The sequence below is a fragment of the Apium graveolens genome, chromosome 10 (assembly GCF_009905375.1).
Source record: "Apium graveolens cultivar Ventura chromosome 10, ASM990537v1, whole genome shotgun sequence".
Classification (NCBI taxonomy): domain Eukaryota; kingdom Viridiplantae; phylum Streptophyta; class Magnoliopsida; order Apiales; family Apiaceae; genus Apium; species Apium graveolens.
In genome coordinates, this window is record NC_133656.1 from 201077592 (window position 1) to 201149680 (window position 72089).

General features: G+C 34.2%; 4 protein-coding genes across 22 annotated transcripts; 1 reads left to right on the forward strand and 3 right to left on the reverse strand.

Moving 5' to 3' along the window:
* Positions 1 to 4356: 4356 nt before the first annotated feature.
* Positions 4357 to 15539, forward strand: LOC141690105 (long chain acyl-CoA synthetase 1-like). Of its 14 annotated transcripts, XR_012562661.1 has the most exons (23): positions 4357 to 4501; positions 4933 to 5103; positions 5311 to 5374; positions 5455 to 5544; positions 5650 to 5706; positions 5795 to 5843; positions 6036 to 6112; positions 6212 to 6251; positions 6323 to 6417; positions 6577 to 6744; positions 6834 to 6944; positions 7245 to 7332; positions 7453 to 7519; positions 7637 to 7712; positions 8070 to 8187; positions 8620 to 8865; positions 8945 to 9084; positions 9212 to 9394; positions 9544 to 9663; positions 9773 to 9877; positions 14485 to 14580; positions 14670 to 14746; positions 15083 to 15539. XR_012562661.1 is itself a non-coding variant. In XM_074494744.1 (20 exons), exons 2-20 carry the CDS (start codon positions 4952 to 4954, stop codon positions 9818 to 9820), a joined length of 1989 nt encoding a protein of 662 aa, XP_074350845.1. In that variant the 5' UTR covers positions 4357 to 4501; positions 4933 to 4951; the 3' UTR covers positions 9821 to 10063. The 14 variants fall into 14 exon arrangements, 2 of the variants coding, with proteins under 2 accessions (XP_074350845.1, XP_074350846.1); XR_012562665.1 differs by lacking the exon at positions 14670 to 14746 and having other exon boundaries at positions 14475 to 14580; XR_012562658.1 differs by having other exon boundaries at positions 14485 to 14746.
* On the reverse strand, positions 13176 to 20379 carry LOC141690104 (putative pre-mRNA-splicing factor ATP-dependent RNA helicase DEAH2). The gene is made up of 7 exons (XM_074494743.1): positions 20029 to 20379; positions 17282 to 17469; positions 16100 to 17181; positions 15538 to 15663; positions 15187 to 15425; positions 14973 to 15091; positions 13176 to 13312 (listed from the first exon to the last, which is right to left on the reverse strand). Exons 1-7 carry the CDS (start codon positions 20239 to 20241, stop codon positions 13186 to 13188), a joined length of 2094 nt encoding a protein of 697 aa, XP_074350844.1. The 5' UTR covers positions 20242 to 20379; the 3' UTR covers positions 13176 to 13185.
* A 4952-nt stretch (positions 20380 to 25331) lies between these two features.
* On the reverse strand, positions 25332 to 43156 carry LOC141689511 (uncharacterized). 6 transcript variants are annotated; one of them, XR_012562407.1, is made up of 9 exons: positions 43024 to 43156; positions 41825 to 42045; positions 40921 to 41014; positions 36552 to 36775; positions 29231 to 29454; positions 28645 to 28684; positions 28124 to 28534; positions 27649 to 27727; positions 25332 to 25609 (listed from the first exon to the last, which is right to left on the reverse strand). XR_012562407.1 is itself a non-coding variant. In XM_074493823.1 (6 exons), exons 5-6 carry the CDS (start codon positions 34615 to 34617, stop codon positions 33647 to 33649), a joined length of 882 nt encoding a protein of 293 aa, XP_074349924.1. In that variant the 5' UTR covers positions 34618 to 34627; positions 36552 to 36775; positions 40921 to 41014; positions 41825 to 42045; positions 43024 to 43156; the 3' UTR covers positions 33522 to 33646. The 6 variants fall into 6 exon arrangements, 2 of the variants coding, with proteins under 2 accessions (XP_074349924.1, XP_074349925.1); XR_012562410.1 differs by lacking the exon at positions 36552 to 36775; XR_012562408.1 differs by lacking the exon at positions 28645 to 28684 and having other exon boundaries at positions 28124 to 28166.
* A 7663-nt stretch (positions 43157 to 50819) lies between these two features.
* Positions 50820 to 53189, reverse strand: LOC141688945 (putative glycerol-3-phosphate acyltransferase 2). The gene is made up of 2 exons (XM_074493093.1): positions 52363 to 53189; positions 50820 to 52040 (listed from the first exon to the last, which is right to left on the reverse strand). Exons 1-2 carry the CDS (start codon positions 53080 to 53082, stop codon positions 51150 to 51152), a joined length of 1611 nt encoding a protein of 536 aa, XP_074349194.1. The 5' UTR covers positions 53083 to 53189; the 3' UTR covers positions 50820 to 51149.
* Positions 53190 to 72089: the final 18900 nt, after the last annotated feature.

A 72089-nucleotide genomic window follows, 5' to 3' on the forward strand; every position in this document is an offset into this window, starting at 1 on the left:
TGGGCAGCTTTTTCAATGACTATTCTCTGATCTCCTGGTTGGAGATTTTGAGAGGGAGTCCGGGTTATGGGGAACCCTTCATCCAGGTCTTCCATGTCTCCATCCCTGGGTTGGGGAGGAGGCGGTAGGAAAGAGGTGGAAACTGCTGCTTTGCTTTTTCTTGTAGTCATGGTTACTTGGAAATGCTATGAATTTACAATAATAAACCTTGTAGAAACGGGTATGAGAGATGGGTATTAGGGTTCTTACTGGGAGATGGTGTTTCGTGTTTCTCGGAGGTTCGACCCCTCCTTCTAGCGCCAATGATAATCCCAGATCACCCCGGGACCTTCTCCTTGCAGGGTCCGAACTCAAACTCCTTCTAGGCTGTGACGATGGCCGTGTGCGGTGTAGCTGTAGGGTGGGAACCTACAAAACAGAACCGGAGGGGGGTGGCGTCCCCGCGGCACCTCCGGCGTGAGGATGAGAAAGGGTTTTGAGGAGAAGAAGGGCAAAGTTGGGATTATGCAGATATATTTGTGAGGAGTACGTATGTGCATGTAAATATATGTGAGAGAGGGAGAGAGAGAGTATATCCTTGCTGGTTTTTTGTAACCTTCCTTCTGTTCTACCTTTTATAGGCCTCCTCCTAGGGTTTAGGGGTTTGTCCCTTTTCATCTGGACCGTAGGTTGGCCTTTTGGACTGTAGGGCATCTGGACGCCTGGGATGCGTTAGAGTACTATCAGATCTGGACCGTAAGAACGTCCTGGATTCCGGGTGCCTGGAAGGTGGTGATGTTGCCACGTGTCCTGGGCTCCCCAAGGTCAACGCTGAATCCGTCAGAGTACTATCAGATCTGGACCGTAGAAACGTTCTGGATCTCGGGAACCTGGACGGTGGTGATGCCGCCACGTGTCCTGGGGTCTTATGTTTGGGCCCTGGGCCTCTTCAATTGGGCCTGACTTATTATGGGCCTCTTCAATTGGGCCTCTTCAATACTTTGGAGTGTACTTGCCCACCAAACCGTGCCCAAAATTTGAACTTAAGTCAAAAGACTAACCAAGTCAACCCCGGAGTCTCATCCCCATGTGACCCCGGGCTTAGGGGGCAATAAATCAAACCCCCAAAATTTCCCAAAGTATTTCAAGGACTTTCACCTTGAACTCAAGTCAAATGACTAACCAAGTCAACCCCGGAGTCTCATCCCCATATGACCACGGGCTTAAGGGGCAATAAATCAAACCCCCAAAATTTTCCAAAGTATTTCAAGGAATCCCACCTTAAAGCTCAAGTCCAATGACTAACCAAGTCAACCCCGGAATCTCAGCCCAATTTGACCCCGGGGTTTGGGGGGCAGCAAATCAAACAACCCCCAAGATTTTACAAATGCGCCGCGGCACAAGGGCAATTACTCTACTCCCCCATCCGGGTAAACCCACATAAGGGAGTGGGGGGCAAATGATAGCCCATAATAAGTCAGGCCCAATTGAAGAGGCCCAGGGCCCAAACATAAGATCCAGAACGTTTCTACGGTCCAGATCTGATAGTACTCTGACGGATTCAGCGTTGACCTTGGGGAGCCCAGGACACGTGGCAACATCACCACCTTCCAGGCACCCGGAATCCAGGACGTTCTTACGGTCCAGATCTGATAGTACTCTGACGCATCCCAGGCGTCCAGATGCCCTACAGTCCAAAAGGCCAACCTACGGTCTAGATGAAAAGGGACAAACCCCTAAACCCTAGGAGGAGGCCTATAAAAGGTAGAACAGAAGGAAGGTTACAGAAAACCAGCAAGGATATACTCTCTCTCTCCCTCTCTCACATATATTTACATGCACATACGTACTCCTCACAAATATATCTGCATAATCCCAATTTTGCCCTTCTTCTCCTCAAAACCCTTTCTCATCCTCACGCCGGAGGTGCCGCGGGGACGCCACCCCCCTCCAGTTCTGTTTTGTAGGTTCCCACCCTACAGCTACACCGCACACGGCCATCGTCACAGCCTAGAAGGAGTTTGAGTTCGGACCCTGCAAGGAGAAGGTCCCGGGGTGATCTGGGATTATCAACTACCATGCCCTGAAGTCCAGTACGAGTTCTTACCCATTCCATTTTTTTCTTATTACTTAGATTCTCACAAAGAAACACAACTATAGGCCTTTGTTGACGTATAACGTCTTGCAGGAACTGTAGTTTCCAAGCCGGCCCCATACCTTAGCAGTTCCAGCTTATAATTTTTATGAGGAATGGCGGGATTGCAATGCAGTACCCTCCAAAAGCAAGTTTTTTTGTTCGTTTGTTCTTCCTGCAAGTCATCTACCATGTCTTCTTCTCGTGTGTCAAGTACTCTCTCTTCATTTGGGCTAGTATTTTCATTATTATCTTTTTTATTTCCATCATCCAGATTATTTTCCGCATATACTGCTAGTTGTTTTGTTGATTGATCCTGTATTCCTTCTATTACTCCAAGATATTCGATTCTGGTTGGTAGAATCCCATGTGAGCTGGTATATGTATCAATTCCTGATCTCACGGTATTCCTGATCACAACTGATATTTTCACGGGGACTGATTTGTCACTTTTCTTTTTCTTCTGTACTGCTCGCCGAAATTACACCATCTTGTCTCAGCCACTTGTTGCCCATAGTGTAGGTTAGACATTTTGGATCAGCACGCATTCAGGATCCATATGGTTTCCCAATGCTATCTTCTTTCATTTCGAATAACTTATCGCGTAATCTGTTACTGTGCCCGATTAATCCATAAATAAAATAAAAGGTTGGAACAGCTTCATATTTGAAGTTTACCCAACACCACTATGTTGCATTCTTTCTTAATTTCATCCTCATATTTAACGGAACATTCAAGGGGATTGACACTCTCACTCGGAAGTGATCACACCAGACTTCAACAAAGTTATTCACATCTGATTCCACAAATTTTCCTATGTGATTGCCAATATGTAACTACCCTTTGGGACATGAATCTCGTTCCCAAGCCATGAAGCCGAACCCATATTTCTAAGTTGTTTATGATCATTGTTCGAGTATTCATCCCATCTTTCAACCTCTCAAACACCAGGTGAAACCGCCCGAACATCCAAGGACTTCCATCACATGCTCGTTTAATGTCAATCTCATGATAGAATTGAAACAAAAATGATTAGCATCTAGTTATTTCACATACATTTCTTTTCCCGGTCGCCATAAAGAAGCCATTTTGTATTGCATGGCTTTGAAAGTCAATGGACAATTCAGTAAGGAACTTCCTTATAAGGCACCATCTTATGTCAATTTCGCTAGTCACGGTTGAGTCTTCTTCATAGGTGATACCTCCTTGCTCCTCATTCTCAATGGAAAATCTTACAAAACTTTCTTCCATTTCACAGATCTCACGCCTTTGTCCAGTCATTATCAACCACTATTTATGAACCTTAACCCTAGAAAATATAACAGATCTGTAGACAGATCTTACAGATCTTTGAAACTAACTAATCATTGACTAGAAAACATTTTTACCATGTCAAAAGACAAGACATATCTAATAAATACTTTACTAGTAATAGTAAGGAACTGTATTTAATTGAAGTCGATTCAAGATTTTAACTTTTAGTAAAAGTGGGATGGATAATTGCCGGTAATTAAAGATCTTGGAGTACATAATATTGAATAATCTTTTTATATAATATTAAGTAAAGTGTAATTTTCAGAGCTATTTTTTATTTTTTAGAGGAAAAAATGTTAAAAGAGAGAAAATTGTTAATGAATGTACATAAACAATCGTGGAAAAGTTTTAATTTGAGGGTAATTTGTTCTTTCACGTCTTTTTTTACATTGAAAATAATATTTCTCAAAATTAATCATATTCTTATGTTTGGTTTAGATAAATGAAAATAGAAAAAATGATGATGCTATTAACATTTTTCATTTCTTTTTTGTTCCTCGCAATCCTAAATTATAGTTTAAACATTTCATTTTGAAAAATAATGCTCCACTCTTACCTTAATACAATTTTTTCCCAATTTTTATCACAACAAATTTATGATCACTTATCTTTTTTTTTACAAATTTTCCTTATGAATTTCAGTATTATCCATTTACTAATTTTACTTCATTTCATTCTTCCTGACGAACCCCAACAAAAGTAAATTGCAAGATCCAGGTTTAAGGTACATGTGCATGTGACCATTCAAAACCTTGCTCAACTACCAGTTTAATACGACTTCTCCACCAGTACATTGTAAATTTATACTAAGTGATCACTTTTTTTCTCTTTACTGTGCAGCAAGTATAATAAATCCATCATCCATCTCTGTCTGTGCAGTTGTATTTTTCAGTTGAGAAGTTCCTATTTCAAGTACAAAATTTATAGCTTTAGTTGGCTACTCATAAATGTTGCATATAGCAAAATAGGCAAGCTCTGGTTCTCAAACCATAATATTAGTATAAATAGGAGCCTAAGGAGGAGGAGAAAGTATCACATGCTTTTGCTGGATCAGAGAAAAAAAATATCATAGAGGTGATTTTTTTTTTAACTATTATGTTAGGTGCCCTGCAATTATGCTTCCCACCTTGTCATGCAAATTTTGCTGCATCCTTAGTCCACTCCAACTACTAGAAATTGTTCTGTTCTCTTAAATTTCCACTCTTGCTTGTTTTCTAGTGGATGAAATTTTGCTCTTTTTTTCATAATTTTATCTTAATCTACTGTTAAGGAGATTTTCTTATAGTAAATAATACCCTTTAGGCCAATGCATATCAAGTTGGTAAATGTCTGATCAATGTCAAATTAAGTCTCCATTATGTCACATGATCTTGATAAATTTCTTTATAGGAGGATAGATAACAGAAAGGTGTTGTAATGTTGTATGAACTTTGTTTGGAAGTAACTATCTATTGCTTTTGACAACTGAAAAGGCCACTGGAGTTTTTCTTTAATTTGGTGTGCAGATTTAGGGCTTGCTAGATCATGAACATGAGTGTGTTTGCAGTTAAGACAGAGGAGGGAAGGAAAGGTCAAGATGGGGAGCCATCAGTTGGTCCAGTGTACCGAAATCCACTGGCCAAGGATGGTTTTCCACCTCTTGATCCAGACTTAAGTACAACTTGGGATATTTTCAGGTATGATTAAGTACCTACATTACTGATTTTAACAGTGATTATTATTTGTACAACCATGGCCAGCGGCACAACTTGATACTCAGCTTTCCTTACATCTCCATGATATCGTCTTTTAACTTGTATAAAATAAACTAAATAAAATTAGCAGGATATTATTGGATACAGACATATATTGTTGACTGACAAGCTGAAGGTTTTGAAATGCAGTGCATCTGTTAAAAAGTACCCTGAAAATAGAATGCTAGGATGGCGCGAATTTATTAATGGGAAGGTATTTTAAGTTTCTTCGGATGTTTTAACATTTTAAGAAATCGATATTTAAGTTTCATGATTTTGTTTTGTTGGATTCAGTGGGGGCCTTATGTCTGGAAAACATACCAAGATGTCTACAATGATGTTTTGCAAATAGGGGCTGCACTAAGGGCATCTGGAATAGAACCTGTAAGAAATTACTTATCCAAACTTTTTACTTCCTATATTAACTAATCTATGTATAAATTCATTGAATTTATTTGTTAATTATGTTTTCTTTTAAATCTATGGCAGGGTTCTAGAGTTGGAATATATGGAATGAACTGTCCTCAATGGATTGTGGCAATGGAGGTCAGTCAGGATAGCCTTTAAGGGCTTTCTCTTTTCCCTGCTAAAATTTATTACATGTTTTTAACTGATCATTTTGGATATCTTACAGGCTTGCAGTGCCCACTCCTTAATTTGTGTGCCTCTGTATGACACACTTGGTAAACTTCTTTTTTTAATTTTCTTCCCCTTGTGAGACGCTATATACTTTTCGTCGTTCACAAGGCCTTTCTGCGCCCTTATGAGTTTAGACTTTAGAGAACTTTTTAACATCAGCACAATCTTGTTAATACTAAGCACTTACTGAATTCGAGCCCAACATTAACTCATCCTGAATATTCCTTCCGAGGCAGGGTCCAGTGCTGTAAATTACATACTTGATCATGCTGAAATTGATATTGTCTTTGTACAAGATAAGAAAGTGAAAGAAGTGAGTTTCATATATTCTTGAATATTGCTTCAGTTAAATGAGAGAAATGTAAAGTACATCTGATCAGCATGATGCTAAGTCTTTTATCTGTTTATGCAGCTGCTTAAACCTGAGTGCACATATGCGAAACGCCTAAAGTGTGAGCACATATCTTTTAATTTCTTTGCACTCTGTACAAGGCATGGTTACTGAATTCATGTTTGGATGCAGCAATTGTATCCTTTACTTCATTGACAGAGTTAGAAAATGATAGCGCACTAGCCACTGGAATAAAGCCATACACGTGGAAAGATTTTCTTCTTGTGGTTAGTTTCTGGTGTTACTTCAGTAGACTGGGTAAAATTTAACACCGCCGTATATACATAACATAAACAATAAATCAGCACTGTTATTTTTATTAATCACAGCATTAATTTCAGCATTATACTGTTAACATAAAATCGACATCTTTCCCTGTTTGTCAGGGAAGAGACTATCCGACAGACCTGGTGCCACCAAAACCTTTTAATATATGTACGATAATGTACACTAGTGGCACCAGCGGAGAACCAAAAGGGGTTATATTAACTCATGAAAACATCTCAACATACATAAGAGGGATTGATATCTTTCTGGAACAGTTTGAAGACAAGGTACGCATAATTGCTTAAATTAGTTGTGGATGTGATATGTAAGAACTTTAGTACTTGTTTTAGCGATTGAAACTTAAGACATTGGACAGATGACGGTGGATGATGTCTATATATCTTTTCTTCCACTTGCTCATATACTTGATCGCATGATTGAAGAATTCTTTTTCCATCGAGGTGCTTCGGTTGGCTTCTATCACGGGGTAAGCTGTATATTATAAATTTATTCAGCATCTGCTTTGGTCTAAAGAATCTAAATTAATAATAAAAATCAGAGGAAAATTTTGGAAGCTTAAATTTCTACTTCCTTTCACTTAAAGAAGGATAATGAGGACAGAGATGATACCAAGCCAATGCACATCCTACTCCTGCTATCTTAACCTTTTCTCAGTTCAGCTTAGCAATCACTTCTTAAAAAATCATTTTTGGTCAATTTACCATCTTTTCTTGGCGAATTATACATTGTTTAACAAATTGAGATCAATTTACGCTATCTCTTGAAGGATATTGATGCATTAAAAGATGATTTGTTGGAGTTGAAACCCACTTTTCTGGCTGCAGTACCTAGAGTCCTGGAAAGAATGCACGAAGGCATGTATTTGTTATTTCTATTATATTATAACTTATTTATCTACCTATCATTACTATCGGACAACCGTCTTGCAGATGATTTAACAACTTGCTAAATGATTTCATTTATCGTTATTTTAGGTATCCTGAAAACCGTGGAGGCTCTTAATCCAAGGAGGAGGAAAATTTTCAGTATTCTTTACAAATAGTAATATGTTATACTGTGGAAGTTCATCGATATTGCTTTTAGTATTTTATGCTAGAATCTTTATTCTGGCAAATTTTCACTTACCAGCTTAGGTATATGTGACATATTTTTTTGCAGCAAACTCAAGTGGATGAACTTAGGGTATAAACACAGAAACGCATCACCAGTGGCTGATTTACTGGCCTTCAGAAAGGTTGTATTTCGTTCTCCTTAATATTCGTCCTCCACTTACATAGACTTGATAGTAATTTACCAGAAAAACAATTTATCCATCTTATTCAAACTATGCTAATGTAACTGGTAGGCCGATATCCTTGTTCTCCAATTTCTTGGCTGACAATATCATGTTGCATTATCATAAAATACATGAAAATCAAAATGCCAAGTCCTGAAACACTGGTGTCTCACATCTCAATGCTATATTGACAACAGAGAGAACACTCTCTTATTGTGCACAAAATATAATTCTAATATATAGTAATAGACCTTACAAGAATGACATTAAATGTCCTTCTGATATTATTTTTGTTTTCTACTTCCATTGGTCTAGGTGAGAGCTGGATTAGGTGGTCGGCTTCGTCTAATAGTATCAGGAAGTGCTCCATTAAGCAATGAGATTGAAGAATTTATGCGAGTTACTTCATGTGCCTTTGTTGTGCAAGGCTATGGTAATGACATATATCCCTTACTAATAATTAGCAGAAAAAATTACAAGTTTATGCTTGAAAGATGTGGCACTGAACTCCAGGCTTAAGTAGTTGTTGGCTTAATTTACTAGCTGGATAACACATCAATTCTTAGCTTCATTACTAACAGAATACATGCCCAGAAAAACTTGATAATTCACTTCTGTTGAAAAATATACCCTGGTTTAAAATTAGCAAAATAAAATTGTTCTGGTTTCTCCAGTGTTACGTTCCAGTTACATGCCCCTTAAATTTTAATCTTAGACGAGTCAAAAAAATCCAAAATTTATGTGCTTATCCATGTTGTCGTTAATTTGTTCATCCACCTTGTAGTAGTCGCTTGTTTTCTCTTTTGTCAACGGCTATTTACTAGACATTCTTGAGCATACCATCAATGTACATTTGTTTCTTCAGGGCTAACAGAGACTTGTGGTTTAGCAAGTATTGGTTTTCCAGATGAGATGTGCATGATTGGAACAGTTGGTTCAGCATTTGTATATAGTGAGTTGCGACTGGAGGAGGTTCCAGACATGGGCTACAATCCACTTGCAGATCCTCCCCGTGGGGAAATATGTGTTAGAGCAAAATCAAAATTTGCTGGTTACTACAAGAATCAAGAATTAACAAATGAAAGCGTGAAAGATGGATGGTTTCATACAGGTGAGTAATCTTTCCTATACAACTAATGATTTCTATCGCACACTTAATTTTACTCTTTTTCTTCTTGAAACATCATCAGGTGACATAGGGGAGATGCTACCGAATGGAGTTATAAAAATTATTGACAGGAAGAAAAATTTGATCAAGCTATCTCAAGGAGAGTATGTTGCAATTGAGCATCTTGAAAAAGTTTACAGCATCACTCCCATTGTTGAAGATGTAAGCAACTATGTACATTGATATTTTATAACTTCTCTCGAGTTTTAAGAGTTCATTGCAGCAAGTTTAATTTATTTTGCATCAGTATTGATAGAACTTTCTCCAAATGTTTGACATTTTCTGTTAGATATGGGTATATGGAGACAGCTTCAAGTCAGCAGTAGTGGCTGTGGTTGTACTGCACAAAGAGAAGAGCGAGAAGTGGGCACAGAGAAATGGGCACAAAGGGTCATTTTCTCAACTATGCTCCCTAAAGATGTTAGAGGAGTATGTTCTCTATGAACTTAAATCTACAGCAGAAAGAAACAAGGTAATACACATAGGCCGACTTACTCTATAGACTTCTGCAAGTCTTTAGGATTTTTCGTTTGTTTTCTCATTATAGTTACACACTTGAAGTACTATTTTTCAGAGTGACAGTGTTTTAACTATCATTTTCTTGCCTTTTACGAAAACCAGTTGAGAGGCTTCGAATATATTAAAGGTGTACATTTGGTGCCTGAGCGTTTTGAAACGGAACATGATCTGCTAACTCCAACTCTAAAGAAGAAAAGAGATAAACTGCTCATATGTTACAAGGTACATATAATTTTGCTTCATTTTGTATCTTTCTTGCAAGTGTTTATAATTACAAATAGATTTGAAATAGAAACAGGCTGAATAGTTACTCTGTTCAAATTTAATCCAGGTAAAAATCGATGAACTCTACCAAAAACTTTCCAGAGGGAAGCACTAGGCAACTGACTATCTTTCTGTACCAAGTCAGTCGAGTAGTCATCACGAATACAATTTGGTAATATCTTTGCTGCTGCTACTCATTTCATTTTAATCTTGTTGTATATCTGAATTCAGTTAAACTGAACTGAACCTGCAGCTAGTGTGTAGTCGAATGCTAATGTAACCTGAAACGCTGATCTCTTATTAAAAGAGGATTATGGGTAAATTGAGCCAATAAAATTATCTTATAATTACCATTTAACCCTTATATATTAAAAAATCACATAAATTCCAATCATGTATAACTTATGCTAAAATAAGTTATTATTTGCTGGCTAAGGTTCAAATCATGATAACCTATTAGAAAATTGAAGTTATGACTGTTACACTACATAAATTATTGAGTTGTGATGAAAACATTTATTTGATAAGGCACATTTTTCTTTCTATTTTATATATTATTTTAACTTATGAGTAAATGAAATATTGATTATATTTTTTTAATTTTATTTTAATAGTTGTCATCGTTAAAATATAATTATAAGTTTTTTCTTTTATAAATCTTTTGACTCCTAAAATTTATTTGATAAAATACATGTTAAATATATTATTCTTATAATATTATTTTGATGTGTTTTATTTGAATTAATCAATCTCTATCGGCCTGGATACTAACGATAGAAGTTAGCTACCAACTCTATATAGTTTATCTACTTTTTCTCATCCAAGAGTAAGCGTGAAGCAAACATTATAACTATTCTGGAGTTGGACAAATTATTGGAAAGTATTTTTTAATATCCAAATTTGAATTTAATATAATTTTATCTGAATATAATGTATTCTCGGGTATTATAAATCAAATATAAACCAAATTCGAGAAAGTATTATATATTTCCCTGCATGAAATCTGGGTCAAATATTACTAGCTAACAATAGTTGCAAAAATCTCCAAAAACCTTTAACAACCAAATATTAAAAAAATACATAGTTTATAATAAATAATTATTAAATACATATATAAAATTATATGACACAAAAGTTATAGTCCGGTACTAGTAAAAATTTAATTTGGATTTATGATTCCATAATCGATATGACAACGAAGTATAAAATTCTTGGTTTTTATAATGATATTTGATCGAATCTAAATCTAAGCCAAGTTTAGACATGGTTCATTTTATTAAAATAATATGAGACCCCGGATAAAAAGGATATAATAATTTCCAAATTAGGGTTCTTATTTTATTGAATTAATTTTTCATCATATTTTGATCATTTATAAAACGAACATGAGACATGTCGTATACTCAAAACAGATATAATTAGAGCCAACAAATAGTTTCTAACAAATTTCAACGTTAATGATTGATACATAAAATTTATATTAAAATTTGATCTATATAAATAACATAATACATGTAGCGTGTAATATTATTTTATAAATTATATATTTCTAATTAAGAAAATTAGGATTAAAATTATTATTAAATTATATAATAACTATTTTCAACGTTATATTCGTCATGTCTATATTTATTAATATTTTTCATAGTGTATAGTAGCTAAAACAACATGTCTTTTTTTGTTAATTTGATATATTTAAGTGTCCTCTGTCCATGTATATTCTAAGATGTTAATAGGAGATTTTGAAAATTAAGATTTGGTAAAGGCAAAAATTATTTTCATCGATTAAATATTTTACATGTAATTTTAAAAATGCAAAGAACTATTCAATTAGAATAAAAAATGTGTGTTTATAACAAGATTTTATAAGTTATATTAAACTCAAACATAAAGTTATATCAATCAATATACTAAATGAAATACTAAATATTTGGACAATTCAGGGACATTTTTTAAAATTAACATGTATATTATTTTTCAATAATATTTTTGGTATTAAAAATAATATATGTGTATGCATATATACTATAGTCATTTAAAGATTATCACTTTATTAATTACATAATTAAATAAAATATATAATATAAAAGAATATCGAATGTAATAAATTTGTGTTAAGATGAGTTAAAATTTAGATTTTCAATAATATATAATTCTTGAGTTAGTTACAAAATATTATTAAATCAATATACGATAAATTCAATATATATAATCATGTACTTAAGTTTAGTCTGATCCAAAGTTATAATAAACCAGACTCGTACATTTGTAAAAAAAAATAGTATTTATCAAATTGTAATTAAAAATGTATTGAAATATTCTTACAAATTTAAAATTATTAAAGACATTTTATCATATAAATATTTATTCAAATTTTATTATAAATATTCTGATAAAATATTTGATTATGAGAACCAAATGTGTTGTTACGAAATTAATATAAACGTATTAAATAAAGTAAAAAAAATATTTGTAACCATTTTTTAATTATAAATAAATATAAGTATATATATTCGAAAAATTATTTCATATATAAAGACCTGTTTATCTAGTTACAATTATCTCGGACTTTATATTAGTTACAATTATAGGTGTGATATTATAAGCTCTTGTGTGTGCTTTCGTCACTTGAGTTGCAATCAGTTTCACTGCTAGTATAAAATGTTACAATATAATATAATATCCGGTCGGACATTATTCCCAGACATTTTGTTCTAGATGAACCGTACTTAATCCAACTTTTTACTTAAAATTTTGGTATTTTGTATAGTTTTTAAGTATACAAAGAGTGAGAAATTATGAGTCATGAACATGTCAGGGAAGATTGGAAAACAGGATAGACGGTTTCGTTCTGTTACGAGAAATAGAGAGGAACAAAATTTAACAAAATCATCTTTTCAATAAGAAGTTATGGTATTAACGCAAAAGAAAGTTACCAAAAAAATATCAGCTTATTCCGGCATACAAATTTCTAACATATTTAGTAAAATATGATATGATTCAAGGATAACTCAATGCAATTTTAATGTATTATTTCTTTATTACATGTCATTAACTATATGAATTATTTCCCCTTTCATTTTGAAATGTAACAACAGTTACACTGCAACAGAGAGAGAGAACGCTTATGATTAAATCCCATCAAAACCCAATACATATTGAGATTAAACGCAAACTCCATGCCATGTTGAGCATACTATTAATTTGTTCATCATTTTATAATGCACACAAGGGATCATTGAACACATGATTAGTACATATCACTGTCATTTAAGTACTCCCAGCTAATTTGTCAATCTTAGATGAAGTATTACCACACTATTTGCTCCATTTAGATGACTCGTAAGAGTGGAGTTCCAACTCGTAGGAGTGGAGTCCCAACTAGTAGGACTCATCAACAGAAACTAGAAAACCCATCCTAAGGAAATTCAAACAATCCGGTACTTCCTGCTGTTCGGTCTTGTTATGCTTCTCTCGGCCCTAGCTCTCATCTTGTATACAGCACCTCCCTAGCTCTCGGCTCGTATACAGCACTTCCAAAGCACACTTAGCGCTAGACTGGGGAATGTACTGAAGATCATAGTAGTCTGGAGCAGTATCAACCAACCTGTACCAAAATCAAAGAAATTAACTGATAAGCATGGATAAAAACATTCCTTGTCCCTGTGTACATGATAAGATATACAGAACTATGCCATGCCAAAGCAAAGCATGTAGAAACAAAGGACTGTGACTCTGACATCCAATTACAAATAAGAAGTTCCTAAATAGACCTCTTAAAACATAACTCAATCTGCCTCTATTAGAATTTCATCAAAACAAATGAAGGAGAAGGAGAAGGAGAAGAAGTGGACAGAATTTCAGTAAATATCAATAGTAACAATGCATCTTTAATACTAGATTTGACAATACATTGAGAAAACAATAAATGTTTATATAACCCTTGCTATGTAATTTATATATTAAAACAGCTTCAACAAATTCTAAAATACTGACAGCTTTCCTTATTGTGCTAAACACACCAATAAAGAGGTACCACACGGACATGGTGAAAGACTTTTCTTGTCATTCCCATTTAAGTCCGATTTGGATCCCTCCGTTGTTTCATTTTCCTTCCGCACCATTTCCTCGAAATGATAAAGAAGCTGGTACACTTGAATTGTAATATTTAAGTGCTTATTGCTTGCCAAAAATCCTACTTCTACAATTGGTAGGTCACTGGGTCATTCAAATAAGTTGTGTTTTCGTGGTTTTTTCCATAGCTTGCTTCCAACAAGTCCAAGCACTAGCGGTAGAAGCTAGTTGTCAGACGCGAACTTCCGGGCCGGGACGGAGCCAAAAAACGTGAGCGCCTGGCACGAAAGGTTGCTTTACTAAGATTCTAATATAAGGCGCTTTAGCACTTTAGAAAGATTGCCCGTTAGGTAGGCCATTTTCAATAAGGACGTTAAGGCTTGACTGATAAGATAGAATAAAAGCTGACAATTACTTGTCCTAAGTAACAACGTGGCTTGTTTGTCACGGTGAGTAGCAACATAGCACACCGAACATATATTTCCCAAGTAACATACAGGGTTATGTTACGTTACGTTGTTTTTCACAACTTATGTTACATGATTTTTCAACACAGGGAATGGTTTATTACATGATTTTCATACGTACTCAGGAGAACGGATTATAGCATATGGTGTAGTATGCATGTTCACCACTAGCCTTAGCACAGGAGAATCTGGTGCTACTAACCATATCGAACTTATATTTCTCTAAAGTAACATACAGGGTTATACAATCGGAGATTTATAGGGATGTCTGCTGGAGCTGCCTTTATGCCTCTAGAAGTATGGATTAAACAGCCAAAGAAATATTGCATTCATGGTAAAAGCCTTGCAAACATGTATTCCCTACAATCGTAAATTGTCCAGATACTTATTTTGTTGACATCAATATGGATTTATTCTGTATAGCATCCTCAAGATTAATGGCTGGATAATAACATTATGGTGCAGTTACTACATTAAATTTGAGGATGCTTTTCAGTCAGGTTTGACAAAGTTTACCACAGAAGTCCCTTTTGGAATATAGGACAACATAAAACCTTTTGCAGTTTCCAGTAACAATAACTTACTGTTGTTTCTGACTTTCTGGTAAGCAAATTGGAAAACGAGAAAATTAAAAGGGATGATCACATAAATGAACAAAGGCTTAACACTATTATATATTGTTAAATTATAAATATATATGTGTGAAAATCAAAAAGAGAGACTGACCATTCACCATGAACTTCAGTTACTGTGCGTATGAAATTTCTGCTTGTTAAGACATGCCTATCATATAGTACCCACTCCGGCTTGTGATCAAGGGAATTTGATGGGTGCAGGTAAACAACCTACATGTACCAGAATGGAGTACATTCTTATCTTCGGATAATTTATAAAAAATAGTTTCACGCTTCTTATACCAAAAACACAATATCCCATCTACCTGGTTGTCTTTCACAGTTCTGTAGATTCCAGTACTGTCCAGGTGAGCTACCTGCATGAAATATCCACTTAAAATGGCTCTTCTGAGGTTGACAGCATAATCAGGACTGTTAAAGTCTGTGCTAGAGAGCTTGAGGTGGAACATAGCCATGATGCGAGCAAGCTGTTGTCTGACATTATCTGCAGATTTAAGTGCCCAATGGTTGACAAAGTTTTCATTACACCAAGACTCATCTTCATCTGTAATATTTTAAGAAATTAGAAAATACAAATTATCAGAATCATTCTACTGATGACCACCATACACTATCAATCAGATAAAATGAAAAGGAGAATGAAATTTATTACTTACTATTTTGCTTGTATGCTCGGTATACATTTAAGAGTGTAAGGTGATCCCCATCAATGTGCCGAAACCGAGCTTTTGCGTCATCTGCAGCATTCTGAGCTTCCCTAGGCCGGACAAAGCAATTGGGCACTAAAGAAAATTTGTCATCACAGAGGCAAACGATAGGTTAGATGATGCATAGAAGCAGACCAATTGCTTCTTAGAATACCACAAAACAATAATTATTAGCATCAGCAATTGATATTATATCACCCTGCCAATAGGGGATATGAGACCTAGACATGAAAGTTGCTGGTGACTGCCTGAATCCCAGTACAACACCAGACGTAAACTTGCATAGAAATGCGTCTAACTAAATATATGACATAAATTAGCAAACTATTTACCCATACAACATCATCCGTGAATAAGTATCAAATCACATGATCGAAATGACTGCATTGCATCTGAGTAACAGACAACAAGTCTATCTCAGGCCCAACCCAATCTAATACATCCTACACCGACAAAAATGTAATATCACGAAAACAAACAGTGTTTAGTTTAGAGACTAGATAGAAAATACCTGAGAGCATAGCTGATATAGAAAGAATTTCATTCGAACAGTTGAACTTAGGGCTCATTACAAGCATCTTCGCCATCTCTGGATCTAGTGGGAATTCACTAATAATCTCTCCCAGCTTGGTCAAAGCACCATTATCATCTAAAGCTCCAATATAATTCAAAACCTCCAACCCTCTGATAAATGACATTGGAGCAGGGACATCCATAAAATCATAATGGCCTAACTTATCAATACCTAACTTTATCAGAGTTAGGACTGTCTTTGTGAGGTTTGACCTAAGAATTTTTGGGTATGTGTGAGGCTGAAGATCATCGTGAAAGCTTCTCTCTGTGTAAAGCCGGAAACACTTTCCTGGATGTGCTATACCGGCGAACCCTGCCCTCTGGTGGGTGCTGGATTTGGATATTGGGGAAACAAACAAAGATTCTACACGGACTAGTGGGTCATAAACTTTTTGTTTGGAAAAACCAGGGTCTATTACATACACTATTCCATCCTTGATCACCGAATTTACTGTATTATTTGTGGCAAGAACAATCTTCCTTCCAGCGAGACCATTTTCTGTCAATGGAGGTGGGGAAGGTTCATATACTTTCTGCTGCATTAGTGGAGGAAGTGTGGAATTGAGAGGAACAACTTTTAGTGGCCCAACATGATCAACTAAAGTACCTATTTCTCTGGTTAGTTTAGAACATGCCTCTTCAACTTCTTCCTTACTAGTAAGAAAGAGAAGTATATCACCAGGGGGCTCAGTGCTGTGTATCTGCAGAACTGTACGAATTGCCGCTTCAAAATAGTTTCTTTCAGGATCCCGTGTATAATAAATTTCCACACAGTGGGGTCCTGGAACTGTCATGAGAGATGCACCATAGAAATAATCTTGAAACTTTGCAGCCTCAAAAATAGCAGTCATAACCACTATCTTTAGATCAATTCTTTTTTCCAGCAACTCCCTCAAGTGTCCAAATAAAACATCTGTTGCCAAAGTCCTCTCCTGAGCTTCATCGAGAATTATAACTTTGTATTTTTTTAGAAGTGGATCTGTCATCGCCTCTCTTAAAAGCATACCATCTGTCAAATACCTGCTCAATAATTCATATCACTTAAGTGTCTATTTCAAGTCAAGTGATGAATAGACAATGCATTCTTACTTTATGAATTTAGTGCACATGATAAGCTTACTTAAGAACAGTCAGCGAGCTACTGCAGTCTTCAAAACAGACGCTATATCCTACTTCTTCTCCAATATTCACATCCATCTCATCAGCAACTCTATGAGAAACAGAAACTGTTTTCACCTTTCTAGGCTGTGTGCAGGAAATTATGTATTCATTTTCGAGGGCAACAGCTTCCAGAACAAATTGAGGGATCTGTATAATTGAAGTGGATCAATTGTACATTTCCAATCAAGTAGTAACCAAATATGTTATTTATTCCATTCAAAAAAAATTAAATTCACACACATGTTACCCTAAAGAAAATGAATGAAAAAGCACCTACAAGAATCAACTCACACACACAACCAAAAGCAGGAAAACTGAAGACATATAACATGTATATTTAGTGTCTAGCAAAGTTACAAGTAATGCCTACTGCGAATATAAAGAATCTAAGTGGAAACAAAAGGCTACTACTCTTCACAATACAGTAAGAATGAGAATAAGTACATATCTAGCAAAGCAAACTACTTACAGCTAGATACCATTGAGCAATATAATACTATAAATATTGCACTCGCTATTCCGACAACATAATACAATATCACATAACTGCCTCCAAAAACATAAACAAATTGTAAAGAGGAAACCTAGAAGTACATGTGCGCAATCAAATATAATTTGCTAAGGCTTTCATCCACATTGTTGATATATAAAATATTATCGTGTTCCGCTATAAAGCGTTTTAGCCTACAAATTCCACAAAGCAACTACAAATCACTATCTCAATTCCACAAACAACTACAAATCACTATTTCAATTCTACAAATAACCGTAAGAGTACAGTTATACTACATAGCGCCAAATAACTAACTACAAATCATCGTAATACTAATCATCGAACTGGAACCAACACCTACACACACAACTATAGATAACCATGAGTTGTTCAATTCCTAATTATTCCAAACAAATTCACCTGATTAAACAACAAAAACTCCAAGCAGTGATATGACAATAAATCACCATAATACCAATTGCTGAATGAAAAACACAATAATTATAAATTGTTTAATTCATCATTATTACAAGAACAATTCACCAAATTCAACAACCAAAACCTCCAAAACAAATTCAGTCCAAAACAAAAATATACTAATCATCCTAATACTAATTACATAGCTGGAGCATATACCTACACGACACACATTCAGTCATGCACATGACTTTTATAATTTCAGTACCTATTTATAAGTTACAACTATAACTTGTTCAATTCCTTACAATTTGAAACAAAACGCACCAAATTCAACAACAAAACATCCAAAACATCAATATAACTCTCAGTCATCATAAAACTAATTGCGTACCCAGAACGAAAACTATACAACCCAAGCACGCACACATGCTTCCCTAATTTGAATAACTAAATATAATTTATAACCATGACTTGTTCAATTTCTTATAATTTCAAAAAAAAAACACTGTATTCAACCAAAAAATTGAAAACAGCGATACAACAACAAACACACCTATTAAACACGCACACACCGTAAACACACATTATATATAACTATTTTTACCCATAATTAGTTTAATTCCTCATAATAAAATAACGAAAATCTCAAAAAACATTGAAATGTAGCCTCGGGAACTGCTGATAATAACAGTAACCGAAATACTTAACACCTAACTGCAACAGACACCTATAAACACACACACACACCATAAGCACACACATACATATAACAATTTTTACTCATAACTAGTTCAATTCTTCATAACTAAATAACAAAAATCTCAAAAACATCTAAACAAAGCATCAAAAATACCGATACAATAACAAATTACTGAAATAACAATCACGTAGCCGCAACAAATACCTATAAAACACACACACCATAAATGCACATATTTACAAACTAATTATTACCAAAACTTGTTCAATTCCTCATAATTAGGCCTCAAAAATCTCAAAAACATCAAAACAAAACCTCGAAAACAGCAATACAATAAAAATGCAACAAAAATCTATAAACACACACACACACCATAAACGCACATTTATACAACTAATTATAAACAAAACTAGTTTAATTCTACATACTTAAGCCTAAAAATTCTCGAAAATATTAAAACGAAGGCTCGAAAACAGAGATACTATAGCAAATGCAACAAACACCTATACAAACACACACACACGCACACCACATACACACAAATATACAACTAATTATAAGCAAAACTACTTCAATTCTTCATAATTAAGCCTCCAAAATCTCGAAACATCAAAACAAAACCTCAAAACAGCGATACAATAACAAATGCAACAAAGGACCTACAAACACACACACCATAAACACACACATACACAACTAAAAATAACCAAAACTAGTTCAATTCCTCATAATTAAGCCCTCAACAATCTCAAAAACATCAAAATGTAGCCTCGGAACAGCCAAACAATAACAAATCACTGTAATCCTAACCACGTAGCCGCAACAAACATCTATTAAATCACACACACAATAAAAACACAGATATACACCTAATTATAACCAAAACTACTTCAATTCCTCATAATAAAGCCTCAACAATCTCAAAAACAACAAAACAACACCTCGAAAATAGCGATACAATAATAAATGCAACAAACACCTACGAAACACACAAACACCATAAACGCACATACACGACTATTTATAACCAAAACTACTTCAATTCCTCATAATTAAACCTAAAAAACATCGAAACGAGAGCTCGAAAACGAACCTGAGTGGATTTACCAGAACCGACTGCTCCAGCAACAATCACGACTCGATTACTCATCAGCTCCTTAACAAACTCGTCTCTGTATCGCCAAACAGGCAGTTTCTTCCTCTTCTCCAACAAATCATAGTATTTCTGACTGTACGGACGGCCGTTCCAAGGGTTAAACGACGGCGTTTCAGTGATTCCTCCGGCGCGGAGGTGATGATCGTTCATTATATGAGTAAATAGTTGTTATTTGCTTTTTAGTGCACTGTAGAAACCCTAGGTGATTTGAAATGATTTGTAACGTGTAAAAGAGATTAGTGAGGTGTGTGTAGGATAGGCTATTTATACTGGTTTGCTGTGATTCGTGGCATGGAGTTCATTTTGCATGAGGGGTGGCGGGGGCTATTTAAATTTTAATTTTAATCCAAAATGAGAAGACCCCAATTAGTGTTTTGGCTCTCATTTTCAGGTGTTTTTGTTATGTTTTTCTCAGTTATTTGTCTTCGGTGCTAACTAAGAATTTTGCCCGCTGCGCTAAGTGTGCTAAATTAATTTTAATTTTTTTTAAATAGTTTAAAATGGATAATTTTACTTAAATATTTTGTTAGTAATATATATAATTGATTTAATCGAGAGAGATGTTAATATCTTATTTTCATTACATCTTTGAAAGTTCATTTTTTCGGTAGATAAATATTGTTTACACAATTTTTGTAGGTTATAAATGTTGTTTACGCGATTATTTCAGTTGATCGCGATTTTAACACATTAAACATATAAACTTGCAATCAATTTTTGTCAATTACTCCTCTAATAGAATTAATATACATTAAATTTTGATATAAAATTTAGTTCAATATTATTCGGCGTCGCCTTACAGCGATACCTCGCACTTTAAACTTTAAAATTTTTTATTCAAAATTCATTTGAAAAATACTGATAGTTATCTTACACTAACACCTCCTCATTTAAACATTATAAAATTAATTCTTCAAAAAAAATATTATAAAATTAAAAACATTTCTTTTCTCGACACAGTTTGCTCTAAAAAAATTAAAAATACATAAAATTACTTTAATTGTCAAAATGTAACTATAAACAAATGAAAATTATATAGTTATATTTAAAATAACTTAATTTTAATATAAAATTTAGTTTAATATTACTCGACGTCGCTTACGGCGACACTTCGCACTTTAAATTTTGAAAAATTAAAAAATATAAATACTCAACAAAAATTATTGTATAATATGTTAATTAACAATCACTAGATTATATTTAATGTATAGAATTTGCAAAAATAAACATTAGTGCATTAAAATTTGTAACTAAATTTTTTTATTAAAAAATCATTTTAATATTACTCATAGCCACCTTAAACTAACACCTCCAATTTTAAACATTATAAACTTAATTTTTCAAAAAAAGATAACAAAATTAAAATATCTCTTTTCTCGACACATTTTGATGTAAAAAAATTTAAAATTACATAAATTACCTTAATTGTCAAAAGGTAAATATATATTGTAGACAAATGAAAATTATATAGTTATATTCAAAATACCTAAATTTTGATATACAATTTATTTTAATATTACTTGCCGTCGACTTACGGCACTTCGCACTTTAAACTATGAAAATAAATGTAAATACTTTACATAAATTATTTTAAAACATGTTAATTGACAACACTATGTTATATTTGATGTATACAATTTGCAAAAGTAAACATTAGTGCATTAAAATTATTTTGCAACGAAATTTTTTTATTAAAAATTCATTTTATTATTACTCATAGCCACCTTAAACTAACACCTCCAATTTTAAACAATATAAAATTAATTCTTTAATAAAAAAGATAATAAAACTAAAATATTTCTTTTCTTGAAACAGTTTAATGTAAAAAAAATTAAAATTACACAAATTACCTTAATTGTCAAAAGGTAAAAATATACTATAGACAAATGAAAATAATATAGTTATATTCAAAATAGCTTAATTTTTAATATTAATCGGCGTCGCATACCTCGCACTTTAAACTTTGAAAAAATAAATATAAATACTATACATAAGTTATTTTAAAATATGTTAATTGATAATCACTATGTATATTTAAATTTATTTTGCAACAAAATTTTTTTATTAAAAAATCATCTTAATATTAGTGATAGCCACGACACCTCCAATTTTAAACATTATAAAATTAATTCTTTAAAAAAAGATAATAAAATTAAAATATTTCTTTTCTCTACACAAATTGATGTAAAAAAATTTAAAATTACATAAATTACCTTAATTGTGAAAAGGTATATATATACTATAGACAAATGAGAATTATATAGTTATATTCAAAATAGCTGAATTTTTAATATACAATTTTGTTCAATATTACTGGTCGCCGGCAACAACCTCGTACTTTAAACTTTGAAAAAAATAAATATAAATACCCTACATAAGTTATTTTAAAATATGTTAATTGACAACCACTATGTTATATTTGATATATACAATTTACAAAAGTAAACATTAGTGCATTAAAATTATTTTGCTGATGGAGTTTTTTTATCAAAAAATTATTTTAATATTACTCATATCCACTTTACGCGGACACCTCCTATTTTAATCATTATATAAATAATTCTTCAAAAAAAATATTATAAAATTAAAATATTTTTTTCTCGATAGAGTTTGCTGTTCAAAAATTTAAAATTACATAAAATTAAACAATGATTTTGAAATGCAGATAAATATAATTCTTCAAAAATATAAACTGTGTATGCATATATTTTGAAATGCATAAAAAATATCATATAAATATTCAACTCCATGAACTTTAGTGTGACATGATAAATTTTATAATTAGTATGGAATTATGGGACAATTTTAAAAGTAATAAGAAAAACACTACTTGCAATTAGTACATATAATAAGGATCAAATATATATGTAAGTCAACCTCATTTGAACGAAGTGAGAATTATAATTAAATATAAGAATATTATCCATGTAGGATGTACTAATCAATGAAGATAATTTATTAAAAACATTACATTTAAATTCTCATTTAAATTAGCATTAATTTAGTGGATATGATTTGATAATTTAATAATGTCATACTTTCTAAAAGGTGGAGTGGTGGCCAATAAAATTATCATTATTTTTGACAATATCACTTTTTTGAATTTTGGAGATTTTCATTAATTCATTCAATATTCAATATTTGACATTTTAATATCAAATATGATAGATCTCAAAATCAATATTACATAAGGTTACATAATTTATACAAACTTTTCATAATTTTATATTGCACTTTTATCTTCATATTATTTGTTTGTAAATAATTTGAATGAACTTAATAATATTATTACTTAAATACAATAAAAAGTATGCATATAAAATAAATTTATTATTTATATACCATGGTACTCAAAAATCTGATTTTTCAAGAAAATGTAAAAATATTTTTTATAAGTAAGAGTTTCTCGGTGTCGCCTCAAGCGACACCTTGACGCGTTTATGTTATCGAAGATAAATTAAATATTGTAGAAGATTATATTATGTACATATGATGAAAACTAAGGTAAGATTTAATTACATATACAACTATATTGAAACTTTATATTAAAAGTTTAATAAAATAATATCTATCTATTATTAGTAATTTAAGATTATATTATAATAGTTTATGAATTAGTTATTTTGATCTAATTATGAATTAGTAAATTAAGATTATATCATGATTTTAGTTTTGAAAATTTACAAAAGAGGGTGGAGAGATAAGTTGCTAATGTTAATTTTCATAGGTCATCATTTCCGTCATTTAAAATACATTTCTTAATATTAAAATTGAAATTCCTTTTTCATTTGCTTTTATTGAAATTTCCTTTTATATATATATATATATATATATATATATATATATATATATATATCTCATGTGTTTATAATTGCATATTAACTAATACACAAAGAGAAGTGCACTCAAATAGAACTAAAATAATTGTGAAATATTATTTTACTGTATATAAAATCATATAACTTGTTAGAACAATTCAGATATTATTAAAAAAATTATATCAATAAAAGAGTGGACATAATTTAATCATGATATTATATTTTATTTAGAGAGGTGGAATCAATTAAATTAGAAGATATAGAATATTTAAATATGTTTTAATAAATATTTAAATATTATGTAACTTATAATTCTTATCAATGTTATTTTCCAAAAAAATGAATATGAAGATTTCATTTTGTTGGTCCCTTTTAAAATTTGAAATTTATGAACTTCTAGCTTTATTACAGTTCCAATATATCAAAAAGTGTATAATTTTAATTTTAAATATTTATCAATATCATATTAAATAATTGAAATATAATTTTAGACCAAACTTTATTTATCCAAATTGCAAACAGGCAAGTGTATATGTGCTTGGAAATTTTGATCACAATATATGTAAATTCATACAACTATATATAAATCTCAAAGGAATAAATTCCAAAATAATGGTAAGTTTTCAACCAAAATTTCATTATAATTGATATGTGCCTCATACTTCATATATGGCATTTTAAAATTATGCAACATATTACACCCACCCTCTAGTGCTGTTAGAGTAGGCAGTGCACGGGCAGTTTCAGTTGTGACCACGCCTTGCACTCCTGAGGACTTTTATTATCAACAACCTACTGCTTTAATTTTTCAATTTAGGCAAGTTCATTAGAATTAGTTAGTAAACCTTTTCATGAGTCAAACACATTCACCACACCAAGTTTTATATACACGGAAAACAATCAAACAGGCAAGCAATTGAAAAAATTTAGTTTTTTTAGTTAAACAAATATATTAAAATAAAAACATTCAGATGCATAAGTACAATTGTAAGAAGTTACAAACTTCTAATAGTAAAAGCAAATTTGCGTAGTTGGATAATCTAAACATGTGATGATATTTATATATATCGGAGAAAAGCTAAGGTATTCTATTAAATAAAAATATAAACTTAAGGAAACTAAATCTACTTGAAATCTTGAAATTTCAACTTTGTATTGAACCCGTAACCAATATGTTTTCAGTTAGCAGCGTATAAAAAGGTTTCTTAAAAAAGAATAACCAAGATAGTCAGAAAGAACTTTCTTTATAAATATGAAGAAAAAAAGAGTTGGAGAAACCCTGCCAAAATTAAGAAAGACACTATACAGGCTAGGCATCTTACCTCTTTTCAATTTTGCAAGTTAAAGTTTTTCTAATCATGTTTCTCAACTCGTCATGGTAATTTCAGTTCGGGCATAATAAAAAATTAGACATTGCATCAACTTCTTAATTTTTATATAATATACATAATTTTCTAGTATATATGAAAGCACCTTCTTAAGTGAGCTTTCAGGATCACCTATATCAAATATTGTCGTAGTTCGTGGAGGCATAACCTCTGTGTTGTTGGAGTAGCTAGTGCACCAGCAGTTTCAGTTGTAATCATACCTAATATTACACTCCATAAGAACCTGCCTCAATAGCACCCTGCTTCAAATTTTCAATTTAATCCAGTTCATCAAAGCAGTTAGTTAGCCTTCTTCCTCGTAAAAATATTCACCTGCAAGATATAAGGTTTTAGATGCATGACAAACAAACATGTAAGCAACAAAAAAATGTAATGAAAACAATTACAACCAAATGAAACTCTAAAATCGGATTATCTGAACATGCCATTGGATAGAGTGTATAGCATAATTCTAAGTTCATGAGAAATATATACACATCTGCATTTCTCTTTGCCTTTTACAACCTAACTTAAGGTTTGGATCCAATACAACCATTATGTCAAATTTAACTAATATAAAGGATACCATAATAGGTAGAAGAATTACTTTAGTAGATGAAAATAGCACATTTCGGCGCCATGGAAAAGGTCCAATAACAATGTTGATCGATAAAAAAAAGTCCTAGTTGAACGGACAATTAGATGTTTAAGTACAATTGTAAGCAGATACAAACTTATGATAGTAAAATCAAATTTGTGTAGTTAGTTAATCTTATAAACGTGTGATAGTATTTATATATGTTGGAGAAAAGCTAATGCATTCTATGAAATAAAAATATAAAATTAAAGAAGCTAAATCTACTTGAAAACCTCAATTTTGTATTGAACCCGCCTAATGCAACCAAGATATTTTCGATTAACAGCCTATAAAAAATATTTCTTTAAGAAGAATAATCAAGATAGTGAGAAAGAACTTTCTCCGAGAAAGAAAAAAGAGTTGGAAAAACTCTACCAAAATTAAGACAGGCACTACATAAGCGAGGAATATTGCATCTTTTCAATTCCGCAAGTTAATTTTTTGTTAATCGTGTTTCTCACCTCCTTATCGGTCATTTCATTTCGGCCATAACCAAAAATAAACTGCTGCAACTGCTTAAATTTTACTTAATATTTATATTTTGCTTAAAATATAGTAAATCACCTGCTTAAATTAGCTTTCAAGATTACCTATATCAACCATTATCGCATCAGTCCGTGGCAATCATACTCTCCCTCTAATTGATGCTTGAAATATAAAAATATCATTGTTATAATTGTATCACTTTATTTATCTGAAATTTGTCCTACCACTGCTTGATATAACAATCAAATACCTTCTAGGAGAAAATAAAATTGTAGATGGTGTCGAACGCCAAAACAAAACATCATTTTGATTAATAAACTGGGATACAAACTTTTTCAACTGCTAATTAGCATAAAACTTTAAATTTGATGAACTTAATAATACCATGTACTTCTTAGTAGATCTCAAGCTATATTTCTCTTTAATGTCAAACACTAATTTACTTAAAAGCATTTTATAAATAATTTATAAAAATATTAGAGTTTTTAATATTTCCTTCATTAACAGATAGATTTTCACCAGGCTGAGCTACATAATCACATTGCAAATTCGATTATCACCAAATAGATTATTACAATTGGTATGCATACGGCTAGTCTACATATCTCATGTAAGATTATTAAAGTTGAATAATATATGTAGATGCTTTTAATCACATATTCATCATTCTCATAAGTTAATACATAAAAATAGAAAAATGTGTTGCTTATAAAATAAAATACATACCTTGATTAGCGGTTCTTAACCTCTGAATTAAGATGGGTCAAAAATTAAGTTAATTAAGTTATGTAGGCTAATACATGTCTTGATCATATCTCAAGTATCAAAAAAACAATGAGTTACTGAGAATATAAATCAAACAACTTGTATACATTCGTCCAAAATTATATGTGTAAACCTCATTTTCCGCATGAATTCAAAAAAACATAGTTAAAGACTATTAATTCAAAGATTTAAAGTTGTGCATAAAATAAATATTAATTCTAACTTAAAGAGAGAGAGAGAGAGCTAAGAGTGATAAGAGAAAATATAATGGTATACAACTGAAATATTAAAAACCATCTTAATAATTCTTTGGTACCCTTGATATTAAAGTCTTGTTAAATTATTTCTCGTTTCCTCTGTAGAGAATCAATATATAATCGTTAATCAAATAAAACAAATATAATTATATATGGCTGAAAGTTAATCTTAAAGGTGCATCAATTAGTGTCCTTTGTAGCGTTACAAATAAAGTTTTTAGATTCACCTTCTTAACCATGCCTACACTTCCTCCTCTTTGGTGCGTACAATTTGTCTTGTTTATGAGTGCATCATCGGAAAATAATCTGCAATTACATATGAAAATAATTAAGAAAATATACAAATGACAATCAACTAATAAATATCAAACACCTGGAGAAAATATAAAGATACATGTCCTGGCTACTTTATAGAATCGAAGAAGTGAATTATATGGAAATCCAATACATCACTAATATCGACAAACACTTGAGCAGAATCAAAATTTATCAAATAGTTGGTGTGCATATAGCTAGTCTACATATCCCAAGTAAGATTATTAAAGTTGAATAATTCATGTAGATGCTCTGAATCACACATTCATCATTCTCAAAAATCAATAGATAAAAACGTACTGGATATAGAATAAAACTTTATTAAAACAATGAATTAAGATCAACTATCATAAAATCAATGAATTACTGAGAATATAAATCAAACACCTTGTATACATTTGTCCTAAATTATATGCATAAACCTTATTTCCTGCATGAATCCAAAAAAATATAGTTAAACACTATTAATTCAAACATTTAAAGTTGTAAATAAAATAAATATGAAATTAAAGATAGATATAGGAGTAATAAGAGGAAATATAATAGTATACAACTGAAATGTTAAAAACCGTCTTCATACAACCTGCTAAAAAAATCAAACATATAAAAATTAGGAAAAAAGAATGTACATACATATGTGTGTATAATAGTTTGAGAAAAATAATATGGTACTGATTCTTGAAGACGATCAACACAGTAAAAGTCCAAACAAAGAGCAACAACAATCTCATATGTATTAAAACTTTATTAAGATGTTTAGGACTTGCAGACGAATTGACCATCACCGCATCTGTAAATCTTTCATAATCAATTTAACAAAAAATCAATACCCATATGTAATCGATGGATCATACAAAAAATTATAAAAAAATATGCTTAAAATTAGAATAGGCGAGATAGATATGTACTCTTGATAGGAAAGTCTTGTGAAATTCTTTCTCTTCTTCTCTGTAAAGAATCAACATATAACTGTAAATCAAATAAAGCAAATATAATATATATGGTTGAAAGTTATTATTAAAGGTGCATCGATTATTGTCCAATGTAGCGTTACAAATAGAACTTTTAGATTCACCTTCTAAACCATGCCTACACTTTCTCCTATTTGGTGCTTACAATTTATCTTATTTGTGAGTGAATCATCGGAAAATAAACTGCAATAGCATATAAAAATAACTAAGCAACTATATAGATGACAATCAACTAATAAATATCTAAAACATGCAAAAAATATAAAGATACATGTTCCTGACCACTACATAAAATCAAAGAAGCGAATCATGTGGAAATCCAATCCATTACTGATATCGACGAAAACTTGAGCAGAAGCAAAATTTATCGAACAGTTGGTGTGCATACGGCTAGTCTACATTGTTGGGTTTCGAAGGCATAAAACGCAGCGGATAAACGTAAATAAAACAAAAAAAAAATTCGAAACCCAAAAACAAGATCCATGTATAATTATGGGCAAATTATGGAGATAACGAATCATACCTATCAAGAGCTTAACTTTCACGAACTCAACGGAGATCCTAGCTATCACGCTTTGTGTCTACCTCTCGGAGAAACACCTCTATGGTATCCACACGAGCACCTTCAAGAACGTCTCACGAACTTGACTACGGAATGGATGTACTAGCCTCCTTCTTGACGATCTGAATTGCCTCTGCCTCTCTTTGCTGCTAGGGTTTTCTCAAAAACGTACAAGCCTCTTTAACCTATCATTATGTATTTATAATGGCTGATCAAAAAGGCCCATAACAGCAAAGCCCAACCCTAGTAAGTATTGGATTAAATAATAAAAACAAATTTCTATTATTTAATTAATAACTAAGTCATACTTAATTATTTTGGGCAAAAACATTCCTTTTAATTCGAATTTATATTATCTCAATTAAGTCTTACTTAATTATAATAAAATTCAAATAATCATCAATTAATTTAAATCCATAATTTAAATTAACTATTCCATTACGTGCTCTATTTGTGCGACCCTATAGGCTATTATTTAATTGGCAATAATTTTATTCTTTAATAAAATTATAAACAATGAGCGGTATCTAGTAATACATGATTGTTACCCAATTAAACAATAATTAAATCGTGATTAGATAAAACCTTTCGTGATTAATGTTTTTCGTGTAATATAATCCCTTTAACCATACATATTATAGATTAAACTCGAGGCATGTGTTTAGTCATCCTCTTCAACATTTAATCCGGGTTTACTTGATCCATGAGTAGATTATCGAGACAAATCATTATTTGAGCATGGCCATGCTTTTATAATCTCACTCAATCAAGAGGCCAATAATATCTCTCCTAATTATAGGAGGGTTAAATCCTTTATATATCATTCATATTTCTCATACGACTCATGATATACCCGATGTCCACTTTTATCATCACCCGATCAAAAGTAACTTTTAATGTAGTCAAAGTATATTAATCCTCGTATAGAAATATAATGATTTCAAGTCAAAGGATCGTTACACCATTATCACTGTGAGTCTTTCTTATGACTTTATTAAACATGAAGAATCTTACTGTGGGTCTGTCCAGTACCATGTACTCTCACATGTACCTATGTATTGACTTTAGTATCCCCATACTTATAACCAATGAGATGTGGTTATCTTGTCAAACAACATACTAGTCTATCTATGTATTATTATTGTCCTATATAATAATACTCGACTAGGGACCTTTAAGAATATGATATATTATATAATCTCAAGTTCAAGTCATGTACTTAAACTATACAATTTGTATCATGATTCTAAGGACATTTATTATGCTAACAAAATATCGCAGTAATTAAGGTCATAATAAATACATTTATTGAATGATCAACTGACATAAAGATTATAAAAGAATAATGAATTGCCTCTAGGGCACCTACACTAACAATCTCCCACTTGCACTAGAGTCAATCACCCATATATCTAATACCCATGGAACTAGTGTGACCATCGTGCTTCTGCTGCGATAAGCCTTTGGTCAGTGGGTCTGCAATGTTATCATTTGTGTGCACTTTACATATGTGTATATCACCCCTTTCATTAATCTCTCGAATAAGGTGAAATCTCCTGAGTATATGTTTAGCCCGGGAATGTGATCTAGGTTCTTTAGCCTGTGCAATGGTTCCATTATTATCGCAGCATAGATCAATGGGATCTGCGATCGATGGAACCACTCCCAAATCAGAAATGACTTTCGAATCCAAACGGCCTCCTTAGCTGCTTCACAAGCTGCAATGTACTCAGCCTCCATTGTAGAATCAGCTACTGTTTCTTTCTTTGAACTCTTCCAGCTTACAGCACCTCCATTTAGACAAAACACAAAACCAGACTGTGATACAGTATCATCTCTGTCTGTTTGGAAACTTGCATCAGTGTAACCTTTTACAACGAGTTTCTCTTCTCCTCCATACACCAAGAATGAATCTTTAGTTCTTTTCAGGTACTTAAGAATATTCTTAACTGCCGTCCAGTGACCTTCACCCGGATTAGACTAGTATCTGCTCGTCATGCTCAAAGCATACGAGACATCTGGGCGAGTACATACCATTGCATACATGATAGATCCAATTGCTGAAGCATATGGAACTTTATTCATGTGGTCCTTCTCATCCAATGATTTCGGACACTGGTCCTTAGAGATCGTTATCCCTTGAGACACGGGGACATATCCCCTTTTTGCATTTTGCATTCCAAAATGATGCAAAACCTTATCAATGTATGTGCTCTGACTTAGACCGATCATCCTTCTAGATCTTTCTCAATAGATCCTCATTCCTAGAATGTAGGATGCCTCTCCTAAGTCTTTATTGGAGAAATTGCTCCCTAACCAAGTCTTAACAGCCTTTAGAGAAGGTATGTCATTCCCCATTAGTAGTATATCATCAACATATAGTACTATGAATGCCACATAGCTCCCACTAACCTTCTTGTAAACACACAGTTCATCTTCGTTTTGAACAAAGCCATACTCTGTGACTATTTCATCAAAACGGATATTCCATCTCCTAGAGGATTGCTTCAATCCATAAATGGATCGACACAATTTACATACCTTGCCAGCATTCCTTGGATCGACAAAACCCTCAGGTTGTGTCATGTACACATCCTCTTCAAGGCTTCCATTAAGGAAGGCTGTTTTGACATCCATTTGCCAGATTTCATAATCATGGAATGCTGCAATGGCAAGTAAAATCCTTATAGACTTGACCATAGCCACTGGTGAGAAAGTTTCATCATAGTCAATACCATGAATTTGTTTGAAACCTTTTGCAACCAGCCTAGCTTTATAGGTCTGAACATTTCCATCCATGCCCTTTTTCTTCTTAAAAACCCATTTGCACCCTATGGGTTTTACCCCTTCAGGTGGATCAACCAAAGTCCATACTTGGTTTTCGTACATGGAATCTATCTCGGATTTCATGGCTTCAAGCCATCTCTTAGAGTCTGGACTGTTCATAGCATCTTGGTATGTGAGAGGCTCATCTTCATCTATGAGCATCAAATCACCACACTGAATCATGAGAAATCCATATTCTCTGGCTCATGGCGAAATCTACCAGATCTACGAACAACCTGTGTTTGTTGAGCATTATCATTATTCTTCTCTTGTTCCACTTCAGGTTCAATGCTATTTTGCGGTTCTCAATCTTCATCGAGATCTATAGTTCTCCCACTGTTTCTTTTGGAAACAAAATCTTTTTCCATGAAGACAGCATCTCGAGCAAGAAACAGTTTCTGCTCAGAAGGACTATAAAAATAATACGCCTTTGTTTCATTAGGGTATCCTACAAAAATGCACTCTTCGGATTTAGGTCCAAGCTTGTTAGATTCTTGACGTTTCACAAATGCCTTACATCCCCAAACTTTCATAAAGTTCATGCCTGACCGTTTCTCCTTCCATATCTCATATGGAGTCTTTTGAACCTTCTTAGTAGGAACACGGTTAAGTGTGAAAGCCGCTGTTTCTAGAGCGTAACCCCAGAAACTAATTGGAAGATCTGCATGACTCATCATCGATCGCACCATGTCCAACAAGGTGCGATTTCTCCTCTCTGAAACTCCATTCCATTGAGGTGTTCCTGGCGGAGTGAGTTGTGATACAATACCACACTCTTTCAAATACTCTCTAAATTCGGTGCTTAAGTATTCACCCCCACGATCGGATCGTAAGATCTTAATACTTGCATCTCCGCCAATTTGCTTCTCTACTTCAACCTTGTATTCTTTAAATTTTTCAAAAGAATCGGATTTGTTCTTCAAAAGATATACATATCCATATCTACTGAAATCATCAGTAAATGTTATGAAGTAGTAGTAGCCTCCTCTAGCCATTACACGCATTGGGCCACATACATCACTATGTATTAGCTCCAGACGTTTAGTGGCCCTTTGACCCTTACCAGTGAAAGGGGCTTTAGTCATCTTACCAAGCAAACAAGATTCGCATTCTTGGTATGATTCAAAATCAAACTTATCCAAGTATCCATCCTTATGTAATTTGGATATGCGTTTCTCATTTATGTGGCCTAGACGACAATGCCAGAGGTATGTTTGATTTGAGTCATTCTTTTGAAGTCGTTTGTTTTCTATATTACAGACAGGGTTATCTAAATCAAGAACATATAAACCATTAAATAAACGTGCAACACCATAGGTTAAATCATTCAAAGCAAAAGAGAAACTGTTGTTCTTTATTGTAAACGAAAAACCTTTCTTGTCCAAACAAGAAACAGAAATAATGTTTCTGCGAATCGCAGGCACGTAAAAACAGTCTTCTAGTTCTAAAACAAGCCCAGAGGACATAGATAAATAATAAGTCCCTACAGCTAAAGCAGCAACTTTTGCTCCATTGCCTACTCTTAGGTCCACTTCTCCCTTAGCCAAAGTTCTAATTCTCTGCAGGCCCTGCACATTTATACAAATGTGAGAAGCACATCCAGTATCAAATACCCAAGATGTAGAAATAGACAAATTGACTTCTATAACATAAATACCTGATCCAGAAATCTGAACTGCTTTCTTTTTCTTCAGATCCTCCAAGTAAATTGGACAGTTTCTCTTCCAGTGACCATCTTTCTTACAGTAGTGGCATTCACCCTTGGTCACACCACCTTTAGGCTTTAAAGCCTGCTTGGGACCTGACTTTGGCTTGGGTGTAGAATCATATCCAATCTTCTTCTTACCCTTCCATTTGCCCTTCCCTTTGGCCTTACCTATATTTCCCACCATCAGTATGGGAGCAGGTTCAGCTGTCTTCATGTTGGTCTCATATGTTCTCAACATATGCAACAATTCAGTAGGTGTTTTGTCAAATTCATTGATATTGTAGTTCACAACAAACTGAGTGAATTTGTTGTTCAAAGAATTCATGATTAGGTCAATACCAGTTTCCGGACCAATCGGGAAACCCAAAGTTTCAAGGTACTCAATGTAACCAATCATCTTCAGAACATGTGGGCCAACTGGTTCACTCGCCCCTTGTTTGCAATTAAAAAGTGACTTACTCGTGTTGAACCTTTCTTGACGAGTTTGGCTTGCAAACATGCTTTGCAAGTGCTCATTGATAGTATATGCATCCATATACACATGCTGTCTTTGAAGCTCAGCACTCATAGTTGCCAACATAAGACATGCAACATCATTTGCATCATTCTCATCCCTTGTGCGTGCTGCTCGTTCATCAGGAGTAGCACCCTCAGGAAGGGGGCCTGGAGGAGGAATATCAATGACATGAAGCTTGCACTCCTGCCTGAGGACAATCCTCAAATTCCTCTGCCAGTCTAGGAAGTTGTTTCCTCCTGTCAGCTTGTCCTTCTCAAGGACTGAACGTACGGATAGTGTGTTTGTGTTGTTTGCCATTACTCAGTATCTACAATAATAAAAGTGCAAAATAAACATTAGATTGTCTGAGTTAAAATTTTATGTTCATATGATTATGATATATTCATAATATATCTCTCACTATTTTTTTTATCAAATTAATAGCCCTAACTATTAATTCGGAAAGTATATCCCATAAATCTTTCTAGTGAGCCAAGATCCATATTTCGTCATGTTCTAAGTCAACCACTGGTATCCTTAAAACATAATTATTTAGGTAGACAACAGTTGTCAATTATATCATATATAATTCTTGGATAATTTGGTGAACAACAATTGATCTTATCTATCTAATAGATTTTTAACCAAACTCTATGCTTCTAAGTTCATAATAGTTGAATATAACCGTTTATATTCACCTTATTATGATGACTCAGTTAAGTTAGACCCAATGATACAACGTCCGAATATAACCGTTTATATTCGTCGCATTTCACCATGATAGATAGGAGTCCCCTGCCACTGACAGCCCTTCCCCTTATCGATCTAGGATTTAATGAGTGTTCATTCATTGGAAAGCATCCGATTAAAACTTAATATTTTTACTTAGGGATTTTTAATTTAGAACGATCATGATCCCATCATAAAGAGATTCCCAATTTTTCCTTGAATAAAATACTACAAATCAATACTCGTCAATGGTTTGATTTCCAGGTAGTGGAGGAGTCACATCGGTCTCGCTTAAAACCCACAGCCTTACAAGTTCTATGAACCCGTTGTTTACAAAATCGCCCCATGTCAGAAATAAAGAAAATTCATATTTTATTCCGTGTTTCATAAACACGAGAATCTCATGATCGTTTGTTAATTTTAAATCTTGAGTCGTTACAGATTTTATCTTGTTTAAAGGCATGGCATGGGTGATGTATCTAATACATACATGCATCATTAATCTAATTAAAACATGCATTTTCTACTCTACACATACTATTTATACATCATATGAAAATTGCGTAAAGTAAACGTGCAATAGTTATGGCCCAATCCTATGTGATCTTTTCAGGCTAATGAAAAGATCAAGGTCAGTCTATGGTGTAAAAATAACTATTACATATGTATTCTTTATTGCTTCCATTGTCTCCTTGGCCTCCATAGGATGCCTCCTCTTTCCCTTGTCCTTCTTGGATGTTACATTAAGAATTATACTAATGAACTTACAAAAGAACTCGAGTTACATTCGAGATAAAATAACTACAAATAGAAAATGACATGCAAGTCGTATTTATTACAAACCAAAAGAATAAACCATTACAACTAAGGTCTTAAGGCCATAACTATGCACCATGCTCAAGTAACCATTAAAGAACATGATAGATCATATAAAGATGACATACTATTTATCACTTATCATGATCCAATCAAGAATAATAAATAAGTAAAGCATATGTCATAAGCACAAATTAAAAACGAAACCCTAAGCAGCGAGCCCCCCGATGGCGGAAATTTTTGCAAAATCAAGTATCAGAATACTAGCAAAACATGTATCAAAATACTATTCCAGAAGCATGTATCAGTATACACACGATCCATATCCCAGTTACCAAAAACATGTATCAATATACATATTTTAAGAGATCGCATACATATGAGTTATGGCAGATCTTAAACATACTAGTATCATCATATAGATCATTAACAGATTCATTATATCATTCATATAACATAACTGTTATCATGGCAGACTCATATAACATAACTGTTATCATGGCAGACTCATCACACATGCATACTTGTAAAAATACAGTAAACACGTAACCAAATCAGCCCCTTATACACGTATCTCTGATGCCATTGTTGGGTTTCGAAGGCATAAAACGCAGCGGATAAACGTAAATAAAACAAAAAAAAAATTGAAACCCAAAAACAAGATCCATGTATAATTATGGGCAGATTATGGAGATAACGAATCATACCTATCAAGAGCTTAACTTTCACGAACTCAACGGAGATCCTAGCTATCACGCTTTGTGTCTACCTCTCGGAGAAACACCTCTATGGTATCCACACGAGCACCTTCAAGAACGTCTCACGAACTTGACTACGGAATGGATGTACTAGCCTCCTTCTTGATGATCTGAATTGCCTCTGCCTCTCTTTGCTACTAGGGTTTTCTCAAAAACGTACAAGCCTCTTTAACCTATCATTATGTATTTATAATGGCTGATCAAAAAGGCCCATAACAGCAAAGCCCAACCCTAGTAAGTATTGGATTAAATAAAAAAATGAATTTCTATTATTTAATTAATAACTAAGTCATACTTAATTATTATGGGCAAAAACATTCCTTTTAATTCGAATTTATATTATCTCAATTAAGTCTTACTTAATTATAATAAAATTCAAATAATCATCAATTAATTTAAATTAACTATTCCATTAAGTGCTCTATTTGTGCGACCCTATAGGCTATTATTTAATTGGCAATAATTTTATTCTTTAATAAAATTATAAACAATGAGCGGTATCTAGTAATACATGATTGTCTCCCAATTAAACAATAATTAAATCGTGATTAGATAAAATGTTTCGTGATTAATGTTTTTCGTGTAATATAATCCCTTTAACCATACATATTATAGATTAAACTCGAGGCATGTATTTAGTCATCCTCTTCAACATTTAATCCGGGTTTACTTGATCCATGAGTAGATTATCGAGACAAATCATTATTTGAGCATGGCCATGCTTTTATAATCTCACTCAATCAAGAGGCCAATAATATCTCTCCTAATTATAGGAGGGTTAAATCCTTTATCCATCATTCATATTTCTCATACGACTCATGATATACCCGATGTCCACTTTTATCATCACCCGTTCAAAAGTAACTTTTAATGTAGTCAAAGTATATTAATCCTCGTATAGAAATATAATGATTTCAAGTCAAAGGATCGTTACACCATTATCACTGTGAGTCTTTCTTATGACTTTATTAAACATGAAGAATCTCACTGTGGGTCTGTCCAGTACCATGTACTCTCACATGTACCTATGTATTGACTTTAGTATCCCCATACTTATAACCAATGAGATGTGGTTATCTTGTCAAACAACATACTAGTCTATCTATGTATTATTATTGTCCTATATAATAATACTCGACTAGGGACCTTTAAGAATATGATATATTATATAATCTCAAGTTCAAGTCATGTACTTAAACTATACAATTTGTATCATTATTCTAAGGACATTTATTATGCTAACAAAATATCACAGTAGTTAAGGTCATAATAAATACATTTATTGAATGATCAACTGACATAAAGATTATAAAAGAATAATGTATTACCTCTAGGGCACCTACACTAACATACATATCCCAAAGATTATCAAAATTGGATAATACATGTAGATGCTCTTAATCTCACATTCATCATTCTCAAAACTAAATACATAAAAACATAAAAATGTGTTGGTTATAAAATAAAAATACATAACTTGATTAATGATTCTTAACCACTGTTGCAGAATTAATCAACACAGCATCATCCTCTTCCCAAAACAAAACTAATGTAGATTAAGAAATAGTAAAAGAGACGACATATCAAATCAATATAAAAATTATATTAAAATTACAAAAAGAGAAAGAGTAAAAGGTTGAAAGAAAAAAATTGAAAATAGAAGAATGAGAGAGATAATTGTCTGATATAATTTGAAATAGTGGTTTTTGAAAGTAGATATATTTGAATATATAATTTTATTGTGGATGAAATTGTGGATCTTGAGTAGCACACATATAATATTAATTGGATAATTTGATTAGATATGAGATAATTAAGAAAATTTGAATTTCAAAAAACCAATTGGATGTGTAAATATAGTAACAGATTGGAGCAGATCATGCATGATTTGATGTGAATTTAATTTTTTCCATAGATAGCTTCGTTTTTAAAACTCAAATTATAAACATATTAATTAAGATGGGTCAGTTGAACTTAATTGGGTAGTCCATGGATCTAACAAAATGTATAGAATTTGGGTCATGGATAATTTTTTTTACCTAAATTGTTAAATGGGTAAAATAGGGAGTAGTCATTAGGTATTATAGATTATATTATTGTAATAGCTCACTTTTTACAAAATAAATCGCATCCCCGTAAAATTCGAACATGTGATAAAAAATTATTATTTATCTTTAATCAATTGTGCCGACTCTTACAAGCATTATATACTAATTCTATCTATGTACGTATCACTTTCACTTATTTAATCTGGACTTTTGTTCAAAAAATTTTATTCAATTAATTGAATAAACTTGGTCTTAGTTTTGACTTCAAAAGAATTTGATAACATCTACATTATACTAAAAAAGAGTACAATATTGAAATGTCTCACTTTCTGATTAAACTGGACACTTGTCTTCTCTAATTAAATTTAGTTGTTTATGTAGCAAGATTAGCTATCTTTAAAAAATATTCCTTCTCCACAAAATATCTCTCCCCCTTTATTATCATTTTTTTCTCCACTAATTCTCTCTCTCTTCTTTATTTCTATACTTCCTTAATTTTATTTCCGTTCTAAAAAATTTCGGGGTGAGTCAAAGTTAAACCCAAAATTTAGGATTTGAGACGACAAATGATAAATTAATAATCACTTGAGTTATCCAACTGTATTCATTTATAAATTTTCATTTAACATATTTGAATAAAATATAAAATATGTCTATCAAGATATATATAGATAACTAATTTCAAATTATAAATAATATAATTTAGTATATAATTATATATATTTTATTTTGTAAATATATATCATCATTAATATATTCTTAAAAATTATATATATTAACTTTTAAATATTAATTTAATTTAAAAAAATATTATATAACCGGGGAACTAATCTATTTTGATTTATGTCAAAAAACTCGAATTTATCATACATCATAATAAGTTACGAGGAAAAATTTAATTTAAAGTTATTTAGTAAAATAATCTAAAATGATTACAATTTTGTACAAAAAAAATTGAATGACATTTTAAAATAATAGAATTAATCCTTCTCGATTTATAAAAATAACCTTAATTATCTAAAGTAACTTTTGGAACATCAATTCATATCGGATTGAGTATAGACCTCTAATTTATTCAATTAGCAAAATCTTAAATATAAAGATTTCAAGAAAATTAATTTTTGTAAATAATATAGACTAGCCTTAACCATGGATAAAACATAACTTATAAAGAGTAATAAAAATATTTAGTTTATTTAACATAATAGTATCAATTATCTATTAAAATTTATTATTATTATTATATTAATTTCTTTATATTTTTCAAAACAATAATTTAGGATTCAAATCACACAAGATACATGTCAAAATTCAATAAATATTACTATAAATTTATAATATCTTATAAGCTTGTATTTCTCAAGCCCATAAAGTGATTTTAAGTAAAGAACACATCCAAGTAGGGCTGTAATTCAGGCCGAGCGAGCCAAATTTCGAGCCGGCCGTAATTCGAGTCGAAATTAATTGAGTCGAGCCGACTCGTTTAGTTAAACGAGCTAAACCTCTACCCGAACTCGACTCATTTAATTTCACGAATCGAGTCGAGCCGGCTCGTTTAGCTAAACTAGTCGGTTTTAACGAGTCTGGAGAGCCGGCTCTTTCAATTTTACACTTAGTCGAGTCTAAATCTCTGCCCGAACTCGGCTCGTTTAATTTCACGAGTCGGGCCAAGCCGGCTCGAGTAATTAAATGAGTCGGAACCTCTGCCCAAATTCGACTCGTTTAACTAAACGAGCCGAGTCGAGCCCACTTAAACGAGTTCGAGCCGCCCGGCTCGAATTACAACCCTACATCCAAGTCCCAAAATAAGCGGACAAAAGATATTGATAAACGTGTCTGATGGGTACACGATGCAGAGGATGAGCTATTGTCCCCTAGGTTAAGAGTTCTCTTTAATAATGAATATTAGTAAATGTTATCAACAATCTGTGTAGAAACAAATATACGTATAGGTGTGTGCGTGCAAAACAGATAATCGAATAACAGAAAAGCAACGGAGACAGGAAGCGTATTACGAAGGATATAAAAACCCCAGTCCAGTGCGAAACTGTCTCTTTAAAGTGTGACGGCCTGAACCCCGGGGTCAGGAGTTGACATCATCAATAACAATACAACAATCATAATTCAGTCCAACTCATTAGTAATACGTACTACGGCCCATTTACCAAGACCTTTTTCAGGTTTAAGTATGACTTAGCTTACTCAACTAGCACACCCCAAATTACCTTACACAATCCTGACCACTAATTTAATGCAGCAACTCAACATACCTCATCCGGTCTGAATACAACTACCTCAGAGGAGCCTGACACGAAAGGAGCTGGAACTCTGCCCTGACTACCGCACAAGAATCTCCTAGGGCATCTGCAATACATACAAAATATTCTGCAAGGGTGAGCAATTGCTTGCTCAACAGCACCACTATATGAATAACGAGTAAAATAGTTTAAAGTAAAGCAGTTATAGGAACAGAATTCATAACTCGTTAGAAACATGTAAAACAGGTATAAACTGGATACAAAACTAGCATGCTTTGCTAAATAACATCATCTGTAGTGTGCTGTGAAAAATACCAGAGTTCAATTTTAGTATGCTATTTCCTTTCCAAAACCATTGTCCATTGCTGGACCCATAAATCACCTGTCCCGTTACGGGGACTATAACCCATTTATTCCGTTTCGGGAACCATTAAACCTTTATCAGATTTATAAAAGATGATGAATTCTAGGGACAGCTGATCAGTCTATCCCGCCACAAATTTCGTTCCGGAACTCAGAGACTGCTAGGTCTCTGTCATGTTGGACTAAGCGGCCTACCAGTGCGCGCATCCGACTTAGCCTCTTACGCAACCATGCTGCGCCGTTACCTAATAACGGACCTCTTACGCCAACTGACCATCCAATATCTGATTTATTTTTATCCAGTTTCCAAAACCATTTACACCTATCTCTGTTTAAACGATTACAACACACATTCTAAAAATCCCTTTTTAATTTTAGTCACAATCTAGAGATAGGCATTTTCAGAAGTTACTTTTTCCCCAAAACCTCATTCAGTAAAACATATTTAAAATCGGGGAATATGTAACTTAAAACGTTCTGTTCCAGTACATAATTTAAATCAACAATTATTCATATATACTGAACTGTAAAATATTAGTTCAGGGGTACTTGCCTTGCAGAGCTTTACAACTATCACTGACTGATTTTGATAGACTTGAACGTTCAGGCTCTCATGGAAAAATGACTGTCTCACTAGAAGACATCCTTGCTTCGCAGTAATCCATCTCAAGATAGTAGCCAGGACTCTCAGGGTTCTTCGCTTGGGAACCTCGAGGCACTTGCCGACTAGATTATCTTAGTTCGATATCAATGCCTGAATCCTTCGACTAGAACCTACAGAGCCGAAATACCCTACGTTAGACGTCTAGGTATGTTTGACATATCCTCGCTAACAACTTACCCATTCGATATCAAATCCCGACTCATAATTACACATATTATAATAACACACACAACAATTAGGGTTCGCGTTCTCATAAATTAGTTCGGTGTTCGTTTTCCAGAAAATACGTATACTCGTCATTTTACGAAATTAGGGTTATTGGTTTTGACAAAACACTCATCACAGCATACAATCAGGTTTCACACAAGATATATGTATATACTTATTTATACTTGTTCGACGTTCCGATAATTACAGGGTACGCCCCCATATTTCCGTAATTGAATTTTTCAGGAAATCGGGCAGCACTTCCTTTATTTATCGGACTATCCCGTCGAACAATTCGACATCAAACCAACAACAACCAATCGCAGCAACAACCCAATTACAATACTCAACCACCAATTCAACCCAACCACAACAAACAAAATTCCATAATTTTCGAAATTCCAATTTAATTATAATCATTAATTATCATTCGTATTTTTATATTTATTTATGAAATTAGGACTCAGATAATAATCATCACGGTCCACCGTCCGCTCATCAAAATTTATCGCGGACGGCAGTAAAATTCACTCGTGCCCGATAAATTCGGGTGTCCAAATGAAATTCACCGAAAAATTAAAATAACTTTCCGCACATAATAGGCTTATTTCACAAATTTTATTCAAATATTTTCCTGCAGAAAGCTAAAATAAATAAAATATTAAAAATCAGTTTCATCAGGAACAATACGCGTATCACACGCGCAAACAACCGGAAGAAACAAAAACCACCACGCACAGGACATGTCCCGGCCACCTAGCCGAAAATTAAATCGGCGGCAACCGGAACTAAGACCAGCTATGCATCAATTACTACTGAACATACATATATACTACACTTGTATGCATATATATACGCTAAGCAGCAAGATAAAATCGAACCAGGAGCCATGGCCAGAAAACGGGAAGAAAAACGGCGGCGCAACCTACAGGGACCAGCCACAGGGAGGACGAAGAAATAGCAGGAGGAGGACAGAGAAATTCAAAAAGGGAGATCAAAACTCCCCCTCCCTGCATCCGCGAGTGTATGTGTTTCTATTATTTTTTTTATATATTTTTTTTCCAGCCAATCTGCAGCCAACACATGGCTTAAAATATACTACCTTGCTGCCACGTGTCCCGTAATTGGGACAGGTGTAACAAAAATGTACTGCGGTCCTCTTTCTGCTTTGTTATTTCGCAATTTACTGAACCGAGTGGCACATAAAGTAGATTCAGAAAATTATAAAAATAGACTAAAATTTTTCTAAAAATCCTGAAACTAATAAAATAATTTTTTCATAATTTTTAAAACATTTATGAAACGCCACTCCTATTCGCATTTCATAATTAACGAATCGAGCTGCACTTAAAATAAATTCAGAAAATCACGAAAATAGTCTTCAAATGTTAAAATATCCCGAAGTTTATAAAAACATGATCTATAAACCCGAATCTGAAACGAACCTGAACCGAGCCTGATGGGTTTGGGTTCGGGTTTTTTCGGATTCGGGTTTGATTTTTGCTAAATCCATTTCGACCAACCCGATTGCCGTCCCTACCTATACTTTGTGCCATTTAAAATTTAAAATCAACTTCTAGTAAAAACATTAAAAATGAAGAGAAAAAAGAAACAAGTGAAAACCGTACATGTAAGAACTGAACATAAATAAATATGGTAAGATTTTGAAACAGCCAAGATACAAAGTAGTCATGTATTATGCGTCAATTTGGGCTTTTACTGGGCTTGGATGTCTGAACTTAACAAATGAACCAAGCTGTATGCGTGGGCTTGTGGTTATCGATCTATTTTTGTAATTAATATGAAAACACACATCATAACAGGCCCCCAAAGGTCTCAGCTGGATCTATAAATATCACCACGAGGCTTTATTCTACCTCCGTCCCATTTTCGTTTTCCCTGTAGCGATATTTTTACATGGATTTCAATGTGTTTTGAAGATATACGGTTTAATATTTTATATTTTTTTGATTTTTATAAAACCAAAAATATTTTTTTATAATTTAATAATAGTTAAAGAAAAGTTGAAAACTAGTATTTACAAAAAAAACTTTTTGGAGCACATTATCACGATTTGGGGAGAGCATGAGTCAGTTCAACTCGGTTCACGAAGAAAATCGGAACCGCAACCATAAATTTTTGGTTTCTAGAATCGTAATCGTAACGGCCGATTCAGATTCATATTTTGGTTTTTGTTTAAAAAATTTCAATTTTGTTATAGTCGGTTCGGTTTCAATTACAAAACTGACAAATATAAAATGAATAGCAATTCTAGAAGTTTAACACAGATAATTGGAGGGCATTCAATATTCTAAATAAAAATAATGCAATACACAAACTGTGAGTGATTTAATCTGTTTGACTGTTACTTAGGGATATCAAAGAGGCTCAATTAATTTATATAACAAGTGACAGTATCTATCTTCACTAATTACGCAAGGAATTTGCCATATAACAACTTAACAAGAGTATACTCCGCCATCAGATTAACCTAAGATACATCCGGCTTTTATCAGGTTAATATGACCTTCACTTGATGAGTGTTTTAAAGTGATAGTTTTATTGTTACTTATTTTGGATTTAATTTTATGATAGAAAGACAGTTAAGAGGGAGAAAAACCTTAAAACTCGGCAGAAGTGTCGTTTTTCAACATAACATGCCGTTTAACCTGATCTAATGACTTTTTTTAAATCAGGTTAATCTGATTATTATTCTCATATAACAATAAAAAAGTTTTAAAAATTTATAATTAATCTATTAGTTATGTATGTAAAACATAATAATGATTTACTAATAGATGTACCGGTTCGGTTCTATTTTTAATGATTCAGTTGGAACGTATAACCAGAATTGAAACATTTAAATCGGTTCGGTTTTTTGATTTTGAGTTTCGGATTTCCTTTAATTGAATCTATTTTGTCTGGTTTTTTGGTTACAATTCCGTTTCGGTTTTAATTCAATTTTGAGTCCTAATCACGACTACTGTACCTCCTATAGAGATGTACAAAAAGTCTGGTTCCGAAAATCTAGCCCGGCCCAGCCAGATCCGGTCAAAACCCAGTCAAACCTGGCTCGGGCCTGTCCGGGCTTAGGGCCTTGACGGGCCCTATATTTTTAGGCAAAGCCCGGCCCGGCCCGATTAAAAGCCCAAAAAAACCCAGTTAAAATCTGATTATTCTAATATATTTTCTTATATATTTATGAATTCACATTTACTATAAATATAAATAATACTTTAAACACATATATATTTACATATTTGTGATTAATAATATTATTTATATACTTCATTGCATAAATAATGAAAGAAGATATAGTAAATACATTATATATGTTTGGATAATAATGATAAAACATATTATTCTATACACATATTTATTTTTTGCCGAACTTAAATATTTTCAACGAAGTAATATTTTCATAAAATATTCCATGTAAACTAATACATTTTTACGATGATCCAGTGGCTAACATATGTAGTCTTTAGAAACTCTAATAAAACTCAATCCAATTTAAATTAGAAAAATCCCGGCCCGATCCGATCCGGCCCGAAAAAAGCCTGGTTAAGCCCGCCTCAAGGGCCCAAACCGGGCTCTAATATTTTTGGAAAGCCCGGTCCGGTTAAAGTTAAAACCCGAAAAGTCCGTCCGGTCAAAGTCCGGGTTTTTTAAGGTCCGGTCAAAACCCGGTCCGGTGGGCCTTTTATGCATTTCTAACCTCCTCTAAATGACCAAAACTATCTTGTGTAATGTCCAGACTTTAATTTTTTGGTTGTAAAAATTATGTTCAAGGTAAAGTTTAAATAATTGTTTTATATTAAAAAAAGTTATGTATGTATGGTATTTTTGGTATTATTGTTACAGGCAACCACACTATTTTTTTGCTAAAAATAATTATAAAATTGTTTGCTAAAAATTAAAAATTACCTCTTTAAAAAGGGGTTTTGGGCTAACAACTTATGTTAAAGAAAACATGTATCTAATTTTTGGAAAAAGGTGTTTTTAATTTTTACTAAGCGGCTCCATCAAATTTCATCAAATATAATATTACTTTTTGTACATCAAAAAAAAAAATATATATATATATATATATGTCAACAAATTAACAACAAATCAGCTAATTTTTATAATGACATTTTTTTAACAGTATAACAATTTTTAACGATAGTTCTAAATAAAACCCTGACCACGAACTAGCAAGTTTAAGTTGACTTTTCGGCTAAAAAAAGTAGATTGACTTGATTTTAATTTATTGGATAACTTTTTAGGGTTAAATAAAATAAAATAATTTATGTGACTGAATGAGGTAGCAGAAGAAGTACAATTTAATTATGTGCAATTTGTTGATAAAAATGACAAATAAATGTGACGTGGCTAAATAAATCGAGTGGACAAAATATTGCCTTTTATCTGATTCTGGTAGAGACAGAAAAAGGTCAGGATTGAAGGCTTGTGGCTTCGACTTTGGACAGCTTTACTCACATTTACACATACATGTACAAGTTGCATGCAACAATAAAGTTGTTCACCACGTGGGGGAGATTTGGCTCGTATATTTAAGTTATTCCGGATTGTTTAAATCACATAAATTTAACCGTTCACAAATATGGGAACGAGATTTTGATATATTTTAATTTTTTATTTTTTATTTAGATTTTGGAATATGTCTGAAAACTGATAAAAGTACATTGTGTTTTTAACTCCGTTAACCTGTAAAAAAATACAAAAAAATTAGTAATACTATAAATTTTATGTCCTTTAAAATACATTTGTCTTAAATCTATAAATTTTAATTTCACAGGGGCTATTATGCGGCATAAGTGTATATTTTAACTCTAATTTTTTTTCTGTTTTTATATTAAATTCACCTTAATATATACCCCTTAGCAAGGTAGTATTTCAAATGTATGTTTTTTTTCGCTTTGATGAATTATTGAAGTGTATGTATTCGATGTTGCTTGTTATTTAATTATATATCTAAGATGGAAACGTCTTAACTGTTTAGCGATCAGGGAACTGGACCAATAAAATTAATCATATTGGGTCCGCGACTCATTATGCATTAAACACCCACCGAAATAAATACTACTATTAAGTTGGAGTTGGCATCTACTAACATTTATGTGGGGGAGATTTCCTTTTAGTTTTGATCCATAGATGTTAAATGGCTTGGTGTATTGTCTTTTGTGTAAAATTTATGTTGGTGTCAAAATCTGCAGTGAGGTAAATTAGTCATTTAGATATCAAATGACTTGATGTATTCTCTTTTATGTAAAATTTATGTTATTGCCAAAATCTGCGGTGAGCGAAATTAGTCATTTAAAAAGATAAAAGAAACCAAAAAATTAGTCGGCATTGTTAGACGTGATATTTGTATGTTTCAATTTGTTGACATATATATATATATACAATTATCACGTCTCATTATAGAAAAAAATAAATAAATATGCACTTTAAGCCCTATTTTAGGAACTATTACAATATTTTTCATAAAAATATACATATAAACTCTTCGGTTCAAAGATTTCAAACATTTTTTTCAAAAAATAATACAGCATCAGTATAAATCCTACAGAGATCTTCAAGTTCAAGTTCCGAACATGTCAAATATTGCAAGGAACTAACTAAGCTATATTTGGAGCACTACGTACTTTTTTTGGTGGGATTTGAAATATGTGTAATATATGATGACCCTACATTACGTTAATATTTCGATTTATTTTTTTACAAAAGAGGTAATCAACATTTTCAAAAGGATATATACAGTGATAAAGTATTCACAACCAACTTATTTAGTATATACCGGTTATAATTAAACACTGTGACTGTCGCAATAAAATATTACAACATATCTGGGATATACCGGCTGTAATAAAATGTTGCGACACGTGAGAGATGCCATAATGAAATATATCCCATCAAATAATGGTTGTGAATAAGTTCCATATATATATATATATATTATGAATTCAAAAATCTAATTATTTGAATATTATACGAGATTAAATTTGAGCAAAAATTTATAAAAAAATCTAAACTATACTATAATAACTGGAATGTTGTATAATATGGTATACTTTTTTTGGCTGATCCCCATTTATAACCGTCATATCTTTTTAATCAAGTGATCAGCACTGTTAGATTCAAATACTAAAACAATATATATTACTAAAACTTTCAGGTTCGAACCCCGCTAACAGCAAATATTTATATTATTATTTATATAATACTAAAGCTCAAAGGTTCGAATCCACCAATAACAAATATTTATATTATTAGGCTTATGATCAAATAGAAACCAACCTTAAAATAAAAACTAAAACCATTCATAAATAACATATTTACATTCCTATTTTACACAGCCCCAATAAGTGGTCTAATATATCTCTCTCCCCATTTCCCACCTCTTTTCCCCCGACATCCATCCTTCATTTCTGATCAAGCCCACCCACTCACCTCATTCATTTTTTCTTATTAATAAATTAAATAAACCTCTAGTTGTAGTAAATCACTAATTTCTCTGTCAAACAAGTTTGACGATTTCATTAGCCTATGTAGAAAATCTATGCTCATGTATGTATCTCGTATATATTATTTGATAATCTTTATAATTATACAAGTTGGTGATCTGTGTTATACAAATCAATGATTGTCGTCGTATAAGTTAGTAATTAAAGTGTAGATCTGGTGATTTATTTCATAAAATTTGGTATTTATATTCAAATATCATGTTCGAATTTCAGATTTGGTGAATTCTATTGAAAATTGATGGTTATTGTTTGTAATTTTAATAATTTTATATTTCATATATCTTCCCCCGCCTATTTCACATCAATAGTTCACAACTTCACACATCAACATATTTGTAGCATGTACATTTAACTCCGATCATCTTCATTATTTTATATTATACAAGTTAGTAATTTCTGTAATATAAAACGTGATTAAAGATGAATCAGAAAGTTTAGTTTTAGGTCATGATGACGGATAGAGATAGATCGGAGATGATGGCGGAGAAAGATTGGAGATGGTGGGTTTCATTGACAAGTTGTAATGGAAGATAAAGACCGTGATAAAAAATAAAGCATGAATTTGTGTTGTGATATATACGGATGCTGTATGTAAATAAGCGAGTAACTATGACTCATTTAATGGGCTGGGTTATTCTAATTAAAATGAACTAAACTAATTTTGAATTTTTATTATAAAGATGTTTTTATTTAAACGGCCCCTATATTATTATTTATATATTATATATTAAAATAATAATAAAGTGCAGGGTTATAAAGCTAGTAATGGTAAAGGTTGTTTCATCACTAATTATATATATTTCCGATGGGTTAGTTATTTGTTTAATCCCAACCCGGGACTTGTTAGTCAAAACTCAAAGGCAGTGATCCAACCGAGAAGGTGACAAACAATTCAAAGATAAGAAATTAAATATTACTTGGACAATTTAAACTCTATCATCACATTGATCACTTAGATACTGCTTCAGATTCTTAAAATTATCTAATTTTTTCTTGCATGAAAACAATGAGATTTCTGATATTAAATATAAACAAGCCAGCTGCACATGGTCAAATGCATATAACAAACTTCATCTCAGACTTATTAATTTCTTTAGTATTTTTTATAAATATTTTTCATAGTCAAAACCACAAATAAAACAAAATAGAATTAATAGTTCTAGATAATATTACTTTTATATATATAGTAGTATGTATAAAATTTAGAGAAACTATCAAATATTACTACTTTTTATGCTTTTTTTACGTTTTTCCGATATATTCTGAGAATATTTTAAAATATGCAACTTTTATATATTTTCTAAAAGATAGATGAAATTATTTTTAGTTGTATTCAAGATCTGATTAAGTTGCAAAATTGTATTATTGCAAACAAAATTTGGAAAATCGTATTGTTACAAAAGAAAAGTTACAAAAAACATACTTTTACAAAAATAATTATAAAATCGTATTTTATAAAACCCTCCAGATTTTATTATAGAACTAATAAATTAACCACAAAAATCATTCCAATATTCTTCCTCTATATGCAAACTACCCAGATGAGTAGGTATAATATAATCTATGCTGTGTATTCAAGATTTGAGAATTTTGGCAGATTCAACTATCACGTGCTTTGCCAAATTTTGTTATATTATCCTCTTACGCCATGCATATGGAAGGAACACATACATGTGGGTGGTTTCATGGCTTAATTGATCAGAAGATATCACATTTTTCTACTATATTTATGGCATGGCTGTGTTCATGTTCACAAGCTAAGCATATTCTGATGGTCAAGTTGACTAAACTTTGACCCTAAATAAAAATTTATTTTTTCATTATTTTAAAAAACTGAAAAATACATATTAAAGTACATTAAACATCCTTTTAAATGATATAATTTTTATAAATATTTTTTATAATCCGCTATGTGAAATTTTCAGTCAAAGTTGGGTGAATTTAACGTAAAAAATCAAATAAAACAGATAAATTGAAACGGAGGGAGTAATATTTAGATTGATTAAATTTTTGTATATCCATATTATTAATATTTATGAATTAATTAAAATAAATTAAAATTATGAGATAGGGCGCTTAGTCACATTGAAAAATTCTTATTTATACCATAATTTGCAATCATCGTCTTGGTGCAAACACAGGCTTGATTTGATGAAAAGTAGAAAATGTGTTTAATACAAATGGCTGATGAAAATGAGTAAGGATGAAAGTGGATCGATATAACCATTGACTCCTGCATTTTTATCTCACTGGTTTTACTTGATAACACTTCTAGACATAGTGGTATTCCCTCGACTTCTTTGATCAGCTGTCGTTGACAAGGAAGAAGAGGTACACCTGTGTGTACGTTAAAAACAAAAATGACATAACACATTGACTAAAAATAATCCTCACAATTGAAACGGTTACTACTTACTAGCTAGTAAAATATCAATATACATGTTGAATAAATTTATCATGTCAGTACATGCAAATTATTATTGTTTCTTTTCTGTAGAGACCACTCCTTCATTGCCTGCCAAGATCATGTACTTGTCCTTCCTTGTAAGCATTGTGCATTCAAACCCCAGGGCTTCACCAAGCTCACATTGCACTCTATTCGCAACGTCGAACCTCGAGCTTTGATTATCGTTGCACGAAGACACGCCACAAATTTTATCAAGAATTTGAACTGTGTAGCTGGGTGTTGGATTCATAAGGAAGAAAATAGGATCTAAACACTTCAATCCACTAGCAGTAGTTCCATGAAACATGCTCACATTTGTGTTTATGCCAACAGGTACAATGTCATCACTCAGTTCCGTAAATAATGGACTTAGCCTTAGCAAATAAGGTTCCCTGCAGGTGGTTCCTTCGGGACAAACAACCAAATCTCCTTGGTTCAATAATTTATCCATCATTTCTCTGTCTTTTTCTCTGTTTCTCGTTAATGGCACCGTTCTGATCGGTGAAAGAAATTCTGACATTCTGCTTAGACTGTACGTGACTGCGGCCAGAGGCTTCACGAGTCCAAACGAAAGAAATAAAGGGTCCAATAACGTCCTGTGGTTACATACGTATAGTGAACCTTTGGTTTTTGACTCGGTATTACCCGACACCAAGTGGCTGTTTGGTCTTGAAAGCTCAAGTTTCATTCCCGAGTAAGCTAACAGAGGAGTGGAGATATTGTACGGTAAAGATAAGGCAATACATATTCGAATTATGGAAAGAATTGACCCAAAAGGAAACCAGATGAACATCGCAAGCATGGCAAGTGGGGATGGCCTGAAAGCTAATCTACCATCATGGAAGATTAAAGGTTTTGGATATCTTTCCTTGGCAAGTATAGTCCATTTAAGCTTCTCAACTTCACTCACCATCACAGCCTCCTGTGAAATGTTTAATCATTGTCAGTACTCGCATAAAAATGTCATAGAGCTAGAGTGGTAGGCCTAACGTACCCTGTTTGAGATCTACATTTTTCAACTTTTAAGTTACTTATAACATATTCAAAACAAGTCTTTGAGAAAACTTAATATGATTTGCATTCATTATAGTAATATAACATCCAGTTACTAACTCTTTTATGACTTTAAGGTGTTAGGAGTAGCCCTCTGACAAAATCTTATGTTATATGTTAATGTAAGAGGGTATATATATATATATATATATATATATAACATAAAATATCAATTGTATCACCGTACGTACCTTGCAATGTGAGAACAATGGATGTTGAACTGATACATCAATATTTTTAAGCCCGATAACATTTTGGAAAATATTTGCATCTTCGTATTTATCTTCCAAACTCGTTGTGTTCTTGTTTTCTTGCATTAGCCCCACATAATAACCACAAACCGTTTTTAAATCTCTTCCAGTAACAAAATCAATCTCCAAGTAATCACTTAAGAAACTTTCGACCATTATCTGAGGCATATCAGTGACTGCATAGTTTACTTTGGCTCTTTTCAACACCTCAAAAACCTCAGCACCAACATCCTCTAAGAAATACTTTGGTAGAACAGAACTTCCTACTCGAAAACTCTTTTTCTTGAGACCGAAAAACGATACCATAACCATAACTTTTAAGGACTGTTCATGATTAAGAAAACAAAGAAGAGGGTATAGAGCTAGTAAAACAAAAGCTCTTATAAGACTGCCTGCTTCGAAAGCAACTAGCATGAAGTACGGAAAAAGGGACGAAGATTTCAACAAAGTTCCTTCGACATTAAAAATCATAGTAGTGTTTTTGGATGACTTGACTCTTTGAGACAAAGATGTTTGGTTTTGTAGTTTGTGTTCAGGTGCAACAGAATGAGCATTACTTAAGCTTCTCTGCAAGCCCTTTTGGTCTCGATAATGTTTTCGAAGGAGGCGACATAGAAAGAGGACAAGCTTAGGGAACGAAGGGGGCTTAGAAAACACCATTTCTGATTTGGAAGAAATGATGTAAGGAGAATGTGTTTGATACAGAAAAAGTTGTCAATGGTCTGGTTTATATATTAGTATTGATGAAGATAAGTCATTGGTGTTCCTGAATAAGAAATGTCAGAGTTACCAAAGCATTCTCAAATATGTTTGAAGATGTTGAATTGTTATCTTGCTATTTATTATTTATTATCTACGGTACATTAATATAAATTCTACGAATAAAAATAATATGAACTATATTAAAATGAATTCAAAAAAAATTATCACATATCATATCATTCATAAATATTTTTGAATCCTTTTTCAATACATGGCACTACCCGTTTCCGAATGACGAACGTGGGACTTGGTTTGGCAAAATTAGTCAATCAACAACAATGCGAGGTAGCTGGAAATTGCACGAGATTTGCTGGAACATGTCAACCAAATTTTATTTGAAACTTATTCGATATTCTATTAATTAATTTATATAGACTTGTCTTGCTATACTTAAATGACTATGACCTACATTGCGTGGTCATATGCTCATTTCATCTGGTTTCCACACCATAAATCTACAAAATAAATTGATCGAGACGAGACATGAGTGTTGAATTTAATTAGATAATATGTATAAACGAAATATTGTGAAATGAGCGACGTGTACGCGTGAAGGTGTCAAGTTAAATTTCAGTTTCTCAGAAAAAAATGTCAGTTGTGTATTGAATTCACAAAAGGAACAAAACTATCAAGTCACGGGAATATACTGCACTTTGTTTTTATTTTTTTTAATTACCCGGGACTTGTTGAAAAAGAAGATTGGAATTAATCCATTGTTACAAACTATGTCTTCTTCAATCTACTATCTTGATAATCTCACAGAGATGATGAATCAAATAAGAAGGATGAGATATGTTGACGGTGGAATTTGGTAATAATAAATTTTGAAGTTCGTAGCCGGAATCAAGATATATGACGGTGGTTCTTTGTCGAAAAAGGTGAACAGTATTTGTCGGAAAACATGAATAGTGTTCATCGGGAAGTATGAACAGTGTTTGGTGGTGGTGATTATAGGTGGCTGAGATTTCTTAGGGTTAGTGGTGGCTCCTTTGAGCTCTCGCTTCTGCCCCTTGCAATTTGCCTACGTATCCTTATTTATAGGGAATCAAGCCAACGTAGTTCTTGGGGAACAAGAAACCTAACGGGCTTAGATTTCTTGTCCTCTACTAGTTTTAGGAATGTCCGCCGATGAGGCCCAACCACAAAGGCCCAAGGCTCGTCCACGGTATCGAGACTTCACGGATAAGGCATCTCCCTGGCCAAGGATAACCCTCCGCTACCAGCTGTTTCTCTAGTCCGTGGACGTAGGTATAGCCGTGGTTCACCCCAAATGTTGAACGCATTCTTGTCCCCCGGATAAAGAGCCCTTACCAGATTGCAGGATAAGTGATCCCAAGCTTTTGGGTGCAAAGTGTAGGATACTCCGAAGTCTCCCCACGAGGACAACCGTTGACTACAGAGACAGAGCTCCCAAAGCACACACCAGAATTTACCCCACATCCCCAATGAGGACACTCATTAACTACAGGAGGAGGCCTTCCGTCCAGGCATACCCCTGGAGGTCTCTGACCACGGATACCGCCTTCCTGTAGATGTGCTACAGAAAGGAGTTCTTCGGTAGAGTACCTGCATCAGATAGGTTAGTAATAATAATCTGCCTCTTCCTTGAATCATCCAAAGAACTCGTCAAAGTAACCATGTTGAAGTCCCATCCAAGCTATCTTTCTCACTTAGGGCGCGCCCTAATACCTTAGGGGATAGCTCTAAGAATCAGTTGAATTTCTTTATTCATATATCAATAGGGCGAGCCTCCTTCACAAATGAGGGCGCACCTTGATTATGTAAGGCGTCAGCATTACTCTTCTCGTATGCATAAGGGCGCGCCTCCCCATATCTGTAGGGCGCGCCTTCTTCCTTTGTGATAAAACAGATGCCTTATATTTTCCTTAATTTTAGGCACCAATATCCCAATTCTGAGCAATTGACCCGATTTTGACCCGAACAAGGTTTATACCAAATTTTGAGCATAACAACTACCCCCCAAATTCCATATGCTATTGAAAATGGGATTGGAATTTTTAACTTGCTTGGAAAACTTGAAAAATTTGTATGAGTGTCTACCAATTTGAGGGTATGCCCTTACGAACTTATTCATTCCTCTTTCTTCATCCTGCTCTATTTCTTCTTTGAACATGATAGGGCGCGCCCTGGATAAATGCGCGTATCATAAATCTATACAACAACTTCACACCCCACACCGTAACATCTGTCACTCTCTACCACTTCTTTTCTTTATGGCTATAACATAGGTTAGTCTAGAGAGATTTCCACTTATGCATCACTTCTCTAAGCTTACATGAGCTAACTCGGCGTAAGAAACAAGAGAAATCGTACAAAAGTGTGCACCTCACATACCTTGAAAAAGCATAATCTATTAACAAAGATTTGAGAGTTTTCTCTAACTTTTTCATCCGAATATTGGTTTCTCATGGGCACGCCTTCAACCGAAAAGGTCATCATATGAGGGTGTGCTCTAAGAAAAATGCGACCATATTAAAAGACTAGCTCTCTGATCTTTAAAAAAAACATAATCTTTGATGCAAGGAGGACGTGCCTTGTTGGTGAGAGTGATCCTTCCACCGATGACACAATACCACTCCATATTTGATTTCTTACTTTTTGCCAAATCATAACTCTAAACCACCGCTCTCGTCTTTTCCATCAATAGTCATTTATTCAAACCAAAGTCAAAAAAATTATGATCTTCTACAATCATCTATTTTCAAAAAGCGCGCCCTTTATAGTGCCAACGTCTTCCTCAAATAATTAACATCATTAAAGGGCACGTCCTCTTTATGAGGGGCGTTTTGCTCAAAAAAGGTGTTCATCCTTGGAGGGCGCGTCCTTTATATAAGGCGCGTCTACCTTGAAAAGGAAAAATCCTTTGGAGGGCGCGTCCTCTATAAGTGGAGCGTCCACCTCCACAAGGGTATTCATCCTTGGATGGCGCGTCCTCTGTAAGAAGAGCATCTACCTCGACAAAGGTAATCATTCTTGGAGGGCGCGTCTTTTGTAAGAGACGCATCTACCTCGACAAAGAAAATCATCCTTGGAGGGCGCGTCCTCTGTCAGAGACGCATCCACCTCGACAAGGGTATTCATCCTTGGAGGGCGCGTCCTATATCAGAGACGCATCCACCTCGACATGGGTATTCATTCTTGGAGGGTGCGTCCTCTGTCAGAGACGCATCTACCTCGATAAGGGAAATCATCCTTGGAGGGCGCGTCCTCTGTCAGAGACGCATCCACCTCGAAAAGGGAAATCATCCTTGGAGGGCGCATCCTCTGTCAGAGACGCATCCACCTCGATAAGGGAAATTATCCTTGGAGGGCGCATCCTCTGTCAGAGACGCATCTACCTCGACAAGGGTATTCATCCTTGGAGGGCGCATCCTCTATCAGAGACGCATCCACCTCGACAAGGGAAATCATCCTTGGAGGGCGCGTCCTCTATCAGAGACGCATCTACCTGGACAAGGGAATTCATCCTTAGAGGGCGCGTCATCTATCAGAGATGCATCCACCTCGACAAGGGAAATATCCTTGGAGGGCGCGTCCTCTATCAAAGATGCATCCACCTCGACAAGGGTATTCATCCTTGGAGGGCGCGTCCTTTGTCAGAGACGCATCCACCTCGACAAGGGTATTCATCCTTGGAGGGTGCGTCCTCTATTAGAGACGCATCCACCTCGACAAGGGAAATCGTCCTTGGAGGGCGCGTCCTCTGTCAGAGACGCATCTACCTCGATAAGGGAATTCATCATTGGAGGGCGCGTCCTCTATCAGAGACGCCTCCACCTCGACAAGGGAAATCATCCTTGGAGGGCGCCTCCTCTGTAAGAGGAGCATCTACCTCGACAAGGGTCTTCCACAGAATCTTCATGTAAAAAAACTAAATTAAAGATCAATATTCTTAGAAGGCTTTTATCTTCAACAAAACTCAACGAATGCAGAAACTATCTCTTGTTGAATCATTTCTCAGCGAGGCATCTCACGAAGTGGTATCTGATAAAGGGCATCTCACTCTCAGAGATATTTTCTTGAAGTTGAGCGTTTTATTAAACATGGATATTTTCCGGACCTTGAGCATCTCTCTGATTTTTAGGAAAAGCCATATATCTTACTCATATGACAATACGTAACACCACAGAACTAATGAGAGGTGACCTACCCCCCGAGCGTGCACCCTGTCAAAAATACTTTGTAGCCTCATCTTCCTCATTTATTTCTAATGCAACTCCCATATTTTCTTTTTTCTAAAGATAACCAGATGACCTTGATAATCATATCGAAAGAAGAAGCCTTAACATATGAGCCAGATATGCTCAGGGCGCGTCCTGAAAACTCACTCAGATTATTGAGGATGTGAGGGCGCGTTCGCTGAAACTAAACTCTCGACATACTAGGAAGATCATTGTACTTCATTTGCTTCTTTATAAATCATGTATGTAATGTTGAGGAAGATGACATGGGTATTTCCATGAAGGCGCGCCTTAAGAGAGATAGCCTTGAAGAGTTTACTTATAACTGTTGAGGATATAATATTATATCCTTAGATGGAGAAGCTCATTCATGTCCTGGGGCCTCACCTTGACAATCAAGGGGCGCATCCTAGGATTCATGGTGCATCTACTCTGATAGCTTCTTTTATTCTAAAGTTCCAATATTAAGATTCTCCTTGTAGTCAATAAAGTTCACCTCACCATCAATATTTTTCTGAGGGCGCGCCTTAAAGAAAGGGAGCGTCTTGAAAGACAAGGAATTAGTTCCAGTCGAGCCATTTTTCAAGTTTTGACTATAACTCATCTGATCATCAAAACATCTTCATTGAAAATTTCCATAGACTTTTTCTTCTAAGGGCGCGCCCTGGGAGGGTAATCTTCCACTGAATGTCTCACATGCACAGGACGCGCCTTAATAGATTGTGACGCAGCGCTTGGTAACTCATGAGATTTCTTCCAGATAAGATTTCCTACCCGCAAGAAATACAATTAATATGGAACTTTGAATGTTACCTGGAGGACGCGTCCTAGAGGGACGGACGTGTCCAATCAGCGAATTCTCCTGAAATTTGTTAGAAGTCTTCTGGGCCTCGGATGTCTAAATCAAGGCGCATACTAAGAGTTTGTGGGGATCTCCTCCGTGCCAAATCTCTTTCACAATCTTCTTCTTGCACAAGTCCCAAAAACAATTAACGGAAAACACAACAAAACTAGTTAAGTGTTACCTCGAGGGATCGTCTTAAAGGCAATGACTAGCTCATGGTAGTAATGCCTTCTTCTTGGAGTGTTTTCCTCCCCATTGTTCTCAGATTTGCTCCTGGTTAAGTCCTCCGAACTGAATAGTGTTCTCAAATCTTCTAAATCAAATAGGATTCTTCAGTCTTCTTGTTGTAATAGGATTCTCCAATCTTCTAATTAGAATAGGATACTCCAATCCTTTATACCAAATAGGTTTTTCCCAATCTTCTAAACCAAATAGGTTTCTCCCAATCTTCTAAACCAAATAGGAATTTTTGGTAAAAATTTACAGCTATTGTTTTTCTCTGTTTTCGGGCTGCTCAACTCGGATTCTTGTAACCATATCATCTCTGAATTAAAGAGAATTCAATAAGCTTCACGTAGGCTGTAAGATCGTCCAAAACTGACTTACGAAACTCGAGATAGGGCCCAAACAGTGTAGCCAAATCGCTTAACTCGCCAAATCCGAATTTTGCATCCAACCTTGCTTCTTCGTGGCCATGGCTGTAAACTTCAACCCCCATATCTGGAAATCATCATCCATGGATCTCCCTCGTGTCCATGGATACTACTTTCAAATCTCCTTCGATTCCCCTGGCCGAAAATAGTTATTCACGGATCTCCTTCGTGGCCATTATTTGCAACCTCCTCTATGGCTACCCTTCAATTCTTGCGTTAAAGAACCTTCATCGTGATGAGAAATCTCTTCCTCCTGAGATTATGATCTTGATCAGCCCCTTCTTCTAGTGCCAATTTGTTGACGGAGAAATTTGGTAACAACAAATTTTGAGGTTCTTAGCCGGAATCAAGATATATGACGGTGGTTCTTCGTCGGAAAATGTGAACAGTATTCGTCGGGAAACATGAACCGTGTTCGTCGGGAAGTATGAACAGTATTTCGTGGTGGTGATTATAGGTGGATGAGATTTCTTAGGGTTAGTGGTGTCTCCTTTGACCTCTCGCTTCTGCCCCCTTGCAATTTGCCTACGTATCCCTATTTATAGGGAATCAAGCCAATATAGTTCTTGGGGAACAAGAAACCTAACGGGCTTAGATTTCTTATCCCGAGGCCCAGTAGAAAACTACTGGAAACCGTCTTCTACTAGCTTTAGGAATGTCTGCCGATGAGGCCCAATCACAAAGGCTCAAGGCTCGTCCACAGCTTCGAGACTTCACGAATAAGGCATCTCCCTGGCCAAGTATAACCCTCCGCTACCAGCTGTTTCTCTAGTCCGTGGACGCAGGTATAGCCGTGGTTCACCCCAAATGATGAACGCATTCTTGTCCCCCGGATAAGGAGCCCCTACCAGATTGCAGGATAAGTGATCCCAAGCTTTTGGGTGCAAAGTGCAGGATACTCCGAAGTCTCCCAACAAGGACACCCGTTGACTACAGAGACAGAGCTCCCAAAACACACACCAGAATTTACCCCACATCCCCAATGAGGACACTCATTGACTACAGGAGGAGGCCTTCCGTCCAAGCATATCCCTAGAGGTCTCTGACCACGGACAACGCCTTCTTGTAGATGTTCTACAGAAAGGAGTTCTTCAATAGAGTACCAGCATCAAATAGGTTAGTAAAAATAATCTCCCTCTTCCTTGAATCATCCAAAGAACCCGTGTAAGTAACCATGTTGAAGTCTCATCCAAGCTATCTTTGTCACTTAGGGCGTGCCCTAATACCTTAGGGGATAGCTCTAAGAATTAGTTGAATTCCTTTCTTCATATATTAATAGGGCGCGCCTCCTTCACAAATGAGGGCGCGCCTTGATTATGTAAGGCGTTAGCATTACTCTTCTCGTATGCATAAGGGCGTGCCTCCCCATATCTGTAGGGCATGCCTTCTTCCTTCGTGATAAAATAGATACCTTATATTTTCCTTAATTTTAGGCACCAATATCCCAATTCTGACCAATTGATCAGGTTTTGACCCGAACAAGGATTATACCAAATTTTGGGCATAACAAGATAGAAAAAGATAGGAGAGAGATAAACTCTAAAATGTCTCTCATAAAACTAAAGAAAGGAGTACAAACAAGTTTTATATCCCCTAGTTGTGTATATGGTTTGGCCAACTTGACCAATCGAATCCAAACTCACCCTATTTCGGCGGATTCAACCTGATTTTTTTCAACCTGATACATATTTGTGTTGAAAAAATGTCATCCCGATTTAATTGGATTGGAAATGGTTTTCGATAATTTTAAACCAATCCAACCCAATCCAACCCGATTAAAAAATATAAGTAAATGCTAATAAGTTAATCCAAAAAATATGTTTAGGCCTATTACATAGATCCATTCATTTGCAACTCTAAATATAACTTATTACCTCCTTGTTCATAGTTCATCTTGTAACAACAATAGATGTTTGATTAGTGTTATATTCAAAGTATAAGCAATATTATTAGTCCTTTTGGTGTCTAAAATTAGATGCTTAAGACTATTCAATATGGAAGATTGTAATATTGTTTTGAACTATTTTAAAGTGTTTTAAACTTTGAAACCTTATGTTTTATTATAATTTTTTATATTACTTTTATATATTTAATAAACCGATCCAAACCGAAGTATACAAATTTGTTTGGGTTACAAATTTAAACGGTTTGGATTGGGTTGAAATATTGAAAACCCGAATTAATTGGGTTGGGTTGCTAAATTCGCCCAACCCGCCCAACCCGATCCATGTACACCCTACCTACAGCTCAATCCTAACAACTTTTGGCGGGAAAGGTAAAGTTTATTATTGAGAAAAATCAACTTGCAGTCAATCACACTCACTCTAGTGCTTACTAACATTCCCCCTCGAGTCACCGGGAGAAGGTGACCTAACAATTCCTAACTTGGACAGAAGATAAGTGAGCTGAGAAGAGGATAAGGCCTTGATAAAAAAAACTGATGGTTGTTCAAAGGTGAAGACATGATGCGGAGAAACAAGGCCTGACTTGAACTTTTGACGAACCACATGATAATCAATATCAATGTGCTTAGTGCGTTCATTAAAAATAGGGTTGGAAGCAATATATAACATAAAATGATTGTCATAGTACAAAAGAACATGAGTGAGATTGTCAATGTGCAGCTCAAAGAGTATTCAAAGCTCAAAGAATAATAAAAGCAGCCAAAAAATTTTGCAGCACATATTAACCGTACTACTATACTCAACCTCGGCAGAGGACCTAAAAACGGTTTACAACTTCTTGCACTTCCAGGACACGGCTGTAAACTCGAACATAACACAGTAGCCATTCAGTGATTGATGAGTAGATTTACAGCTGCCCCAATTAGCATCACAAAACGTCAGCAATACGAGATTAGTCTAAGCAGTATACAACAAACCTTGACCAGTAGTATGATGCAGAAAACGTATTAACTTGAGAGCAACATGCCAATGAATAACACGAGGAAAATTCATAAACTGAGCAAGTATATGAACAGAATAGGCAAGATCAGGCCGAGTGATATAAAGTATATCGAACGACCCACCAATCATCTGTAACTAGTAAAATCTTGAAGAACATGACTGTCAGATTCTTAAAGTAAAGCATGATGATGCTCGATAGGAACCAAAGAAGACTTAGAGGTATAAGCAACAAAATTAGACAAGATGTTAGAGGCATACTTCTGTTGAGTAATGAACAGATCAGATGGCAACCTAATAACCTAAATACCAAGAAAGTAACTCAACCAACCCAGATGTTTGATCTTAAATTGAGTGCTTAGAAAATCTTTAACCCGAGACATTAACAAAAGTGAGTCATTTATCATAATTATATCATCTACATAGATGATAAAATAGATCAAAGAGCCATTATGAGAAAAGATAAACAGACTAGGATCCCGCACAGTCTGAACAAAACCAAAAGAAAGCAAGGTTATGGATAAGGCAATAACCCATTGTCGTGGAGCCTAATTTAAGCCATATAATGACTTGAGAAGTTTGAAAACCAAATCTGATTAGGATATTGAGCTTGAATATGTTCAGGAACAGAATATCCTGAGGGCAATGCCATGTCAATTTCTTCATCTAAAGTACCATGCAGAAAAGCATTGGTAAAATCTAACTGAATGATAGCCCAATTATACATAACAGCTATAACCATAAGTAGACTAAAAGAAGTCATCTTTTCCACTGGGGAAAATATCTCAAAGTAGTCCATATTGGCTATTTGAGTGAAACCCCTTGCCACCAATCGAGCCTTGAACCTATCAATTTGACCATCATCTTGATACTTAACCTTATATAGCATGCAATTCACTGCTTTCTTATTGCTAGGTAAGGGAACTATATATCAAGTACCACTGGCCTCCAATACAGCCAATTCAACATTCATGGCCTCACACCATTCAGGCAGCTGAATAGCCTATTTAAAAGTTGTAGGTTCTAGAACTGGAGAAGAAGCTGACACCTCAAGAATAATAGGCTGACTAGAGAAGAAGATGCTTCTATTACAGGAGAAATTACATTAACCAAATGTGATGAAAGACCTTCATAATCAAAAATCTAGCAGGTAACTGTCAATGACTCTGAGGTCTTTCAACTGGTGTTAAAGTAAGTAGATCAGCACTGTGAGAAACTGCAGAGTGATCAGAATCAGGATCAGACTGAACAACTGCAGAATGATCAGTATCAGATTAAGTAGGCTCAGAACTGTGAGTAACTGTAGGTTGATCGGTAACATCCTGAATGAGGGAACCAGAAGATAAATTATACAGTAAAGGGTCATCATCAACATACTGAGGTGAAGCAGGAAACAAATTCTGAAGAGACTGGGAATGAATTTCCTTTCAATGAACCTAACATCTCGAGAAATGAACACCTTTTCAATATCCAAACTCAACACTTTGTAAGACTTCTTAGCATAAGGGTAACCAAGAAATACTAATTTAGTTCTCCCATCATGTTCATCCAATATTCACTTTGCATGAGTTTTGAGAATCTTTGACATAACTTCTCATTAGTAGAAGCAAAGATGATATCATCCGCACAGATTTGAACTAGGATAATATCATCACCATATTGCTTGTTGAATAGAGTTTTGTTAATTGTGCCTCTATTGAATCTATTCTTTATTAGAAATTCTGACAGAGTGTTGTACCATACTCTTGGTGCTTGTTTCAATCCATAGAGAGCCTTTAAAAGTCTATAAACAAAATCTTAAAATTCTGGATCTTCAAAGTCAGGAGGTTGTTGCATATACAGTTCTTCTTCTTGTTCACCATTAAGGAATGCACTTTTCACATCCATTTAATACACCTTAAAATTTGAGTGTGCAACAAATGGAAGGAAAATCCTTATTGCTTCAAGTCTTGCAACTAGAGCAAAGGTTTTATCTTAGTCAATCCCTTCTTCTTGTGAATAGCCTTTGGCAACCAGTCTTGCTTTGTTTCTAGTTACAACATCAGTTTTATCCATTTTGTTTCTGTACACCCATTTTGTTCCAATGATGCTTCTATTCCTTGGTGCAAGAACCAATTCCCAAACTTTGTTTGTTTCAAATTGATTTATCTCTTCTTACATAACAATTATCCAATCAGGATCAAGTAGAGTTTCTTCAGTTTTCTTAGGCTCAATTTGAGACAGAAAGCATGCATGTAGGCATTCATTTGCAGTGGCACTTCTAGTCCTCATACCATCATTACGATCACAAATTATAGTATCCCTTGGTGACTCTTATCCCATTTTCTAGTATAATGATTTTGATGACTAAAATTATCTTCATTTTCTTCATTATTGGCATGACTTGCAGAACCATCATCTCTTTCTCCCCCTGAGTTTGTGTTGTCAAATTCGGGTGAGCTTATTTCTTGAGATGAATTCTCATTTTCAAAATTCACTGGTTTACTTACTTTTTCTTGTAACAACTGGGAATTTCACGACGTAATTAAGAGAATAAAGTATGATTTTGTGGTGTAATTATAATTTATGTGATTTAATAAAGGGATTAAATTATTTTGTTGGTTAATTGTCCTTATTGTATATTAGTAACTGGGAACGTAAGATGACGCGTTCCAGTTTGATGAGTCAGCTTAGGGGATAAGCTGTGTAGTCGGGCCGTCAAGTAGAACAGAACTCGTCCTAAAAAAGGATTAAAGTATTTAAATGTGAACTATGTGTTGTTATGTGAAATGGAAATGTTTAAGTAAGTATTATATTCTAGTGACGTGTCAGTTGGTAAAAAGAATTTATTATGAAGCGTAATTAAAACGCTCAGCGTCGGGTCGTCAAGCAGAACGCAACCCGTTACGCGAAAAGGAAAATAATAATAAAAAGGGAAATTTTGTGATCATATATGAGTTGTGATGTGTGAATATATGTGGTTGCTAGTCTGTATGCATGATTACGTGATCTGTTGATTTTTAAAATGATTTAAGGGATTTATTTGATTTAAAATGAGGTTTATTGAAACTTTCTACATTTCTTATAAAATTACCCGAATAAGTTCAAGGTGTGAAAGTTATTTTTTTATCTTCAAAATAGTCCTAGAGACTTTCTAAAAATGATAGACGGATTTATTTCGTGATCGGTGCATCTTAAAATGATTTTATGGAGTTAAAAATGCTATTTTCAGCATAATCTTGTAAAAGTCGTATTAAATCAACCGTTTGCTCAAATATTATTTTAAAAATATGGCTGAAAAGCTAATTTCGAGATCTACGCTCTAAAATTTTTACTCATTTCATTCCCATATTTTTCGAGAGAGTTACTTCATGTTTAAATTCATTTTTTAGATTGAAAACAAGAAAAAAGAGAAAAAGAAAATTTAAGTATGGTATAATGACCATACCACCCTTGCAAAACTAATATATATACTCCATCCCCTCCCCCTTTCTTTTCTTTCACCCGGCCTCACTCTCTCTCTTCTCTCACTTTCTCTCATCTCTCTCTCTTCTCCCTCAACTCTCGAAGCGCTCTCTCTCTTCTTTTCTCTTGGTACAATCCTCTTTTTTCATTGATTTCTATGGATTAATCCATGAAACTTTATGCTCATTCTATATATATACTTTAAATCATATGCATGTGTGTATTTGTGCTTGCATGCGAGTGTGTGTATGTGTGATGGGCTCGATTTTGAGCCGAGTGTTGAGTCCTTGTTTCTTTCGAATGTTTGACTGTAATTTCTGTAAATTTCAGTGAAGATTGAGCCTTGCATGCGTGTGTTGCTGTGTTTCTGAAAGTTAATCGGAGGTTTTAAGTTGGAAACCCCCGAATGGGGGCACCACCGTGAAAGAACCGCCACAGGTGATGAACTCCGGTGAACCGGTGGTGAGTGATGATGTTAAAAATTAAGCTCTAGAATCTTAAACTAACTTTATGTGTTTGCATGCGGTGTTTTACTTAAAACCAAATGGAATTTTGATTTCAAAAGTTATTAAGTTGATTTGTTGGTTTAAATGGTTATGGATGATTGTTTTAGGAAATATTGATAAATTAGATTAATAGATGGTTCAAAGAATTGAATTAGAAGCTGCATGTGTTGTTTTGTTTGTAACCCGAGTGGTTATTGATTATTAAGTTGATTTTGATGATGTAAATGGTTTATTGTTGATTGATTGTACAGATTATTGAATAAATAGATTAAGTTGTGGTTTAAGAATCCCAAATGATGCATGCATGTCTTGATTATTGGAAATCTCGAGTGTTCTTGCTTGTTCTTAAGGAATTAAGTTGATTTATGTGTTTAAATGGATTGTAGATGTAATTTCAACTTGGTTTTGAACGAAATAGTAAATGCATGTCAAGATAGAGCTATGCATGTAAGTGTTTAGGTTAAAGATGATTTAAAAGAATGAGTGATGACTTGATCTCAAGTTTATATGCAGTTTTGGTGCTTGCATGTTAATGTTTGACTCTTGGGTTATGTTTTGTGGTTGTAGACGAATGGAGTATAGGTATAAAAGTGATTGATTTGATTCCAATATCATGCTAAGTGATTGCATGTGAAATTTCTAAGAGATATGTGATTTATTTGTTTGTTTTGGTTCGAATTAAATGATGAAAAAGGAAGGATTGAGTCATCTTGATATGAGGATATATAATTGATATGATAACTCAAGTATAGAGTTTGAAATATGAGGATTAAATGTTATATGTCATATTTGCATCGTAATGCGTGATTCGAAGTCTATTTGGTTAAAGTATACGGGCTTTGGTATAAACTTGTTGTGTATTTATAATTGAGTATATATACTCTTAGGGTATTAGGATAAAGTGAATTGTTAAGCGTTCTGGGAACGTCGAGTGGGAATCTAATTAAGGTTTTGATTTTTGGATTATAGATTCGGAGCGTGAGGTTATTCAGGCTAGGAAAGGGAAAAGTGTAGTAGGTGGCAGTAGTTCAACCTTTGTGAAATAGGAAAGCGAATTCAAGAAAGTAACTCTACTTACTTGTGTAAATTGTTATAGAGAGGATATTGTTTATGCCACGATAGAGTTGTGAACTTTTATTGATTCTTGAGATGCCCTTCCATTGTCCTTGTGAACCTGTTATTGATAAGATTATTGTTCAAACCTTTTAGTAACCTTTTCTTATCCTGATCACTTGTTAATACCTTGAACTCTTGTAAACCCTATATGAACCTTTATGGACCCCCTTGCATGATAATCCTTCATCCCTTTGTGATCTTATCTATAATGATCCTTGAAACCGTTTTGATTCCCTAAATTGTATACCTTGTGATCAGTTGATCAAAATCCCTAGCATTGAACTTTGCTTATCTTTGATTCATTCACTTTCTTTGAATTCTTGAAATTGAACTTAAGAATGAGTTTCGACTTGAAAGAGTCTGAATGATTTTATACTCTCGGTAATGATAAAATGAATTTAGTAAAACCTTTCTTTTCCAACACAAGGTTTTCTAAACGAATTCCTGATGGATTGGATTGAGATGTAAGAGACTAGTGGGAATAGTCCAGTCATATAAGAGGCTAGCGGGGCTAGTCCGATTTAAGGCTGAAATTATGCCATAGGTACCTCAAAGACCAGATGGAGGTTGGTACGGGCATATCACCCGTATTATTATGAATTGAAAGTTAAAGTAGTCCAATCAAGGGTTCCATATTATTTAAAAAGGAATTGAATTCCTTATTCAGTAATTGATTCTTTGAAAATTAAATGGCTTATAATATTTTGAAAAAAGTTGATTGTGATATTGATTAGCATACAGTTTGTGAACCCTGATTCTTATAATATTATCAATCATATAATTGATTCCCAAAGATGAATAGATTCTCGCTTTCCATTTGAAAGATCATTTGAGATCCTGTTAATGATTTGTAATGAATGTTGGCTTTCACCCAATCTTGAGCTTTAATTCCTGAAAGCCCAAAGCCTTTCTTCATAAGCCTTTTATAGCCCAAAGACAAAAATCTGCCACCTAGAGATGTTGAGGTAGAATGCCCTGAAAATAGTAATGGTATATTGTGGATTTTATATCATAGAACTGTTATATAGTTACTTGCTGAGTTTTGCACTCATATGTTTTTGCTTTGATCTAACCATGGCAGTTAAGCAAGAGTATGGCCAGGCTTAGGCGCACTGCTGGTAAGAGCGTACCTGGTGGTCCCTACCATATTGTAGGCATCCAGATGCTAGAGCAGGTAGTACAGGTTATGTGTGAGCAAGCGTTTAGCCAGAAAGTTGTAAAGATACAATGGGTTATCTGTCGGTTCCAAGTCAGAATTAGTTGTGTAAATTTGTTTTTATTTTGGGTTGTAATTTATATATTATGGTTGGTAGTTGTAATCTTGTTTCAAACTTTATCCTATTTGATCCTTTTAGTTGTTATCGGGGTTTATGCTTATTTATTTATAGTTTAAAGGTGTGCGGGTCCTCATTTCCTAACCCCGAGATTAAGGGCATCACAAGTTGGTATCAGAGCTACATGATCTAGTCCCTGACACAAGTTACGATAAAGGGGTATTTTGGGTATGTATATCTATATCGCGAGAGTGGTCGACTCATATAGAGTTGATTTAGACTATTTGGTATAGTCTAAGGAAAGTGTATATAAGCTGTTTCTTGGTTGCTGTTTTATGTTTTCTCTCAGGACCCCAGTAGTGGTAGTGATTCCGATTCAGAGATTAGTTTGACCGGTACCCCAGTGGACCCCATTCCACCCTCGTCAGAGGAGCCTGTGTATTTTAGTTCAGATCCAGAGGAGGATCCATCTGAGAGTAGTGAGATTCCTATGCAGATATCACCCTTGAGGCCAGAGTCAGAGACCCCAGCCCCTGAGCCAGAGTCTTAGATGCCTAAGATTGTGCCTATTAGTGTTGGTGGCAAGTTAGCCCAGGATCGAGACTTTGTTTACTCCCGTATTCCTGAGTTGGGAGCTTTGGTGGATAGGCTAGCTTGAGAGTCTAGGAAGAGCGCTTCAGTTATAGATGATGAGTGGAGAGTTCAGATTAAGATGGTGGAGCAGGTTGCCCGAAGGAGATTGGATGAGGGACCATCCACTAGTGATGCTGATGCTGAGGCCCGGAGGCTGCATAAGATCATTCGCTGGATGTTGGTTGTGTTGAGAGAGATTCTGGACGATTAGATGATGGTGTTGGTCAGGCGGGACATTTAGTGGGGCCCGTAGTTGTTGTTGTTTTTCAGCGCCGGTAGGCTTTGGGATACTTGGTCAGATGTCGGGATCCCTTTTTCATTTATTGTATTGTATCTCAGAACTTTGTAGTATTAGTTGTTAGAAGTTAGGGGTAGATAGGGGGATGTTTTCTAGTTTTTCCTCTATTTAGCCTTGCTATATTATTGTACCTTATTCCAGAACTTGTCATAATCTGACTTTTATCTATGTACCTTTGGCTTGTTGCATCAATCATATATCTTGTGCACCCTGAAAACCTTTATAAACTGTCTTGCATACCATGTTTGCATACAACCGTGTTTAAAATTTTGTAAAATCGTGCCCTGTGCCATGAGAAAACACCACTGATATGAGAAATTATATAGTAATAGGATTGCATGTGCAAAATTGGGTAAAGCTTAAAACCCGCAAAAGTGATTTCGTAATAAAATGTTGTTATATATATATATCAATGCCATGCTATAGTATGGCTAAATAATTGCTCAATCAGGTTTGTAAGAAATGGCTAACTCACCAGATCATCAAGAAGAAGAAATCCAAACCCAAGACCCAGAAATGAATCAAGAAACCACTATGATGAGCTGACTTGCTCAGCTTTTGCAAAAACCCGTAGCCCCTAAAGTTGGAAACTTCAGACACTTTCAATATGTTCATCCCCCAGAGTTCTTAGGTTTGCCCGACCCAATAAAAGCTCAGTCGTGGTTAAGAGAAATGGAGAAAGCATTTGAGTTAGCAGAAGTTAAGGATGAAAAGAAAGCTCAGTATGCGAGTTATTACCTTAAAGACGAGGCGAGTTTCTGGTGAGAATCTTCGAAGGCCTTGCTTGAAGGAAAGGATTTATCGTTGGAGAAATTTACTGAAATGTTTCTGGAGAAGTATTTTCCAAGTTACATGCAAGACCAGTTGTAGATGAAATTTTTGGACCTCAGACAGGAAGATATGTCGGTAGCAGAATATGAAGTAAAATTTTCAGAGTTGTCTAGATTTGTACGTGAGTATGTGAATACGGAGGTGAAGAAGGACAAAAGGTTCCAATAGGGACTTAGTCCATGGATTCGAAGTCAAGTGGCACCGTTGGAGATCAAGAACTATGTCGCCCTAGTGCAAAAGGCAATGATAGTTGAAGGAGAGCATGCAGCTGCAAAAAGAGAAAATGAAGTTAGGAAAAGGAAGTTTGAAAGCTCGGAGCAAGAGCAAGAATGTTCAAAGTTCAGAGGAAAGTTTGGAAAGAATGGTAGAGGTCAAAACCAAAAGTTTCAGAAGTATAAACCCGGTAACGGAGCTCAGAAGAACCGTTTCCAGAAGGCAGGACAACCGGGAAAGGATAGTAGACCCCAGATTTAAGAGTGCAAAGTTTGTGGGAAGAGACACCCGGGAAGGTGTAACAAGTTGGATGTGACCAGTTTTAAGTGTAACCAGAAAGGGCATTACTCATTGGAGTGCCCGAATGGAGAAAAGAAGTATGACTTAACCTGTATCAAGTGTGAAAAAGTGGGCCATATGGCCAGAAACTGCAAGGAGCCTGTTCAAAAGGCCAATGTTCTTAGGATTGCTGGACCGCCGCCTCTCCCAGCACCAACAGCTCAATCCAGAGCTAGAACCTTCAATATGACAATGAAAGATTTTGTGCAAGATGTGGATGTGGTGGCAGGTATGCTTGTTATTAACTCAGTATAAGTAAAAGTATTAATGGATTCTGGAGCAACTAGATCTTTTATTTCTGAAAGTATTCTTGATAGACTAAATTGTGTTGCGTACCTTCTTAAACCCAACTTGATTATAGAGGTAGCAAATTAATAGAAAGTCACTGTTAATAAGTTTGTCTCGATTATGATGTGGTTATAGAAGGTCGACACTTTTCTGCTGACTTAATCCCTTTTAAGTTAGGAGAATTCGACGTTATCTTAGGAATGGATTAGTTGTCTAACCACGAGGCGCAAATTGAGTGTAAAAGTAAGAAGGTGAAGTTAAAAACCAAGGATGGTGACGAAGTGATATTCAAGGGAAAAAGATAAGAGAAGAAATTTCTAACGACTATTCAGATGACGAGATTGTTATGTCAAGGATGCGAAGCTTATTTGGCTTATGTCAAGGATGTAGATAGAGAATCTGTAAGGATTGAAGATATTCTGGTAGTAAGAGATTTTCCCGATGCATTTCCAAATGAATTACATGGACTACCTCCAGATAGAGAGATTGAGTTTATAATTGATTTGGCTCCTGGAATGGAACCAGTATCGAAAGCTCCCTATCAAATGGTGCCGGTCGAGATGAAGGAATTAGCAGCACAGTTACAAGAATTGTTGGATAAAGGAGTGATACGCTCGAGTGTATCCCCGTGGAGTGCACCGGTGTTATTTGTAAAGAAGAAAGATAGAAGTATGAGGTTGTGCACTGATTATCGCGAATTGAATAAGTTGACGATTAAGAATAAGTACCCTCTATCGTGAATCGATGACTTGTTTGATCAGTTAAAATGAGCTACTTGTTTCTCCAAGATTGATTTAAGATCTGGGTATCATCAGCTAAAGATTAAAGCGGAAGATATACACAAGACGGTGTTTCAAACGAGATATGGAAACTACGAGTTTTTGGTAATGGCGTTTGGTTTGACGAACGCGCCAGCTGCATTTATGGATCTTATGGACAGATTGTTCAAGCAATATTTGGATAAGTTCGTTATAGTGTTTATCGATGATATATTGATATATTCCAAGACGGAGGAAGATCATATGGAGCATTTGAGGATTTTCTTAGAAATCTTGACAAAAGAAAAGCTATAGGCCAAGTTTTCAAAGTGTGAGTTTTGGCTAAAGGAAGTATAGTTTCTTGGATATGTAGTCAATAAAGAAGGAATCAAAGTAGATCCAGCCAAGATAGAAGCTGTGATGAATTGAGAAAGACCCAAGACTCCTACGGAGGTCAGAAGTTTTCTGGGATTAGACGGATACTATAGAAGGTTTTGCAAGATTTCTATAAGATTGTTGTTCCATTGAATAAGTTGACAAGGAAGAACGAGAAGTTTGTATGGACGGATAAGTGCGAGGAAAGCTTTCAAGAATTGAAGAAGA

Bases quoted from the DNA above. Each gene is read 5' to 3' on its own strand.
- LOC141689511 (XM_074493823.1), bottom strand. From the start codon at position 34,617: ATGGCAAACAACACAAACACACTATCCGTACGTTCAGTCCTTGAGAAG.
- LOC141690104 (XM_074494743.1), bottom strand. From the start codon at position 20,241: ATGAACGATCATCACCTCCGCGCCGGAGGAATCACTGAAACGCCGTCG. The intron at 17,470-20,028 runs GTTCGTTTTCGA...TCAATTATACAG, and splicing joins GTTCTGGTAAATCCACTCAG to ATCCCTCAATTTGTTCTGGA. The intron at 17,182-17,281 runs GTAAGCTTATCA...ATTATTGAGCAG, and splicing joins AGCTCGCTGACTGTTCTTAA to GTATTTGACAGATGGTATGC.
- LOC141688945 (XM_074493093.1), bottom strand. From the start codon at position 53,082: ATGGTGTTTTCTAAGCCCCCTTCGTTCCCTAAGCTTGTCCTCTTTCTA. The intron at 52,041-52,362 runs GTACGTACGGTG...AACATTTCACAG, and splicing joins CATTGTTCTCACATTGCAAG to GAGGCTGTGATGGTGAGTGA.
- LOC141690105 (XM_074494744.1), top strand. From the start codon at position 4,952: ATGAACATGAGTGTGTTTGCAGTTAAGACAGAGGAGGGAAGGAAAGGT. The intron at 5,707-5,794 runs GTCAGTCAGGAT...GATATCTTACAG, and splicing joins AATGGATTGTGGCAATGGAG to GCTTGCAGTGCCCACTCCTT. The intron at 5,844-6,035 runs GTAAACTTCTTT...CTTCCGAGGCAG, and splicing joins GCCTCTGTATGACACACTTG to GGTCCAGTGCTGTAAATTAC.